The sequence below is a fragment of the Rhineura floridana genome, chromosome 3, assembly GCF_030035675.1.
Source record: "Rhineura floridana isolate rRhiFlo1 chromosome 3, rRhiFlo1.hap2, whole genome shotgun sequence".
Lineage (NCBI taxonomy): Eukaryota > Metazoa > Chordata > Lepidosauria > Squamata > Rhineuridae > Rhineura > Rhineura floridana.
This window is the reverse complement of record NC_084482.1, coordinates 88,742,550-88,814,638: the sequence shown is the minus strand read 5'-3', so window position 1 is coordinate 88,814,638 and position 72,089 is coordinate 88,742,550. Positions and strand designations below refer to the sequence as shown.

General features: G+C 40.7%; 1 protein-coding gene across 8 annotated transcripts; it reads right to left on the bottom strand.

Annotated features, from left to right (window-relative positions):
* Positions 1 to 23,167: 23,167 nt before the first annotated feature.
* CSNK1A1 (casein kinase 1 alpha 1) lies at positions 23,168 to 68,919 on the bottom strand. Of its 8 annotated transcripts, none has more exons than XM_061616849.1 (12): positions 68,257 to 68,918; positions 67,247 to 67,353; positions 48,699 to 48,825; positions 46,954 to 47,052; positions 44,671 to 44,754; positions 41,218 to 41,357; positions 40,228 to 40,306; positions 38,310 to 38,384; positions 37,990 to 38,096; positions 36,625 to 36,773; positions 29,494 to 29,542; positions 23,168 to 24,636 (listed from the first exon to the last, which is right to left on the bottom strand). In XM_061616849.1, exons 1-11 carry the CDS (start codon positions 68,377 to 68,379, stop codon positions 29,538 to 29,540), a joined length of 1,095 nt encoding a protein of 364 aa, XP_061472833.1. In that variant the 5' UTR covers positions 68,380 to 68,918; the 3' UTR covers positions 23,168 to 24,636; positions 29,494 to 29,537. The 8 variants fall into 8 exon arrangements, with proteins under 8 accessions (XP_061472833.1, XP_061472837.1, XP_061472832.1 ...); XM_061616853.1 differs by having other exon boundaries at positions 36,661 to 36,773; XM_061616848.1 differs by lacking the exon at positions 29,494 to 29,542 and having other exon boundaries at positions 68,257 to 68,917.
* Positions 68,920 to 72,089: the final 3,170 nt, after the last annotated feature.

The window sequence follows — 72,089 nt, the reverse complement described above, 5'->3', positions numbered from 1 at the left end:
AGTATATTTCCCCACAAAGGGCAACTGAGAACACACCACACTCCTCCTTTATGTGTAAAGGTAAGGGAGAAATTGAATTCAGTTCATATTTCAAGGTGAGCTAACATAATTAGCGTTTTTGAAAACAATACACAAAGCAAAAAATGGCCATCTTTCGGAATTTGTATTTCTCCAAATTTTGCAAGGCAGCTCTCCAGCCAAGATATGTGTGCAAAAATGCTTCTATTAGGGTAAAGAGTGCATTAAAATGCATATATCAGAGAAAATTACAAAAGGATTTTATATTAGGGGAAATTATTTTGCAAAACTGTGTATATGAGGAGAAAATCCCATGAAATTTCTGATGAATCTTCATGAGGACTTGGTTTTTTTAAAAAAAAAAACAGATCACAAACTGATGTTGAAATGTGGAGAACGGAATTTAAGCCTGGAAAAATGAGAAAGAGAGAGAACTGAAATTGACAGTTTCATTTTCTATTTGTGTTTTTGTCTTAGACAGGACTCTGTGGATTCTACATTAACAGCAGTTTCCACAGAATGTGGCAGATGCTGCAGAAGTTCTGCAAATGAGACCAGTGTGACTGCATAAAGTCAAACATGAGGGTGTCAGTACCATAGCCAGCTGGGATGACCAAGGCAAAAGTTAAGATGCAGAGGCAACATCCAGCTATAGCGCTGGAAAGCACTACGTCATGTTGATCTCTCCCCAATTCCAGTTCCTCAGCTTGCATTATCTGTCTGTCTATCTATCATTGCAAATATGAAACAAACAACGATTTAAACTCTAGATTGTTACCCAAATTAAAGACAGGACACTATCACTTCAGAGTAGTGAGAAGAATACCACCACCACCACACTCCAATTAAAGAACACAGATCTAAAGGGCCTGTTAAAAGGGGAAATAATATGTTATCTAAAACTTTAAGAAGAGATGGGTAGGCTCCTCTTCCTGGGTGAGGAAATCTACAACAATGGCACCATTACAGAAGACACCTTGTCCTATGCTGGCCTTCCTCAATGTGGTGTCTTCCAGATGTTTTGGACTACAGCTACCATTACCCCAGCAGCACAAAATTGCAGTTCCAAACACCTGGATGGCATCAGGTTGGGGGAGGTTGCTCTCCAGCTTCCTCTGCCTACTACAGAGGCACCATCTGGAAGAAAGCTAGCTCCAGAGGTCTTAGCCCTTGGAAAGTTTCCTATGAGAGGAGGAACTCCCTAAGGGAGTCTCCAGGCTTTTACACTTTTTTCAGGAGAGATCTTAGGTTTGTGCATTTAAAGTGGAATAAAGTGCTCTATTGCCCTAGCAGAGAAATTCACTTAAAAAAAACACCTGACTTTTTTGCAGTTAGAAAAGTGATGGGGAAATGCAGTGAAAAGTGTGGGACAAAGAAATGATTAACAGGAAGATATATGAACATCCCACAAAGAAATCAGGATGAATGCTCATTGTCATACAATCCCTTTGTAAAAACAAGAGCAAATTGATTACTGTAATGAACTCTATGTGGAGTTACCCTAGAGGTTGGTCCAGAAGCTGCAGCTAGTACAAAATGAATTGAATTTATTTTAAGACCAGCAATTTAAGACGAACATAAATACAAACATATAAAATACAATTTACCCAGGCCTAATACCAAGTAATAAAACGATTAAAACAAAAGTTAAACTGATTGGACCAAGCTCTTCCTACGAGCTATGGCCACAACACAGAATTTCGCAACCATATCCGTGATGAATGGATCTCGATCTTCAAGTGAAACATGAGCCTTATTTTCTTCAGAAATTCTAGTCCTTTTAAGAAGGCAAGGGTAAATAAACACAGTGCGAAGATCGGAGTAAAGGTGACAATGTAATAAAACATGCTCCACTGCTTCCACCGCTCCGGAATCACAAATGCAAAGCCTGTCTACGTAGGGCACTTTCCTGTACCTCCCGTCCAAAACAGCGGAGGGAAGAACATTAAATCTAGCATGGGAAAATGCTTTTCTATACTTGGGAATGCTCAAAGTAGTTAGGTAAGCCGCAGGTACAGACACCTTTGCACTGGGCCACATATAGGGAAATGCTGACAACTGACTCCTGTTATGCTGGAGTTCTATGTCCCTAATACGTTGCGAAATGAGTTCTTTGGCTTTGAGATATCCCAGTTGTAGTATTACTGTCTGTGAGAAGCCTAAGGAGAACAACTTAGAGGTCACCCTATGTTTCCATCGAGATTGATAAGAATCGATAAGAATTAATGGGGCAAGACCCAGGGGGGCAAAGGTTAACTTAAGCCACAAATTTATTCTATAAGCCCAGCATTTCACCAGCATTTCTTAAATGATGAGACCAGGAACCCGATGAACGAAAAATAATCCCCAGATATCTATAAAATGGAACTTGTTCAATCGGATGGTTGTTGAGCCACCAACGATGTTTAGATCTTTTTCTGGTGAACACTACGATCTTAGATTTATCGTGATTAATTATAAGTTGTTCTGTCTCACAGATGGAGCCAAGCGCTTTTAGGAGACGACGCAAACCCACACAAGTTAAAGACAGGAGGACAGCATCGTCAGCACACCAAAGGGACGACAATGCTCTACCCGCTAGCATAGGAGAGTGGGCATTTTCCGCGGCAAGGTGTTTAATTAGGGGGTTGATATAGCAGTTAAACAGCGATGGCGCAAGGACACACCCCTGCTTAACACCGTTGTGTGTTGGAATAGAGGCTGATAACAGACCCGCTTGATTGCATCTGACTTTTAAAGAGGTGTTCCTATGAAGGTTCTGAATCAGGGCGAGTAATCGCCTGTCTATATAATACTCCCTCAGTTTGTTCCATAGCCTATCCCTGGGGATCAAATTGAATGCGGATTTAAAATCGATAAACGCCGCATACAGTGATCCGCCAGGGGGGGACGTATACTTTTCCACGAGGTGTTGCAATACCAGCCCCTGGTCGAGGGTGGAGTGACCCGCCCTGAAACCAGCTTGTTCCTCTGCTAAGATCATGGCAGCTTCTAGCCAATCCTGAAATTTCTCAAGTAAGTGGGAAGTGTAGAGCTTGCTAATAATGCTTAGCAAGCTAATTGGATGATAATTAGTGGGGTCTGATCGTTTCCCCTTCTTGAATATGGGAATTACGATGGCTACCTCTATGTCTGACCCTTAATCTTGAAGCACAAGCAAAGCACTTCGAGTGTGAGCCAATGTTGAACTCATTGGCCGAGCACAGATCTCTTCGCTTAAAATGGTCCCCGCTACTAGGTGCCAATATGTCAAAATTTCTCCAGACTGAGATAGCCCTCTGTATACGTGAAACCATAATAACCACGCAATCCCCAGTCGTAGTGTTAGACCATTTCCAGGAACTTATTTCCTCTATTCGCCAACTCTTAGCCCCCAAAATTACTAGAAGACTCAGGGCTCTACGCTATAATTCCAAACCATAGTTTGACCATGAATGCGTTTCCCTAAAGAACTTACTGCTGGACAAATATAGGGAGTATAGATCCTTAGATTTACCCTTTTTGCCTGGGGAGTATTTTGAGCTTAAGAGGAGCTATAAAGCTCTAATAAAACAAAAAAACACAACAGGCTAGGAGGGAGGATTGGGAAAACTTGATAACAGCAGCCAGAGCGAGAGACCAACCCAATTTTTGGAAATTGGTTGCCAGGGGGAGTCAGTCCGTTACTGCAAATGTGGATTTTTCCATCCCTCCCAAGGTGTGGGAATCTCATTTTTAGGTCAACGTTTTCTAAGCCTGCTTCCAAAGATCATAAAGATGAGGAGACAAACCAATTGGAATTGCTCCCTGAATGGCTCCCGGTTTCAGTTTCGGAAATTGTGTTGCTTATTGATAGACTTAAATCGGGTAAGGCTCCCGGTAGCGACAATGTGCCTCCAGAACTCCTCAAGGATAATGTGGACTGCTGGGCACCACTTTTGGCAGCCCTCTTTACACACATCGATCGAACTGCTTGTATCCCAGATGACTAGTACAAAATGCAGTGGTGCACCTGTTCAACATGTCACCCCACTGCTGAAAGAATTGCACTGGCTGCCCATTCGCTACCGAGCTAAGTTCAAGGTTCTGGATTTGGTGTACAAAGCCCTATACAGCTTGGGACCAGGATACCTGAAAGACCGTCTTATCCCTTATATATGTTCGGTATTATAAAAATACACACAGAAATAGGAACTAATTTGGTTGGTCCTATTTCTTAGCAGAGTTGTAAAAATACAAGCAGCAGAATGAGAATATAAACCAGCCCCACCTTTCACCTATCCTAAGCATGATTGCACAGGAGTAAATCCCACTTAAGTCAAAAAGCATGCAAATGATCAAACCAGCCCTTCCTTCTTGCGGGCTTCCCCAAAGCACCTGGTTGGCCACTGTGAGAACAGGATGCTGGACTAGATGGGCCACTAGCCTGATCCAGCAGGCTCTTCTTATGTTCTTATTTTCCTTCCTGTCATCCCCTCCCTCTTGCCCCTTCCATCCCTATTCCTTCCCCTCACCCATCCCTTTCCAATCCCCTCCTTCCCCCACCTCCTCCCCCTCCCCTCTGCCCTCTCCCTCCTCCTCTTCCATGGTCAGTTTTACCTATCCTAGGACTACAATCTCGGAGACTAGGACTTGAATTCCCACACAGCCATGAAGCTCACTGGGTGACCTTGGGCCAGTCACTGCCTCTCAGCCTCAGAGGAAGGCAATGGTAAGCCACCTCTGAATACTACTTACCATGAAAACCCTATTCATAGGGACACCAAAAGTCAAAATTGACTTGAAGACAGTCCATTTCATTTTCAAGCATGATTGCACAGGCGTAAATCCCATTGGACTCAATAAGCATGCAAATGATCAAACATCCCCTCCCCTCCCCTCCTTCCTCCCATTACCTCCCTTTTGCCCCTTTCCTCTCCCTTCCTTCACCCATCCCTGGCCTTCCTCTTCCAATCCTTTCCTTCCTCCCCTCCTCTCCTAATTCCCTCCTTTCCCCTTCTTCTGCTCCCCTCTCCCCACTTCCTCCTTCCCTCCCCCTCTCCCATGCTCAGTTTTACCTATCCTAACCATGATTGCATGGGAATAAATCTCACTGAACTCAATAAGCATGCAAATCATCAGACCTGCCTTTCCCCTCTCTCCTCTCTCCTCTCTCTTCTTCCTCTCTTCCCCTCTTCCCTCTTCCTCTTCCCTTGCCCACTCTAGGCCTCCCTCCCCATGGTCAACTTTATATATCCTAAGCATGATTGCACAGGAGTAAATCCCACTGAACTCAATAAACATGCAAATGATCACACCTTCTTCCAAGCTACACAGGAAGTGGATTGGACTGTGAAAGACCAACCCAAATGGTGTTTGCATTTTGACAAATTTGTAGGGCAGTACAATATCTCAGACAGGAGGTCAGGTCTCCTGCTTCCTTGGTGCATTCACTATGGCTGCCCAATTTCCCTGTATTTTAAAGTTTGATAGAAATATATGTTGGCTGTAGGTACGTTCTTAAACCGCCAAGGTTTTTGCCTATTAGTGAGTATTTTTAAAGATGTTTTGTTTTAATCTGTTTTTAAAGATTTTTTAAAATATATTTTAATGTCTGTTTTGATTATGTTTTATAGTGTTTTTGTTTGCTGCCCTGGGCTCCTACTGGGAGGAAGGGCATGGGGGGGGGAGAGAGGGACAGAGAGCGAGAGAGAGACTGGACATAGCTTAACCACTGCGTATGCTTTGTGGCATGCTGCACTTGGAATCCCAGCCATTATGAAAGATGTACAGGGGCCCTGTTCTCTGTTGCATCAGGTTACTCTATTGGGTTGGACACAGATCCATACACACAACTGAGGCTAAAAGCCTTCCCCCCTCCAGACTATACATAAATCATACTTTCGGGAACCTAAATGTCTCTGGCCTTTTAGTGCTTGCCCTGTGATTGATCCCACACAGGCAGAGGGGGAGGGAGTGCTTTCATCTCTCCTTCAAGAGTCTGCTCCACAGCATCTTAGCTTGTGTGCGGTGCTGAACTCTGCTCTTGTCCTCTCCTAGCTATTTCTGTGGACCCTGAAATGTTAGGAGACTAGAAGAAGGGGCTCAGAGAGTCAAGCATTTGCAACAATAAAGCAAAACAAAACAAGACCCTGGAGTAAATACTTTGGCAAGCAGAGCTGCATTCAGTTTCTATGAAGGGGGGGCTGGGCTAGCAGGATGATTGTGTGTTGAGCAAATGCAAAATCCTTTCTAAACGATCAGCTTGGCTCTCTCAGCTGCTCTTGCCTCCCCCCCTTCACAGAGGAAAAGCTCAAGACATACAATTAAGCAGAGAATTATAGCCTAATTGCCCTTTCTCCAATCCATCTGCTCAGAGTGTATTGGAAACAGTCTCTAGGGTTGTTGCTACAACCTTTTAAGCCAAATGCACACCATAGACCTCTGGGGCACTCCTCTCTTCTTTTGTGCATGGGCAAGCTCAGGGAGCCATGGAAGCCAGCAGGCCTCCCTCCAATAGCCTACAATTCATTTAGCCTTTGCAAAACAAAAAGCAAAATGTCCCCTTTTCCCTCCTCCTCCTCTTCTTCTGTAGCACCTTTCTTCCAATGTAGCCTATGCACTTCCCTGTTCTGTTCCTTGGTCTCCAGCAGTGCAGGGTGCTGGCTTTTGATTCCAAAGATCTTGGTGTGTAGGTGATGGAATCAGAGGGTGCTATTGCCCCTAAACACAGAGGGCTCATCTACACGGTGGTTATTATGTGTTTGGTGCTACTCACATCTTTTAATTCGCATGGTTCACATAATGTTCTGGCATACAGAAGCTATCAAGCAGTTTTCCCCCTGTAAATCCATACTAACCCAATCCTCTGATCATGTGGCAAGGGAAGGAAAAAACAGCTTCACTCCATATCTCTAGTGCTTGCAGACACTTTGCTCTGAAGCTTTTAGGTGGGTGTGCCTATCGTTCCCCTCTCCACAGCCACTCCCTCCTCCTTCCTTTGTTTTATTTCCTATAGGCTGAAAAGCAACTTCCAGCTGCTCTCCCCCGTTCTGCTAGCCTTTTTTATGTCTCTGCAAATGGTGCCTTATTTTTATGTCCCCCCTAACTTATGCACAAAGGCATAACACTGCTCAAACAAAGACTGTTATTTCAGCTGTATTGTAGCAGTGAAAATACAAATAATCGCACTTCCAGGTTGTTTTTTAAATGAAACTTACTGGTAGGACAAACTGAGCATGCTTGGTTGCCAAGTAACCAGAGGGAGTAAAAATGGTAAATTAGAGGGCGTGGCCATTAGGAAATTGCGTGATTGATCCTTCCCCTCAGTGTGAATAGAAAACACCATGTTTGCAGCTGGCATTGAGCTCTTACTGTGGATGGTACAAAGAGAAAACAGAGGGAAAAATAGCATCTTTAGTACAAAGTAATTCTCCCATGTAGATAAGCCCAGAGTCAACAGTGAGCCCAGAGGTGGATCCATGGGTAGGTCTACAACTAAACATTTTCAGTTTGCCTAGTAAGAACCCTACTAAGAACCACCTTAGAAGGCTCCACTTGCACAGAAATGCCGTATTCACTGCTATCCCCCCTGACCCCCCTTTAAATCCCAGCTCTGTTTCAGTTAGAACAATGGGAATAAAGTGGTTGTGTAGCAGGTAAGTCCAAATGCAGGCAAGTCATGAGTCATGACACAGGAACAGGGGTAAGAATGAACACCCTCTTTTAGAATCTGATTTTAAACCAATAATTTTATTATTTTTGAACATACATCATGTGTAGCAATCAACAAGAAACTAAGAGGACATTTTAAAGAAAAAAATAACTAGTTGGTCAGGGATGGGGAACTGGAGGCTCTCATGTAGCGCTCCAGGCCTCTGCTTGGCCCTCAGGACTTTGGCCAGACCAGGCCTCCTCATCGGCACTACTCTGTACCCTCTTCTAGTGACTTTACCAGGCTGGAATGTTTCCTTGAACTGTGACAATACCGCTTACTTCGTTGGATGAAGGATAGAGAATATAGTGTGTCTGGCCACACCTGCTATTAATCAACAGTCCCCAGAAGGTTCTCCACAAGGGAATTTGGCCTGTGGGCTGGAAATGTCCCTGGTCTAAACGTTTATTGAATAGAAACAGACTTTTAAAATAAAATACATGTTGATACTCCATCACCTGAGGAGCAGATATATGGGTCATTCTAATCTTCATTGGAATGATTAGATTATCACCCTCAAGAAAACATTCCTCAGGAAGTCTAGGCTTCCTCACACAAGTCTCCCTAGGCATGTGCCTAAAATGTACTGCATTGTGCAAATGTAATAAACATGTGTTGGCAGACAGTGTCCTACAGAATTGGCTGTGGTTCCAATTGTGTGTGTATAACTTGCTGGCCAATCCTGTGTTTGCTACTGTGCAATGTATATGTTAAGGGGAAAGTAGGTTGATTGGTTAATGCGCATAACAACCAGCCACTGTGCACACTCACCAGGCGTCATGGAGAACGTGTACATAATCCATCAGAGGAAACTGCACATTTCCCAGTCAATATACAAAGACTCCAACAGGCCTTGGGAAATGTGCATCTATCAACTGAATTTTCTACATTCCCTAATTATGCAAAACCACCCAACAGGCTTTGAGGAATATGCTTATCTTGACAGAAACTTGTGGATTCTCCAAGCAATATGCATAATCTCCCACAGGCTTTGCAATGGTTCCAAGCTTAAGGGGAAAAACCGTATTTAAGAGGCTAGGGAGAAGCTTTGGCTATTGGCTAGGTCACCGTGGGGAATCCTGCTATATGATTTGTAAGAACTCTTCAAACTGATTAAGTGAATATGGGGGCAATCATGCATTTGCACAACTTTGAACTATTCATCACAATACCTCACAATCAAAGCTGGATTTCTAAATGGAATACCACCAGGGAAGTAAAAGCAGACAGGCAAGCACCAGAAGAACCAACCTGTTTTTCTGCCAGCTTCAGAATGCCCTTGCCAGAGAGCTGGTACAAGCTTATCAGGCGGCAAAGAGTGGTTGTGTATGCTCTGCAAACCGAACAAGCCAACTAAGTGTCCTCAAGAGGGTCCAAGGATCAAATGGAGTGTTGGGTGGTGTAGACTACACCAATGGGAAATCTGCCCCTTCTGGGTTTTGTGTTTTGGTGCATGTATGTGCGTGGAGAGTTGGAACCATTGCTAGTCACGCCTTCCTATTCAGCGGACTAGAGAAGACAATGGGCTGCCCAATTCTTTGTGTAAGCTATTACTTACTTACCAGGGGAAAGCAAGGTTACTGTCCGATCATCCAACATTGGGGAAGGGCTGTAGCTGAGTGGTTAGAACATCAGTGGTTTGCATGGAGAAGGTCCCAGGTTCAATCCCCAGCATCTCCAGATAGGACAGGGACAGAATCTTCCTGAAACCCTGGAGAGCCACTACAAGTCAGTGTAGACAATATTGAGCTAGACAGACCAATGGTCTCACTCAGTGTAAGGCAGCTTCCTGTGATCCATAGTTTCCCCCTCGGACATCTCATTTCAAGCATAAGATCATAAGAAAGCCCTCCTGGATCAAGCCAATGGCCCATCTAGTCCAGCATTCCATCCTTACAGTGGTCAACCAGATGTCTCTGGGAAGCCCACAAGCAGGACCTGAGCACAACACTCGTGTCCCCTAGCAACTGGCATTCAGAGGCATTGATTTAAGAAGCAGTACATAGCCATTGTGACTAGAAGACATCCTCCATGAATTTGCTAGCATGCACTCCTGCATGACATAGAAGGCTGCCTTATACTGAGTTGGACCATTGGTCCACAGATTAAACCTGTGAACTACATGGAACCCAACATGCAACGCACATACTCTACCGCTAAACTCTTTTGCTTTCTCACCATAAGCCTAAGAAGGAAAGGAAATACATGTATTGATATATCTTCTGCTTAATCATATTGTTTTTCATTAGCAGCTTATTTGTATTGTAGTTTATGATGGCAAGGGCAACAGTGAGCAAGGCAAGGCAGCCACAGAGTTACAATGTGGGCACAGAGTTTTCTGAATCTTTGTTCAAACACAGTTTCCGCAAGGCCAGGACAAGCAGATACGGGGGATCAAAATGCCTTGATACAGAATTGCTCCAGCCTTCTCTAGCCCATTATTAGCAGATTGTTTTACAGGTTCATAGGAGAGTCACATGAATGCAGCTTAATTCCAAGACTGGTAATTCTGTTTATGTCACCAGCTGCGTAGAAAGCATCTTGGAGCTACAATTCCCTGAGTGGTTTGACAATTATTCCCTTTTCTCAGGGAACTTTGGGAATTGAAGCTCTTTGAGGGGAACAGGGGTCTCCTAGTAACTCTCAGCTCATTTAACAAACTAGTTTCCAAGATTCTTTGGGGGAAATCATGACTGTTTAAAGTGGTATAATACTGCTTTAAATGTATCCTGCAGATGGGGCCATAGTCAATCTTCATGGACATGATCAAATTCTTCAGTAAGGTATTGAGAACTCACACAGACACCCTCTGCACATGCTTGTGGTTAATGCTCCAGCCAGGGCCGGCTCCAAGCATGTCAGAGCCCTTGGGCATCAGCTTGCCCTGGGCCCCGGAGTGTGCGTGCACACATGCACACACGGCCCCCCCACCTACGTGTCTCCTGTCTTTTACCATTGCCATTAATCAAGATGGCGGCCACAGTTTCCCTAAGGGGATGAAGCCTCCACTGCCATCTTTGTTGATGGCACATGTGCGTGCTACGCGCATGCATCTCTGCCATCAACTAAGATGGTGGCAGGGGCTTCAGTACCTTAGGGAAACCGCGGCTGCCATCTTCATTAAGGGCAATGCTAAAAGGCAGGAGACAGGTAGGTGGGGGAAGTGAATGGCAGGTAGGCGGAAGTTCCTGCCCTGCGATCCGTGGCTGGTGCTGCGGATCGCAAAAGGGGAGCGGAGGGGCTGCTGAGAGGCCCCCTGTAGCTTCAGGGGCCCTTGGGCCAGTGCCCCACCTGGCCGCCCTTTAGAACCGGCCCTGGCTCCAGCTGACATGGAACTTAATGCAGCTGGTACACAATGGGCATTTAAAAAAAGAATCTATGATTTTGAAAATTCATGTGTGAAACAGCCTTACATTGCACAAAGAGACAGGACAAGGAAGATTCAGTATCAGCACACCTCCTTTTTGGGGGGAGACTTATTGCAAAGAAAAGAAAAAAAGGAAATGCAAATCTGAAATAAGAACGTAAGAAAAGTCTGCTGGCTCAGGCCAATGGCCCATCTTGTCCAGCATCCTCTTCTCACACTAGCCAACAGAAAGGGATCTTTGGTTGCCAAGATTCATACATGAGGCAACAACCTACTTGTGCTAAAACCACTAGCAATTGTTTCTCCTTTATCGTAGCCATAGTAATGGGAAAAAACACACACATTCACAATCAACTTAGACAGGTGGTAGTCTAGAAATAAGTGGCCCAGCTGGTTGAGCAGTGCCAAGCAACAGTTGATCTACTGAAAAGATTAATGGTTAATTTAAAATATGGAGATTAACCCCCCCCCCTCCGGCAGGCCAAAAGTGACAAGTACTGGAAAATCCCTCTCAAATAGTGTTGCATTTGAAATTAAATAGAAACATTTGTTCCTATTGATGCAGTTAAGCCAAAGGCTTCTGAACCTTCCACTCCTGCTTTTAGAAAAGCACAATATACATGTTTGCTGAGACTTATTAACTGCAGAAATCTGCGTGAGAGAGAATCTTACCATACCCACAGAAAGAACATTTAAGCCAGGAATGGGGAAGCTGAGGGCCCTCAGATGTTGCTGGATGACACTCCCTTCCCCCTGATCATTGGTCTTGCCAGCCTGGGCTGATTAAAGCTGGAGTCCAACAACATCTGTAGGGCCACAGCAATCCCACCCTTAGTTTAAACCAGGGGTGAAGTCATCTGCTGTCACGGGGGGGTAGAACTGATACATTTTGGGGAGCATGGTCCCAGCCAGGTCCCCAGGGTTGAGCCAATCAGCATGATAGAGGAGCGTGTTATCCACTGAGAAGAGTCCTTGTCCTTTTGTGCTAATTGGAGCCAATCAGAATGAAAAGAGATTAGTCAACAATTGAGGAGACTCTTCCTCAGTAGGGGCGTCTGTTGTCATGAAGTGTGGACTGGCCAGACAATACAGAGAGCAAGGGAGTCTAGATAAAGTGGGGAAAGGGGTGTGGCTATGAGGAGTTGTGGTGTGACTATCATGAAAGGACTCTGCACTTCTGAATTTAAAACCACACTACTGATTTAAACAGATGGAGCAAGAATGTTATTTCCCCCCCTCTCTGAAATTAGGCAAGGTTTACTGTGAGTCATAAAATGCCAAGAAGCAAAGTATTGAGTTTAGGATTAGATGATGGGCTATATGGTAAAGGATGGGCAGCTATGATGAAAACAAACTTTTTTTTGTGGGTGTGTGGGTGTCCAGAACCTGCAAGACAGCTCAAAGGTTTTCATAGGTACAATGAAATATGAGTTATGGCTCCTGTTCAAGGAAAAGGGGGAAGAGAAAGAATAGTTGCTTTGCAGCAGTGGCAGCCCAGTAGGCTATGTGGGAAAGGATGAGTAACTATGAAGAAACCTATGAGTAACTATGAAAAAACCAATGGTTTTCTTTGGGGGGGGGAGTTCTCCAGCACCTGCAAGGCAGCTCAGAGTCAAAGTCCTTTATCGCCCAGGGTTCGAAATTGTGCTGGGAGCCTCCACAGGTAGAAGGGGCTCCTGCTTCAGAAGTTCAGAGAATGATAGGGGTAGGAGGCACTGCCCAACTTTGGGGGGGGTAGGGCTCGAATCGCAGCCTCTCCATCCCTTTCACCATGCTTGCCCCCTTCAAACAAGTAATGCCGCTAGAGGGCTACAGGAAACTATGCATTGCCAACCACTGAGGACTAATGATAACCTGGAAATGTCATCTTTGCTAGATAAGGGCTAAGCCCTCTGCCTGCTGCTTCAGAACCAAAATGCACACCCTTTCTCTTTTCAGGTCATGCTTTTCATAAGACTCTAAATCATGGGTCCTTTGTTCCATCTTGTTCTGTTGTAGAGAGGATAGCTTATTGGGAGACAGACAGACACAGGATCTATGCTCATTAGGCTACCATTGTTTGAGGTGGGTAGAGCAGGGGTGAGAAACCTGTGGCCCTCCAGATGTTGCTAGGCTACAACTCTCATCATCCTTGACCATTGGCCACTCTGGCTGAGGCTGATGGGATCTGAAGTCCAGCAACATCTGGAGGGCCACAGGTTCCCCATCTTTGGGCTAGATGGTCATACTTCCATAATGTCTGAGTATGACCTCAAGCAGTCATATATATGTGCAGAAAGTGTTTCTTTATCTTGTTGCTTGGCAAGCCCTTGGAGGCTGCTTACAGTAAATCATTGCAGGCCAAGATGCTTCTTGAGCTAGACTCTGAGGCAAGACTGCTGACACACACAAGAGGAGAATTCCAAACAAGAGGTAGTCATAATATGCCCAAGAATGTGCTGCCTATCCAAGCCACACCCTGATGTCTTGCAATCTCATACCATACCCTAAATGGACTACAGCTAAAAGCTGGCAAACAGAACCTCGGAATATCAACTAGGAATGCAACAATGAGAGGCCCAAACCAAGAGAGGGTGCCTTTCCACAAAATTATCTCCATGAGAATAGCCTAGTTCTCAAAAAGTGGACACACATACTCCCTCCCGACCACACCAAAAAAAGTTGGAAAAGTAAGAATATCGCTTTGTGCACAGGAGTTATGAAACCATGTTATCCATCAGAATGTACTCATGGGATCACATCACCCATGATAACTGTAATGCCACGCACAAGGATGAAGCAACAGAGGCAGTTGGATGCTTTTCCTAACTGGGCTTCCTGTCTGTGTTTTGCTCCCTCAAGAACCAAAATATACCTTTGTTGCTTCCAGAGAAAGATGCACATAAGCCACCCTCACATTAGGATCTTGTGCAACTTTCTTTGAGGAGAATGGAAGTTCTGTCATGGATAAGACTGAGAAGAACAGAAAGCAAGCAGCACAAAGCAGTGGCCACTCTTTGTGATGTCTGAAGTCTTCTTCAGCTATCTCTGCTCCAAAGAGTTTGTGTATGGCAAGTGAGTTGAAAGTTGATGCAATCTGTCCTGCATCCTGACCCCAATTAGCAGGCTACTTCCTGCTTCTAGGTAATAGCCATTTCAAAACATCTCTAGCTTGTTAGGGCAACCTACATTAGACCACATCACACCCCTTATCCTAGCTCTTCCTCATCCATAGTCCAAGGATGGGGAACCTCCGGCCTTCCAGATGATGTCGATACTCCCATCCTCTGACCACTGACCATGCTGGCTGGGGCTGTTGAGTGTCCAGCAACATGCCACCCTTGTACTAGACTTTTAACAAAAATAGGATTATAAGTGAATTTATGCATCTCCACTCATTCAGCATATAAACTCATTTATTATGTGTGGGGGAATGGGACATTTCTAGACTTGCGCAACCCCAGCTTCAAAATCCCATGGAGACATCTGAGGGTGTGGCCCCCCTTTTTTTTGCATATCACATCACTATTATCTGGAGTGCGTATGGGCGGTAGCACATATTCAGCCTTCTTATAAAGCGAACCAGAGCCCACACCCTGAGAGAAATGCTTAGGTAAGGGAAAACACACAAAGATGAGTACACAGGAACAAATGAGAAAAGCTGAAACACAAAAAGAAAGCCAGAAACAAAGGGTGAAGATGACATCTTGAGAAAACAAAGATTTCATACATACACCTCAAACTATTAAGGCTTGATCCAACCTTAGTCATACTTAAGATTAGATGCATTGAAATCAATGAGACTTAAGTTAATAATGACTAAATCCAGATCCAATCCATACAGTCTTTGGGAGCTAGATGGGAAATACTGGGGGAGAGCAAACTTGTTTTCAGCATTGACTTTTCCTGTAAGACTTTCCAACAATTCTGAATAATGGAAGCGAGCAACTTTAGCGAAATGTCAACACACTATGTTCAATAGGAAGACTTCTATTGAGCAGCACTGAAACAAAGCAGCACTATAAAGATACTGACATGTCTCCCTCTTCTGTAAGAACCAAATATTTCCCTAGAACACCAGGCTTTCCCCTTGAAACACTAGGAAAACTCTCCAGGAAAACTGGTGTCTCAGACATAAAGGGACCACAGCAAGCCAAACCCCATTTTCAGTTCCGCTGTGAGATCAGAGCTTGCCTCTGCCATCTCTAACTGGCAACAGCTGGTATCATTCATCTTATTCTAGGAAGAGATTGATATAGTACATCCCGAGTTCTTTCTTAGAAGGAGCTGGTGCTGGCCTGGAGGCTTCTTCCCAATAACCCTCCTTTGCCCTTTTAGAGATGGTTCCCAAGCACTTTGCATTCTTTGTTGAGAGAAAGACTCCTGTGCACTTAATACTCACACTGGCATTTATCAATTTAAAAAGGAGCTGCAGAAATTCACTCCCAAAAGTGCTACCGAAACTGAGGAAGTGCTCGTTTCCTCACCCTCAATTCCATAAGCTGATGCCAAGAGGTTGGCTGCCAGCTTCTAACTGAGGAGAAAGCCTCCAGTGGAACATAATCTAGACTCCCATCCAACACAACAGAGAGATGGATCAACTGGGTCCAAAGGGGTGGGGGCAGGAAATCAAACAAACAGTCACCCTGGTAGTGTTTCTCTTCCTGAACCCCCACCCCCCTCCAGCATCCTTCCATTAACAAGTCTTTGGAATTGAACCTCACCCCTCTTCACTCACTTAAATGCTAGCCATATGACTCTGGGCAGAGCCTGTCCAAAGTCCTCAGCTAGCATTTAAGGAGTGCTAAACTCCATAAAGTGGCATACATTTGAGGGAGAGGTGAGGCACTTCAGAGGAAGGGCTCAGAAACGTGTCAGCAGAATTCTGAATGTCAAGGGAATGTCAGCCACAGGTCAGGGCTGCAAGAACACCCTCTGAGCTCCTGTTTGCAAGCCGTCTGCTTCCACTTTGCTTAACAGAAGAACCTGAAATTCTCTCCCTTTGTCCTTGGGTTGAAGGCTGACAGGAATCATGGATGAGTGAAACATACCCACACGTCTCTGTGTCGGGGGGGGGACAAGGAGGAGACCCTGCAGCCTCATCCCTCCCCCTTTCGGCTTCCCAAAGCAATTAGGTTGGACACATGACAGTGAAACAGCTGGGCACCAACTGCAAGGCAAGTGCAATGCAATCTCCCCACCCGTAAGAGTTATTCCTTGCTGTGTTGACCAGTTTCCCAGCAACCACAAGGATAGCGTGCTCCATTTTTATAAGCTGCCTGATTGCTGAACCCCTTTCCTCCCGTTAAGGATACAATGGCAACAATATCTAGGAGCCAGTTAACGCAAATATCCTGTCATTTGAGTTTTGGACCTAACCCCACCCCTACCCCCTGGCTAAATAAATAAATAAATGGAAGAATCAGATACCTCTGATGCCACTGGAAGTCAGAGCCTTCGTCTGAAATACAAGCAAGATAATTGCTTCTATGACCTTGGCAAAGGCACACTCCCAACCAAATCAGCCTGGTCTTAACTGCTGTGACTTTAGTACAAACACACACAATCTAATATAGCACTAAATGATATTGTAATGTTGATTTACCCATTTCCAGATCAGCATTTGATAAACACACGGGAATATTTTTGTAACTCATTTGTGCCTGATAAGCGGACAGGGGAAAGGATGAGCTGAACGAAGCACTGTTTTGAAAGTCCCCTTATGAATTTATATAGCATTTTCTAAAATGCTCAAGATGGCTCGTGCACACTAATACTTCTGTAAGGCAGAGTTAAACAACCTGCGATCCTTTAGACGTTGTTAAAACACAAATTTTAGGCCTGGTTTTGGCACTGAAACAGCCTTGGTCGCCCTGTATGATGACCTTTGTCGGGAGAGGGACAGAGGGAGTGTGACTCTGTTGATTCTCCTTGATCTCTCAGCGGCGTTTGATACCATCAACCATGGTATCCTTCTGGGGAGACTCGCGGAGTTGGGAGTTGGAGGCACTGCTTGGCAGTGGTTCCGCTCCTACTTCGCAGATCGTCACCAGAAGGTAGTACTTGGGGAACATTGCTCGACACCTTGGACTCTCCATTGTGGAGTCCCCCAGGGGTCGGTTTTGTCCCCCATGCTTTTTAACATCTACATGCAGCCTCTGGGTGCCGTCATCAGGAGCTTTGGAGTGCGTTGTCACCAGTACGCTGATGATACGCAGCTCTATTTCTCCTTTTCATCTTCTACAGGTGAGTCTGTGGATGTGCTGAATCACTGCCTGACCGCGATAATGGACTGGATGAGAGCTAATAAACTGAGACTCAATCCAGACAAGACTGAGACACTGTTGGTGAATGCCTTCCCTGCCCAGATGGTGGATGTTTACCCTGTTCTAGATGGGGTTACACTCCCCTTGAAGGAACAGGTTCGTAGTCTTGGGGTTCTTTTCGATCCTTCCTTGTCTCTGGAGGCGCAAGTGGCCACGGTGGCAAGGAATGCATTCTACCACCTTCGGTTGGTAGCCCAGCTACGCCCCTATCTGGACAGGGATGACCTTGCCTCAGTTGTTCATGCTCTGGTAACTTCTAGGTTGGATTACTGTAATGCGCTCTACGTAGGGCTGCCCTTGAAGACAGTTCGGAAGCTTCAGCTAGTGCAAAACGCAGCAGCCAGACTGCTGACGAGGACCAGCCGGTCAGCGCATATAACACCTGTTCTGGCCCATTTGCACTGGCTACCTATTTGCTTCCGAGCCAGATTCAAGGTGCTGGTTTTGACCTATAAAGCCTTACACGGCGTGGGACCGCAGTATCTTGTGGAACGCCTCTCCCGCTATGAACCGACCTGGTCACTTCGCTCAGCGTCTAAGGCCCTCCTCCGGGTACCAACCCATCGGGAAGCCCGGAGGCCAGTTACTCGATCTAGGGCCTTTTCTGTAGTGGCCCCCGAATTGTGGAACAGCCTCCCCAAAGAAGTACGCCTGGCGCCGACACTTCTATCTTTTCGGCGCCAGGTTAAGACCTGGCTATGCTCCCAGGCATTTTAATGTGTTTCATGTTACAATTTTAAATCTCTTTGTTTCAGTTTATTTATTGTGATATTTTGTATTTCTGTATTTTTAATCTTTTGTACACCGCCCAGAGAGCTATTCGCTATGGGCAGTTTAAAAATGAAATAAAATAAATATAAATAAATAAAATAAATTCCATCCTCACTCACCATTTGTCCATCAGCTGTGGCTGATGGGAGCTGGAGTCGCTATCTACAGGGATACAGGTTGCCCATCCCTACTGTAAGGCCAGACATCCATCCCACGCATAGAGGAAAGGATGGCGAGGCTGAGGCTTGCTTAAAGTCACCCAGTAGAGTTCATGGCAGAGATGACATTTGGAACTAGGGGCTTCCTGGCTGATAGCTCATTTAACCACAAAGCTAGACACACACTCTTGTAATATGCCAGAAAAAAAGTTTCCATAAACTAATTCAGAGTTACTGTAAATATACTCTATGTATTTAAAGTAATCATTGTAGATGCTGGATTGAAGAATAGCAGATCTTCTTGACCTCAAAAATTGATCACTGACCAGGAGTTTTCAGAATTCTCAGGGTGGACTGCCTTTAGAAAATTTTGCATGGAAGCACTTCCTGCAAACACACTGCCTGTTAGAAACTTTCAGTGCACTAAAGCAAGAAAATTTTGAACCCCCTTCCTCTACATGTAAATACACGAAGACACTGAAGAAAACGTTTTGGTAAGTTGGGCAAATCAGAGATGATATGGTTGGGAAAGCTCATTCATTAAAACAATTTATCACAATAGAATAGTTTGTGGCACTTGCTTACAGCCGAGTATCGCCTAATGCAGAGATTCTCAAAACTTTCCCTGTGGATCACTTGAAAATTGCAAGGGATCTCGGCAGACCACTTAAAAAAACTTTTTTGTTCTGCATATCAAACCACATGCATCTAGTATTTCAATAACATTTTTAGTCATTATTTATGATTCAGCATTGTGATCAAAACCTTGCCCTATTAAGAAAATTGAGAGCCCCTGGCCAAACAACTGAGAAACAATCATTTTAAAGAGGAAAATGAATAGACTGCACCAGCATGTATTATGAACATCACCGGCCTTGTTAGCAGCCCAGCCCCTGCCCCTAGCAAATGTTCATATTCTCAGTGGTGAAAAGTAATCGAGAACCATTACACTACTCTTCTGCTACTGTAGTGTCTGGTACCTCAGCCTTCTACCTCTAACCCTTAAAAGTAACAGAACAGCACAGTTATTCTAAGTACTTCTATAGTAACAGCTGTCATGTAATGTCATGACAGATGTAAAATAGTCTTTCTAAAAATCTGATTGCCAGCAATAGCTACACCAAACAAACTCATTTTAATAAGATCTACAATTTTTACGTTAATTCAGTTCAGGCCATTGTTTGAACCAAAGCTTATGTGCTGGTCATAACTTTACAATGCATGCTGGTCGTTAGAAAGCTTCCAGTTTGCCACATTTGAAATATTGCAAAAAACTCAATGAAGTTTTTGTTTCTTCAGTGGAAGGTTCGTATCAGCTGTCTTCAGGCACTCATTTCTAGGGACCCCAGGAATATGTGGGGCTACTGGGGCAACTCTGGTGACACAGCATCGAGGTGAAGGTGGCCCATGTTGTCTCAGGGTCCTTCATGTTCAGAAGTGAATACCTGGAGAGGGCTATTTCCTGATGCACAAATGAACCCCAAATATTTTGAACACATAGGCCAGGACTCCTTCTTGGGGTGCATTTTTTTAAAAAAGAATTCCCATATTATCTAACAAAGAATAAAGCTAGATTTGAAGTTCCTCAGAAATCCTTCAAAATAAGTTTTTCAGCTGATGCTCTGCAAATTGAGACATCAGATACTCCTCTTACTGGATATTGTTATGTTGAAACTTAACTGCTTAGAAGCAGCACTTGCTTCTAGTGAGTGGAATTGGCACTGCTGTCAAGGGAAGGGTCCAATATAACTGAACGCTAGTGGAATGTAGCTTCAGCAGACTATGCTAGGGTTGAAAACTCTTCATTTAAAATGCCAGTACTACTACCACCTCACTAGCCATGCAACTGACAGAGAAGCAAAACTTCTGGGATTTAACTCAGAAACTCATGTGAGAGCCATTTAAAAGTGCTTATTATTTAAAGTAGGTCTTTGATGTAAAAAGGAGATCTATATTTTCAAAAGATTTGATTAACCAAGTCTAGAATTCTAACCGCTTTGCTCCTGCCCATTTACTAGCACATCAAAGCATCTTAAGAGCAATTAAGAATCCAGATTGACCTACTACTTAACATGCCATACTGAGACACTTGAAAATTCAGCAAGGATTTTCCTCTATGCAGTGTAAAAAATTAAAGGTTGGCTTAATCTGCTCAAGCACAAACCTAGGTTGCAAAAGGGGAATCATTAAAAAAATACAAAGAAAATGAAATCCCATGTGGCAGGACAAAGTGGGGAGAATTAAATGGAAAATTAAGAAGAGGATGCACACACAAAAGATGGAAATAGACATGGTTTCACATGCTTATAAATGCATTCAAGTGACAAGGGTAATGAACTTTTGCTTTCAGGATTGTTTCCTCAAAGAAAGGCATATGAAAGTTTCTTGCTGCAAGATCTCAGGATCACTTGAGAACATATACACAACATACATATTCAATGTTTACTTAACAACAGGATACCATGGAGAGCAAACTTCTAATGCAAAGCAAGAGTAGAAGAGTATAGTCGCCTCAAAACAATACTATTTCTGTACAAAGCAAGTTTAGAAAATCCAGTGAAACCAACCCCAAATTGAAGGTTATGGACACTAGTTTGCAATGAATAGCTTTTTAGCATATTAGCTATCTAGCAAGCGCTAATCATTTGGCAGCCTGGAAGCATTTGAAAGAACCATTGAGCTTAACTCAAAATCCTGAAGAACCCACTACAGTCCCATTATCAACGCTAAGAGAACCTGGTTCCAACATGACCACTGCACTGCAGTTCTGACCACCACACAGGGACACAAAGATTGCAAAGAAAAGGTGTTTGATAACCACATGGCCTTAACACATGGAAATGGTTAATGCTTTGCTTAGGGAGGACATACTCCAAACAGTCCTGGAGGCAGTGATGAGACCCTCCTTGGATCTGGAGGTACTGGATAACTCCGGCCTGGACACAAATGTCCTTTTGAGGCAGGTGATTCAGAGCATGGTCTCTGGCCAGCTTTACACACATCTGGATGAAGCTGATCAGACCCATTTCAAACTGGCTTCAGGCCCAGATTTGGCACCAAAATGGCCATAGTGGTCCTCAATGATATTTCTTCAGGAGAGAAATGGAGTACAATCCTGTTCATTTTCCATGATCTCTCTGTGGGCTTTGATACCATTGGCCATGGTATCCTCCTGGATCAGCTCCGTGGGTTGGGAGGTGGAGGTGCCATATTACAGTGGATCTACTTACCTGCAAGGGTAATACTAAAGTAGCAGCATTGGGAGACTCTTGCTCTGCCTCCTGGCAGTTATGCTGTGGTGTCTGGCAGAGTATCTTTCTATCCCCGATGCTCTAAATTATCTACATGAAGATGTTGGAGCAGTCATCTGAAGTACAAAGTCATTAATAAGCTGATACATAACCCTTCTCTCTCTATTCCATCTGAATTAGAAGAAACTGATCCAGATGCTGAATCAATACCTGGAGATAGCAATGGGCTCGACAATGGCCAATAAACTGAAGCTGAATCCTGATATAAGGTTGAGGTACTGTTTGTGAGCAGTTCTCAAATTGGAAAAATTACCTGTTCTGGATGGAACTGTACTCCCCATGAAGAAGCAGGGGCATAGCTTGCACTTGGTCTTGGGGCCTGTTGAACCCCAGGTAACTTTAGTGGTATTGGGTAACTATGCCCAGCTATAGCCCTTTGTGCACTGAGATAACTTAGCTATGGTACTACAATCTTTGTTTACCTCTCTATTAAGACTACTGCAATATGCTCTATGCAGGGTCGCCCTTGAAAATAATCCATAAACTGCAGCTAGCACAGAATGCAGCAGCCAAATGTAGCAAAGTGGGATTCATGGATCCCTTCATGATCCATGCCAGCTGCCTGTTTGCTACCAGGCCCAATTTAAGGGACTGGCTTTGGTCTGTAAAGTTCTATACGGTCTAGGGCCCAAGTATCTAAAGGATCACTTCCCTATTACCTGCCATACCATGTCTTAAGGTCTGCATGAGAGGTCCTGCAGGACCTTCTCTGTTGTGGCAGCCCAGATGTAAACCTCCCTCTCCATAGAGATATGGCTGTCACCAGTTTTGGACATCATGTAAGACACGTTTTCCCAGGCTTATCAATTTGGCTGACATAAGATACAGATTGCTGCTGTATAGTTTGACTTTCAGTTTCTTGATATTGTGTTGATATCTGTTTTATGCGACTTGTAATTGACTTGTGCTTTTTAATATATTGCTATGCTCCACTTTGGAAACGTTCAAGTTGAAGAGCTGAATACAAATTTAATAATGTTAATACTATTTGTATACAGAATTGTTTCCATTTAGTCAGTGAGAGTTATGCAAGTAGACTAAGATTTATTCAATCAGGTGACAGCCTTAGTTCAACTTGAAAGCCAATTTAGCCTGTTTGTTATCAGCCATTCTACCTGTTGCCCATTGTTCAGTAGTGACCGCATTACAACAATTAAACACAGCATAAACTATGTATAATCCATCTCAAGCATATCCCTGTTCTTGAAAAATTAAGGAACTTTTTTTCAGTTTGCATTATAAAAAAGTAAGCAGCATCTCTCGTGGATGTTAAGAACCTGAATGAGAGTTGGGAAATACCTGGGTCATTTTAAAAAATGAAATGCACTTATCTGAGCTAATTTGTACATAACACTTCACAAATGGTTCTTATTAGTAGGCTCCATATCTTGAAAATGTTCTTTAGGTATTCTTGTCTGCACGGCCATAAAGTATCTATTCACTTTGTGGAACAACAGTTGTTCAAGACCTTTGGTGTTCCACATAAATATACACCACCTATGTTATATGCACATAAGAGGTCCAAAAGTCACAAAAACCATATACACAATAGGCATCTGGCAGCATTTTCAGACAACTTTTAAAATTTATTCTGACATGCTAGAAAGGAATAAGTTACACTGTTAGACGAATCACCAGCAGTAAGGATATCTTTCAGCTGGATTAGGGTGAGAAGGATAGCCTAAGGCAGTAACCAATGTGAACACTGCACACCGAGAGGCTGCCTAAGAACAAGAGTAAATCTGGTCATATCCACTTCACAAGAACTTGAAAACTCCTCCTTTAAAAAGCCTCCATACACTTCCATTTAAATCTGCAAAGCTAGTTTTGCAAATTAGTCCTGCCAGTGCACGACAATGGCAAGGCTTGTGAGCTGCTGTGATGGGTCTGAAAAGATGCCTTTATTTTTATTCTCTTGTTACAGCGGGCTGGGTATCGATGCAACAGATTATAAAAATGCAAGAGTGCCCCTCCCAATCAAGAAAAAAAATACAAAATTTATTTAAAAACAAAAGTGAGGAAGAGTTACAACACTAGATCTAAAATGATTAAGAAATAGGACTTTTGCTTTAACAAATGGCCTTGTAGTTGCCTATTTTTAAAAAAGGGTGGTGTCTTAATTTAAATTTCAAATTTACCAAGGCAAATTAAAAATATCTCATTTCCTTACAGAAACAGTTGTTTTAATGAACTTGTAAACAAAGAAGCTCCTGTTTCAAAACAAAAACCCAGATCATATAGATGTTTACAGTGATTACATTTATCTAAACAACTTACATAGTTTCAGTTGTAAGATGTTAACTAAATTTGTGACAAATATGCTGTTTCTCCTTTTATACCAAGAACATTATAGAGTTAATGCAGAGTCCTAAAGATAATCTAGTAGTCGCTAAGTTTCTCTTTTAAGTCTTCACTTTAGATGCTGTTACTTCTAGCACAGGTAAGCAGGCAGAGTCTTTCATATGCTTAAAAACTGGAATCTTTGGTTACTACCATGTCAGCTGGCTTGTTATGTCATTCAGACACCAGCAATTTTAAGAATGTTTTAAGTGTATAACTTTCAAAACCAGGGAGGAATACCCAGAAAGAGTGCACAATTGTGAGCATTTACAATGATCACAACTGTTCCTGAAGACTTGTTCATGCCATTCTTCCAAAAAATGAGATCTCATAAGCAGTGTAGTTCAAAGTAAAAAGGTTACAAAAATTGGCATATGCACAATTCTCTCCACCACTTGTGTGTCAACCATTCAGTTAAACTTTTCCACTTGAAAAAATGCAATAGAAAACTGGACACCATGTTTCACTATCTCAGTAATATTCACAATTACAGCTGCTACAACTCAAAGGTGCAGCATCAATGGCGCTGCCCAGAGCCGGTTTATACTGAAATTAAGTTCTTTACATCAAGTAGATGGTTGCCCACAACCACTGGCAAGTGTGTTTATGAACTAAAATTCCTAGGATTTGGGGAGTGAGATATCCTGCTCCATTCTGCTCTGCTTCATCTGTTCTCTTCTTCATGCTCAAAAACCTGGAAAGCAAACAAAACACTTTGATATTTGGAAATAAAGAAACAGCCACTTGAGTGGGAGGCTTTAAACAAACATTATGGCTTTGGAAAGAAAATTGACTTGATTCAAAATTACAGACTTATTTCAAAGCTTGATGGTACTTGATTGAGTTTATCAATTGACAGCAGCCATACTCCATGTAAATAGTCCTGTTTGTACACTAAGAGTCAAGCATGTAATAATCCAGTTTTCCTTAAGGCTACATTTTTGGCTACCAGCCTTAATAAGAAATCACCAATAACAATCCGACAACCATTACTGAAGTTATGTATTGAGTTACCATTCATGCTAGGGCTGCCAGCCATTAAACTTTAGCTGATCAACCATTTGTCTTCTAGTCAAGTATATTTAAATAGAATTGCTTATTTAGGATACTGACATGTCAGGACTTAGAAAATACTAGAAGTGGCCTTCTCCCATATTCCCCGCTAACAAAAAGTAACCTTTTGAAATAACAAGCATATTCTTAACTCAAGTCCTACTGCTTAGTTGGTTCTCATCAAGTAAAGCAGGCAGCCCTAATTCATGAATGTGTAAGGTAATAGACAACAGAATTAAGAGTAACAGTTACATGGCTTATGGTGCAATCCTATACATGTCTACTCAGAAGCAAGCCCTACTGAGGTCAACAGGGCTTACTCCAAGGTACGTGGGTATACAGCATTGCAACCTTACCAATATATGCTATCTATGTAAGAAAAACATTGTAACTTGGGAGAATTATCATCTCTGGGCTTGAAACTTAAAGTATGATTTTGTGCATCACTACAAACAATCCAGAATGTGGATCTAAGAAAGGGACGCAAAGCAGAGCTGCCATCCCCACCCTCCCGCCACCAAGGATTGAGAGATTTGCTTAAGCAGCCAACATCTATAATAAAATATAACTGTTACAGATTGCTATGAAACGAAACCATAGTGTGCCTACCACAGAACAAAGGTGCAACAATGCTTTGCTTTTCACTCTACCATTCATACACACTTTTATCCAGCAATTTCCAGCAGCATGCATTCTGCCAGAAGAAATGTACAGTCTGGTCCTTGCCACTGAGCTATGCCAGTGAGGTGCTTTTTATGAATTAAAGGGAAGGTATGTTTCACCAAGGAACTTGACAAACCTTTCGTCTAAACAATTTTTAATCCCTTCATAAACAATCCATTTAGATATTTTATTTAATAGTGATCTCACATCCAATGTATGGCTTTGCTGTGTCTCAAGTCACCACACTATTGGGATACCAGCAGTGAAGGGAAGTTGCAGACTGCTGATGAATATCGAGCAGTATCACCATTGGTTTAACAGTCCTTGAAATAGTTGCAATATTGCTAAAAGACAACAAAATTTTGTTCAACTGCAGCTGTTCAATCTAAGATGTTATACAACTTAATTCTGAGTATAAATCCATTAAGATTTATTAAATCATATTTATTCCAAAACCAGATTACCTAAATCTATTTCAATGCTTTGTGGAGCTTCCATAAGCAATCTACCCAATCCAACTATATAGATGAAGTCATCAAGAGTACCAAAAACTAAGACTACAGATGGAATTTTCTGAAATCAGTGATGTTGAATTTATCCACAGATTTTTTTCTAATTCCTATCTCACTGCTTCTTGATGACAACAGTTTTTTAATCAGTTCCACTAAAATATATTATACGCATTATTATATGCATAAACGCTCCAGGTTTCCTAAAACAACCAACACATAAGCAGATACATACAAAAAAGCATACCGCCGTATAAAAATACTAGTGTTAACATCAAATTATGCTGCAGAAATGTAGTACCGCATGGGACTCAAATCTTAAGTGCATTATAAGTATGTATTTTTGTGTATAATTGTGCGTATAATAAGTCAGACTTTAAAAAAACTGTCAGCACACAAGTGGCTCAGACATAAGTAGGCATTTCATGCCTGAGGTGGTCCAATGCAGGCTAAGCTCTATCAGGTTGGAACCACCAAAGTGATTTCTCCTCCATCCCTATTTCAGCTATACTGACATCTACAAAACAATCATTTAATAAAAACAGGTAATATACACTGCCACCCTTCATTCACAAGCTCCCTCTATAGCCAGTTTGTACTACAGTGATGTCAGAAAATGTTCAAACATTTTAGCTGTTGAGGGGGCTCAAAAAACACACTAACAGTGCAGCTTCTGTGATGGAAATGAAAGACCAGATTGCGTGACAAAGCGTTGTTCACAACCTAAGAACAGGTGTGACTGTGGGTCATGAAGGCTGGGTATGGCACTCAGGAAAAAAGGACAGGGAGGCAAAAGGGCAGGGTGAATTATGAGTCCACTCAGCAGTAGGCTGGGTTTTAAAGGAACTATAAATTGCAGAAATGGATTCCTGAAGGAACTGTGAGAGGAAATGTGAGGGGTGGAAGAGTCTCATACTTTGTGCTACTAGAAAGAGGTTTGGGAGGAGGCCTTTATCTCATATTAATTTGAAACTACCAGATACATCCTTGGATACATGACCAACAAGACACAAATAGGCCTTGAAAGTTTCTTGATGGGCTTTTCCTAAACTCATCATATTTTGAGCTTCATATGTTTTGTAATACAGTGGGTTTTTGTTTTACTCAGAGGCAACTTCGTTAAACTTGTTTTCTCCCTGACTCAGGAGGAGGGGCCATCCCCATGCTGGCTGGCCTCCTTGGTGAGAGAATTCCTCCTTTTGAATGCACTGTGGCTAAAAAGTAAGCAGAACAACTGTATGCTTTGGTGACCCACCATTTGCACACAACAGCATCTTGTTTTATAGGCTGAGAAGCAGTTGTCAAAGAAACTTCCACCAGTCTGTAGAACCAGGCAAGGACATAATCTGAACAAGTACAGAAATGTAAAGGACCATCCAGAAATATACCACTAACTGGAAATTGCTGGTAAGGTTTGTTCTCTCAACTGGAAATTTGTTCTAACTTTCAACACAGATCTTGAGAAAAATATCTATGCAAACTTTGAACCATCCAGAAACCGATTTTATATGTATCACTACATATATGCATTCAGCTGGAATTGTCAAAGTTAAGGTACTGTGCCAACATCCACAAACCAGCAGCGAGTTGAATCTTCTATAATAGTGTCCTCAATGTAGTATGCAGCCTCAAAATTTAGTATAAGAGAAGAGCCTCAAAGAATTTTGAGCTCAATATTTCCTAGATATTCCAGGATTCAGCATGCTAATTGTAAAGTATGCAGCTATAACCTTCTATTTTATTCAGACAGCATTCTATCAACATTTATAAGCAGTCACATTTTACTAATAAATTCACAATAAAAACTTACTAAAATCAAATTTAAATTAGATGTCTTAATATAAAACATAGTTCACACACACACACACACCCCGCAACATCTTAAGCGTTGCTAGCTTTTCTATTCATTTTTTAAATTAGAAGTTCACATGAAAATCTTCTTTAATCGTAAGAATGTGTTGGGCTCCTCCTCACAGTTTCTGAGAAACTTTTCTATTTGGTAGAAAGCCACCTTATTGATTCTGCTGCTTACTCAGTAGATGATCTTCTACTATGCTCTTATATCTTTGAGAAGCTGCAATCTAGTAGAAAAATCAGTAACACCCATGCATGGATGCAAGTGCCTTCTGATCATGGAGATCTTTGAATTCAGCCTATTATACACATATGTTGTGTTTCCTTCAGCATTATTTATTCAATTTATATCCCATCCTTCCTCCCAAATGAGCCAGTAGCATTGGGATTATACAGCAAATATGTTGGAATGATGACAATAGAATTTCTTTCACCCCTGCAAATAGTAAAGTTCCTGTAATCTAGGTTAGAAAATTAGGGGCAACTGTTTTATGCATTTCATGTCTGCCACTAATAGCATTCTTAGCCTGTGAAAAGATGTGAAGTTTTCCAAGTATTCTATCACTTACCCTCTCCACTCCACTCCATATTTGTATCCTACCAATCTAAAATTACTACTAATCATAAAGTCTGCAGGAATCCACAAACCCACTGTTTGCAATCCTGAGTTACAGACACCTAATTCTGGCTCTTAATATTAAACTACTGAACTTCAAAGGACTGAAAAATACTTCCCTACTTTGCAGTAACAGTGTATAGTCATAGTAGGAACACTGGAAAGTTTACAGACTGAAAACTATGGGTGATATCCAATGTGTGAGCAATTTCCCCATCCTCTCCTCCCTGAAGTACCTCCCCACCACACACAAACAAATCTGTTCCAAAGCAGGTATTATGGGCATGCAGAGGGCTGCGAGGAGGAGGAGGAGAAGAGGAAGGGGAAATCCTGTTGCATGAACAGAAGTCCATTCCACTAGTGGATGGACACAATCTCCTATCAACTAATATCTGTACTAATAATCACTCGACTGGCAATGGAGTGTTTTATAAAAGCTGATCACTTTGTGATGCACAATACACCCTGTGCATTCTTTAAAATATGCAGCTGGTTCATAGGCTTCAGCATTACAGGCTAGGTATGATGCAAGGGAAATGGGGTGTCTAGGTATTCTTAGGAGCACTGGTAGAATTCATCCCTTAGAAATAAGTTGGACAGTTTTAATTTACACTTTTAATCTTCCAGATTTATCCCCGCTTCTCAGAATGAAGTCTGACAGAATCTGCTGGAGGAACCATCACTAATATATTTATACAGCTATTTTGTTTTAGATTTTATTAGTTTTTTAAATATGTGGTTTCTATTGTTCAGAAATTAGACAACTAGAATAACTCAAGACTTATAAAACCCTATGAAACAAAAGTCTACTTATGTGCACAAAAACATTTCAAAATTGTTTTATTAATGAAATTACCTTAAATGTGTTGATTATACGTAAGACAAAACTTGAACTCTGCGCTAATCTGAAACCAAAAATAATAATTAAGGCAAAAGCTATTCTGGACAAATGCAAGTCTATGTACTAACATTCGGAGAAAAGCGTTTACTTCACAGTAAAAGCTTTGAAATAATAATTCTATGCTTCTTGAAATCACTTAGCAGAACTTCAGTGAATATTAGAGGTGCAGGATAAGAGCGAATGTCACTTGTATGATATAGTTCTTTAATAACCCATTCTGACTTGCAATTATGCAGAGGCTACAGAATACTAGCTCCAGGCACACTGGCATTTAATATATACACTGCAGTATGTCACCTTCACTCAGTGTGGAGAAACTGCAAATGCACAAGCCAAGTGGAATTGAAGTAAAAGGAAAAAAGCTTTACTTGACTCAGGTGACAATCTTCTAGTTTTCAATTACAAGTTTACATTCACAGTACAATGCTGAGTTGAATGCTGACCAAAACTTATGAATTGGCCTACTGGGATTATATTTTGAAATTAAGCAGTCTGTACTGTAATTAAGTTTACTGCAAGTAAAAACAAGAAAAACACAGATATGTAAATATACTGAAGCAGCCAGTGACCTAATTTTATCATTATCACTCACTGGGTATGCCCTTGAATACTATGGAACTAGCCGTATATGTAGTGTTAGATACACAAACTGCAGACAATGACATTTAATAAATTAAATATGGCAGAAAACACCACTGTCTTCATGATAGGCCTCTTAAGCATCAGGCAGAATTTGTTAACGTTTTAGTTCACAGATGCCTTCATTTTCAAAAAAAAATTCTTTTCCAGAATGGTATTGTTGTTTGACTTTCAATATGCCATTCTATGTACAAATGATCTACCTGCTGCTCCGCCAAGCACATTGCCACTGCCTTTCCCATTACTGTCAATATGGAAAACAAAGGGAAGCAAAGTAGCAAGCAACACCACATTTATGCCCAGGTTACAGCTGACTCTCAGTGGAATTTTCATCACCGGCTCACTGCTCAATGTGTGAACACCTCAACTGAAGAGAATGGGCTGGGATTAAATGAGAAAACATGACAGCTCTATGACAAAGGTGGCTAACCTGTGGCCCTCCAGATGCTGTAGGACTCCAGTCCCCATCATTCCTGAGCACTGGACAGATTGGCTGGGGCTGATGGGAGTCCAACAGCATCTGGAGGGCATCATGCCACCAACCCCTGTTCTACGATAACTACACATATGCAAGACATACTGCTGCTAAAGCAATCTTATCCTTCAGTTCCCCAATATTTTTCATACTTAGAACCTCTTTTCTCACCCACAAAAAGAAAACTGTCTGAAGAGGTAATTTGTTATTGCTTTGTTAAGACACTGCAGTTCTAATAGCTTTCTTACTTTGATAGCTTGTAACACATTACTTTATCACAGTCTTTACTTTGCTCCTGTTGCACTTTGATTTTCCTCATGGAGTAGGGCAGATCCCAGTTTCCCCTTTCAACTGAGCAGTACTTTCAAGCAAGTATCCTGAATTCTACCTAGAGAAAGTTTCCCTGCATTTCAAAACTGACCACCTCAATTTGCCACGAGCAAGCTAAAGCTTTGTAAACATTGTGTTGTAAGCTAAGCCATAAGGGCTGCTTCAATATTTTGAGCTGTGCACATTAACATACTCTATACTGCCTCACTTTCTAATCTAGACTGAACCTGCAAGACATATTCCAGGTATAGGGTATAACAGCCTTCTTTAGAAAGTTAAGCAGCATTATAGGGAGGTGAACCAGCTACTTTCAAATCACAGAGGACCTGAAAAGGGTTAAACACAAACACGGTATCTAAGATCCTGTATCTAGGATACTGATGTCCCTGTAGACAAAAAGGTCTTTTGTTTGGAAAACCAGGCTTGCTAGGTTTCTATGACCATCTTTGTCTGGCTATAGTCATGTAACAATACTGAGCCAAACTAATTACTAGCAAAATCAGAAGTGAAAGTAAAAACTCCTTGAAAGGTACACACATTTTGTTATATTAATGTGGACTCCAGTCTGCAACAATATTTTAGAGATGAGTTTTCCTGTTGGAACAATTACTATTCACTAGTTTTAAAAAAAACCAAGGTAAAAAAGTGCTGCTAAGAACAACTCTTCATAGCCATTGAAGGGCCCAGGTGTTTAGGAGTTTGGTTGGATGCAAATTTTACACTTGAATATACAATGTACAAAGTTGCAAGTAAGCATAAAATTACTTCTGGCACTGACTTGCTATGCACCTGAATCAAGGTAACCTCATATTTGTGACAATTCCACTATCGGAATATATTCATTGAATCCTTTTATGCTTAAATCATAATTAGTCCAAACAACAAACCTGACTGCTGTGGCTGTGATAAATTCAGTAACATTCAACAGAACCTTAAAACCTGTAGGTGGTCATGACACTTTCCATATTTTATTTTAAAAGTAGCCTATGGTACATTGCTCATTTAATAGACTGATTCTTTGCTCACAACTGTGTACTGATGCAGTTATATACATAAGAAAAAACCAAGACTGTTTTTATTAAATATGAACTCAAACGATATAATGAAGAATTCCAAATGAGGCCAACAATAATCTCTCTATCTGCTAACAAAGTTTACTGTAAGGTGATTTAGCACATAGAGGAAAATATTGTAGATCCAGATGCTTTACAAAGGCTTTCACTAGGTAAGTGGAACAGCCTTCTTTAGAAAGTTAAGCAGCAGAATGTATACCTTAATAGCCAACCTCTAGCCCTGAGGTTACAGATGGGTTTACTGATGAAAGCTCATGTCACAATAACTTATTTATCAGTTAGGCATCTAGCCTGTATTCTGGGTTAAAAATATGGGTAAAATGGAAATGTACTGCCTTCAAGTCGATTCTGACTTATGGTGACCCTATGAATAGGGTTTTCATGGTAAGTGGTATTCAGAGGTGGTTTTACCATTGCCTTCCTCTGAGGCTGAGAGGCAGTGACTGGCCCAAGGTCACCCAATGAGCTTCATGGCTATGTGGGGATTCAAACCCTGGTCTCCCAAGTCATAGTTCAAGACCTTAACCACTACACCACAATGGCTCTAGATTAAATGAAATTAGTATGTGATTTATAGATTGCAACTGAATTTTGTTGACACATTTTTCTTCAATATATCTTGGTGTTCTTTCCAAATTTTGACAGCAACAGCAATCTTTCTGTAACATGTGAAACCTCTTAATTCGGCATATGGTCTATGGTTTTCTTCAGGAAATGATGAAAAATTGCTAGTTCCATCTGTGTGGTCATGTTTTTCTTCAGGTTAAACAAGTAGAATAGGCCAGTTCATACACAAATTGTGCAACAGGTCAAAACAGCTAACTGAACTCAGTCACATCCTGGGAGAGAATTACTTTGGGTCCCCCTGCTCTCTTCAATGAAGTCAATGCAAGATAGTTGTAGAAATATTTTGCAATTTCAGTGTTTTCTTCATCCTCAGAGGCATACTTGCTCTTTTATTAACAGTTTGATCCTATGCATGTTTACTCAGAATTCCCACTGTATTTAATGGGGCATTCCCAGGAGGCTAAAAGATGCATTAAATGAGACCTATAACTTCTCCCGTTTCCTCCACCATGCAAATATGTTCGGTACATTTGCAGACTTGCTTATGACAATGCTATACATCATATAGCTTTTATTCCTATCTCTGCCATGTTAGGAGTTCCTGTCATCAGATATTCTGAAAAACAAATCCATCTTCTGCTTTCAGCTAAAGGGCATTTTGCTGAATCACTCTGAATATTTTTCCACCCAGTAAGACAAACTATCAAGTTTCCCACCATGCTTGATACTACTCTCATTCTCATACCACTGTATTCAGCAACTTTTCAGCATTTTGCCTGACAAAATAAAGCTTGGTCATAACGGCTGACCTCTGTCAATAAATATTTTATTCTGATCACCTCAAAAGGGTCAGTTGCACTAACAAACTGAGTATTTTTTCATCAACCATTATGATCATCCATGGTTTCAATTGGATTAAGATGCCTTGTTTGAAGCATGCAGTTTACTGTCCAGCATTGCTGGCTTTGGTGGTACCAGCAGATGCCTGTGAAGCTGTAGATGTTGCAAATGGATAGTTATAATCCCTTATATGGACCCTGAAACACAAACAACGAAAAGTCAATTTCTGTTACTGAGTACACTTGCTTAGATTTTAAATTTTGGCAGATCCAGTCTTTAAAAACATTGAAACTATTCTACAGAGCTGGGATATGCTTCAAGTAAGTAGGAACTGGGTTTATGGGACAGCTATTACATTCTATGGAGCTGTTGGGCTCCAAAAGAAGGGATGCTTGCAACGAATAAGGGATGTGATTAGGCAAGAATTCTTGTACTCCTAAATTCTTATTCAATGGTTTAGTCAGTGTAAATGGCACTTCAAAATATTTTATGAGGAAAAGAAAAAGGCCACTTACAAGCTTCTATTTAACAATGTATCAGGCAAAAAATAAATCCAAAATTTTAAGTTAAATACAGTGAATTTTTCAAGATGGCTTAACAGATGTTGAACAATCTTTACCTAGAAGACTTGTACTGAACAATTAAAAATGTCAGAAGTCCTACAGCAGCAATAAGAATGTAATTAACATATTTCCATAAATTCAGTAATGAATCGTATTTTGTAACTCAGATGTAATCAACCCCAACGTTATGCTTATATTAGCACAGTAAGACATGGGAGCAATGAATAAGAATAGTGCAAAATGTTTACTAACCAGTTGATCCAGATTGTTCAGATATGTCCACAAAATTTGAAGTCATTTCCTTTTGAGGTGCATTTCACATAAAATTTCATTCTGACAACCAAGGCTTGCATCTTCGTTGCACTGTTTCCATTTAATACATTTCTTTTTTTCCACATATTTTGTTTAACACTCGTTGAATAACTTTTTGAAAGATCTTCTATTTGCCAAGAGCCATGAAACATGCAATCATGACCAACCCTAAATGCTAGGGACAGTGAACAAAGCTGTCCTCTCCCTACCTGCCCCAAGTTTCTTCTGTGTTGCATTCACTCCTCTGCCTCACCTCAGAACAGCAATGTAGGCAGCAATCTAAAGTTTGTACAATCCACATTCCTCTGGCACTACAGAATTCTGTGTGTGTTGGTGGAGAACTGTAAAATCTGTGATTTCTGCTGTTTGTCTTCCTTTACTCATGCAATGACACTGACCCAAGATGATCTACTTAAAGATTTAAGCTGTCAGAATTTTTCAGAAGCATTGGCTTATACTGGACAGACTACTTTTCCATTTATTGAAAAAAAGTAATTCGTGTTCAGCAGATAAGAGTTATATATATTTATCATTTGGAAATTGAGCAAGTTGCAGTGTTCAAGCAGTTGAGACCATAAAATAGGAGCACAAGGTAAATCAAGTGAACTCAGTAGATGAATATGGTACAACAGGGTGTTGTCCACTGAAGCCACCAAGTGGATGCCAAATTTACGATGAGTTGTCAGCCCTTTGGGCCCAGATGTGCTTGTTCCACTCTGTTCTCTTCTGATCATCTCTAGGCACCAGGATGCAAGACAACTTCAGCAGGTAAGTTCATTTTTATTCCACACTGGGTATAGGTAGGTACAATCATAGGAGCTTTGTCACAAATTACTTCATTGAAGGCTTCTCTTCATACACACCAGTTTTTGGCATTTTAGGAGGCTCTATTTGTATCCTTGCTCTGCTTGTCAAAAATGATGTCTCAACTAACTTTAGACCCTCATTGTCCCATTCCCCCCTAAAGGCACTCACAAAAGGAACAAGGAACTCCTTATTCAGGAGATAAGTAGTGACTGCTGCCTTTGACAAAGAATTGTTATGCTTGAAATGTGTTAGGCACAGAAGAAAACTGGAGAGAGATTTTCTACTATTTCCTTCAGCAGACTGCAAAGCTCACCTCATTTTTTCTGGTCTGGAATAGTGTATCCTACTCCCACTGCCCCCCCCCCCCGGATTCTTTTACAGATTCATCATTCCAGCACTACTATGCTGGTTCTCTATGACAGGTGCAATACAATCTACTCCCACTACAGGCTAGCAACCTCTTCACGTGAGCTCTTGGCTGCTACTTTGCTGCCCATCCCCCATTGCAAAATGCCTTCCATTTGAACCTGAGTTACTGCAGATGTGGCATTCACCATCCATACTTCTTTAGATGCCACCCCATGAAGCTGTCTCAATTCTTCCCCAGACTGTGCATCACCCTGAGTACCCCTAACATTGGGACCGCCATTCTGGGAAGGAGTAGAGCAAGCTCCTCTGTGGAGAACTAGCCAAGCAGGTACAGGGGAGAGTCCTGTGGTAACCACAAAGCCCTTAATACACAATACTGGGTTAAATTTGTACAGCTTAACTTAAGACAGGATTTGGTCTTCATGGAAAACCAGTTTAAGAGGTGTCAGTGTTAAGTTGTATTAAATTCCAACATTATTTAAAACAGTATTTCTAAAAAAGCAAAAGCTTAATGTAACTGAAAATTAAAAACTCAAATTTAAATTTAAAATTCCCATTATTAGTACACCCAACAGGAGAATCCAGCCCTGGATTTGTAACTGAAGATGGAAAAGTAACACTTTCTATGCCAAGGATCCATCATGCAAGTGCTTTAAGGCAGAACTCCAAACAAGATCATGCCTAGTTTTCCATCTTCATTTGGATATAAGAATAAAGTTACCCATACCAAAGCCTATAAATGCTGACCCAATACAAAAAGAAAATAGAAAGACTTTTCTCTTTAAAAGTGTTAGGTCTAGGATTTTGGATCAAACTATCTGTCATGTTCCCAACACCAAGCCAGTTTATTTTGAAGAGGGGTTAATGCGGGAGCAGAAGATGCAGTGGTTAAAACGACCCAACATCCCCAAAGAAATGATATGAAATACAAGGACACTTGGTTTAAAGTTAGTAGTCAAATTTTCCAAGGACGTCCGTTTTCTTTAATACTAAATAGCCAAATATATATTTTTAATGACCTCCTCGATCTAACACTTAACTTCACCGACATTATCCAAATTAGTGTTTATTATTTTTGGACTGTAACGTCACTTGGTTCTTGGCTACTAACCTTTCATGTTACTCTTGGATTTGTCAGTTTGCTTGCCTGTGGGGGTTTGGGCTTGCTGCCCCTGCCCACTGGAAGAGGCTGCCTGCTGTGCTGCTTTCTGCTTTAACATTGTCCAGTCAAATGTGTAGTCATATTGGTGATTCAGGGTTCTGGGGAGCGGAAAAAGAAAAAGTAAGCAGAATAAGCACAATACTTGCCTTGCTGTTACATACCATGTGAATTTTACTGAAGCTTAAAATTAACGATGTCTTGTAAAACTCTTTAAAAGCGGAGAAGTACAATGGATTAAGAATTAAAAATCTGTTTGCAGCAAGCTTGAAAGTCACTTAGCAGACATTTACATAGTTGCAAAAGTACTGGCCAGGACCCAAAGAGCCTCCTTGGTGGGGAACGGATGCTGCACCGTTCCCTTCCTCCAGCTAGCTGCATCTCCATGGACTGAGGCAACTGTCAGCAGCTTTTTTTTGTTTTAATTGTTATTAACTTTTTATAAACAGTAAAATATACATCAATCGCAGTCTCCACATATGAGTACTGCATAACAAAGAAAAATATATAACCAACGAAGACCTAACTCTCTCCCCCCACCCTTTGCAGCAGATTATAGAATACATTGGGTCCACAGTAGGCATCAAGTCAGCAGCTTTTTGTGGTGCTAGAAAAGCTTGAATGAGCATGCAGGCCATCACATGTGGCACTTGAGATCATGGTCATTTCCTAATACCTTGATCTGCACTGAAGCTGTGAAGAGTTTTGAGCATCTATAAATAGTAATGCTGACAAACAACTTAACTATAGTTAATGTACAACTTACCAATACAAGCTAGGCTGAACATTATATAACAAGTAACTTCAGGTACAAAACCATTTTCGTATACTACCAGGACCACCACCCCTTCCTCAATAAGTCCATACTTCTTTCTACAACCATGCCCTTCCCTCATCCAACCAGCTCACAAATCTCGGGAAAATTTATACCGCCTCAGAGTGCGGCATCATGAACTGCTTTATTGCAGCCATCTATTTTTAAAAGTTTAGCTTTCCCCTCTTGGAAATCAAGTTAACTGAAGTGGTCCCTGAGATCAAGGTGGGTTAATGTTTGGAAATAATAAATTTTATATTTGCTTCAATTTTATGTTGTTGGTGGCAGGCTAAACCTCAGCCAGATAAAGAGATTATGCTGGTGAATATTACTGGAATTCACAAAAACAATTCGTATGATACACAGTTCTCTTCTTAAGTTGCTAAAAACGCATTACCACAATTTTTTTCTAGTTCTAAACACTTACTGATTTACTACTGTTACGTTCAAGAGTTTTGTGATTCTTCTCACCCCTGCCACCCCCCACCCCCCGGCAAACTGACCTGAAAAGAATACGGAATAACTGCCTCAGATACATGTAGTCAGGTGCCTCTTCAAAGCGCAGTCCACGACAGTAGTTCAAATACATTGCAAATTCTGCAGGAAAACCCTGTAAACAGAATTAGACAAGCCATGACCTACAAGAAAAGATTCCTTGTAATTCTTAAATTCAGGACATCAATTCTAGAGTATTGTGAGTTGTTTTTTAAGGGAGAATACAAAGAAATGCATTTACATAATGCCTAAGGTTCTGGCTGCTTTAATCAAGGAGAGAATCTCCTTAACAGTTTACATTCCTTCAAAATAGCTTTTATCATCTTACCTTACACAAAACTTCAACAGGAGTAGACATCTTCTTTTCACTAATCTTTTCATACTTCTGCTTCTTTGTTGCAGCCTGTGGAACATGTATATCAAGGTAAGTAACACAAGGATAGTTGCCAATATCAGATGGACAAAACCTTAAAGACTTAGTCTGCAATCTAATATATGTCTACTCAGAAGTAAGCTCCACTGGGTTCAATGGTACTCACTCCCACGTAAGTGTGTACTGGATTGCAGCCAAAGTCTTTATATGAAATGTCCAAGTGCCACAATCCATTGCAAAGGGAATGAAGGTCAATCTGGTATTAAATTTTGAATACAGCTGACTTCCATTTATTGTAATCACATGGTTATTGTGGTGTCTCTATTTGGTACTTTTGCCCATTAAACCAGGGAACTAATATGACAGTCCTGCAATATGCCCACTTGAAAGATTATTATATAAGATTATATCTGATACCTTAATATTTCCCAGCACAACCTGCAATTGCATAGCATCAATAAGTGTAGCTACATAATCTGAATTCTGCAATTCCATGTAAAAACATTAAAAAGAGTAAGGTATGCTCTTATGATGTATGTATTCATGTATGTTCTGTATACATCAAATAATGTGCTCCTTTAGAAGAGGACTTTAATGCCTCCAATAAAAATGCAATCTCTATTCTTTCTTTATAAGCCAAGGCTTTCTATTTCTATAATATTGTAATATTCTGATATTGTACCATTAATTTCCTCAAGCCATTAAAGGCCTCAATGTTCTATGAATCATTTGGGAATGAAGAACAGAACACTGCTATTAGGAAAAAGAGCAACTGGCAATGTTAACTTCATCACAAAGCTTGGTGCTTCAACACTGCAAAACAAAACTGAGATGCCCAATCTCGTCAGAACTACAAGGAACAGTGACCAGCCAGGGCCCTATAAGTGTAACCTCAGTTTAGAAGAACACCCCAAGATCACCACACATCCAATTACTGGTGTTACAGGACTACCATCTCTCTGACCATGTGCTGACATGGTCAAGATAACAGAGGGTGAAAGGAGTCTTAAGCAGCTGAGATCCTGATAGTTGAGGAAAGGAATATAAAAGCCTGGACAAAAGACAGCTCTTTTGGGCAACATAGAGGGCCAGAACTATGCATCCATCTGGAGTAACATGACACGTCCAATGCATCAGCCCTCCTCCATCCTCATTACTGTGAAATCTTAGACTGGCCATCTGGCAGTCAGAAGACCTATTCCTGGTAACTATATCAGGCAGAGAAAACGTTTCACGTGAATGCACGCACACACACTATGAATCTTGCGAGGTTTGGGGTTTTTTGGTATGCCCAATGGGTGATGCCCAATGTTACACAAGTAGACTACTTCTTCCTGCAGCCCACTGTGCTCTTCCAACTCTCTGGAGCAAATTCTGCAGATGCGTGGTGGTGGTGGTGGGACAAGGAGAGGAAGGGGAAGTTACACTGTGTGAGCAGAAATCCATTCCACTGATAGGCTGATACTGTAGGGTGTCAGCCAATATCACCAGTTACATTTTTATACAGTTACAATACTTCAGTCAGAGTGCAAACTGATACTTTTATTAAGTCCCAGAGTTGGTTTGAATTGACAGATTTAGCTATATTCCATATGTCAGCCTTTAAACAATAGAGTTTTAGCAATGGAGTAACCATAGTACTTATATGCAAATATAGAAAGCATCCTGGCATTTTGCTTGCCCTCCTAAACTTAGCTCTGAATGCAATTTTGTGCACCAAAACCACAAATTATATACCATATAGGTTTTCTCCAAGAAACATGGAGAAAACATTTCACACCATGGAGCTATCAGGGTCTTTAATAGGGTTCTCTACAATTCTGGTGAGAGTGGTGGGGAGAATTGGAACCTCAAGCATAATTTCATGACATACCTTTAATCCTTGCCATGGCAGACTGGTTCTGTTAAAGTACATCAATACATATCCTAGTGACTCCATATCATCACGACGACTGTGGATGAAGAAGCCGTTTTTAAGTTTATGCTTAAAACGTACACCAGCACTTGCCATCCAAAGTCTTAGCATGATTTGAAGGCAAACTGTCGGTCAGTAAAACTGCCAACATACCAATACACAGCAGGAGTGGAAAATGAGGGTGAACAAACTTCTTTGCTGAAGAAATATGAGCTTATGCAGCCATTACAACTTCTAAATTTACCTTTTTGGAATAGATTTACCTATACATCTGAAATTTTAGTGCCCAAGGTTTACAACCATGTACATTGCTCAGCACAACATAAAGTAACAGCATAACTGATTCTGATTCACACCAACTACAATGTTAAAACTAAAGGGTCTGTGACATGTTTGGTTTCTGAGACTCTACTTTTGATTTGAGGAACTAGGACCTTCTCTCTACTCTAGAAGCAGAATTGCAGCGTATGATAGATTTGTGCTATAAGCAGAATTCAACATTTTGATGATTCACAGAGATCTGCTTAGATGACATTATCCAACCATCTTTCTAGAAGACACTGCAACCAACCATAGAATTTAAAGAACCAAAGTAGTTTAAAACAAAGTAAGAGCAAGCTCATCCAATGGAACTGACAAAGGCTTAGCAAGAGAAGCCATACATATAAGCCCCCAAATAGCAGCAGCATAATACTACACCTAAACCACCGAATAGAATCTGGGTTTTTAGAATATTACAGTGTGTCCCCAAAATGACAGTAAATGCATTATTTTATTTACAAAAACTGTGGTGAAATCATTTTCACAAGGAGGTTACTAAACTGCTGGAAACGTTTAATCCACTTCCATTTCTTAGCTGCAGAAATGTGTATTCAGTCAGGTGGTATCCATTAGAGGAAGATGCCAAATATTTACTAACAGCTTTCTAGATATTGCTTGGACACTTACCTCTGTTCAATGCCAAGATGTGCATTGATGCTGGCGTATCTGGCTGTACCAGTGAGATTTTTGTCTTCTCTATATGGTATGTGTTGCCTTGTTCTGTTGTCCCGGTACTTTTTGGCCAACCCAAAGTCAATAAGGAATAACTTTAAAACAAAATAAAATAGATTAAAGTTTCCAGGCAGCGTTTGGAAACTACAGCCTTATTTTTGAAGTACATTTATTAGAATTTTTAGAGTTAAGAAAATAAAGTTTAACTATAATTAAAGCTGAGCAATGTTAACAAGTGTCATAATTAATCCAAACAGAAAGCACTCAAATACTCCTAAATCTTTCCTATTTGATTAAAAAATTACTATTTGAAGTGAGACTTAAGCTGCAAATTCTATACATATTTACCTAGAAGTAATTCCCCACTGAACTTACTTCATTATTCAGAAGTGCTTACTTCTGAGTAGAGATCATATGATTGCACTGTTAGTCTCAAACCTAGGTATTATGCCAAGGTAAAAAAAATAACACTGATATTATACTAACTAGGAAGAAAGAGGCATTACTTTTTTCCATAATACTCTGGCTTTAGTTTTTCAAATAAATTTTGCTTGTGTGCCATTAACCATCTTTTCTGTATTTCCAACTACTACAGCAAAATGCAATTCCTAAATTGTTTGATTTAACTGATCAGTCACAGACACGTAATATATAAAAAAAGGCCTTCATCAGCTCTGGTACCAGGGAGAACAAGTTAGAATAGACCTACACAGTTATTTCAGTATATAAGTTTAACCATGCTTAACTTTTAAAGCATGCCAAGTATCCTAACTATACTTGTACATGCTTTTTACAGATTTTTATACTAAATAGCAACAAGCAGTTCAAAGAACACCGGAAAAATAGCTCTCCTAAAAAAAACCCAGAAGAGAACACTTGACAGGAAACTAACTTCTAATATGCACTTTTTAAAAAGAACTTCAAATTACTGTAGTTGCCATTTTCAGGTTGCCAATGCCTTTAAGGACACACTTAAACATGCTGGGTTTCTATAGTTACCACAGCGAAGCAGAGGAATACAGAATCAAGAATAAATGAGGGTAGCATTTAAACAGAATTAAGAAGTGTTTTAATTTATAGGTGGATGCAGAGAAAAATTATCTGATCATCCATTACAAATGAATAACTGAAATCAGCTGCATACAGAATGAACGTCTGACCCAAATGAGGAAAGTCATAACCTGCAATCTCCATAGATATCAAATAATGATTTGAATGTGTTCCTCTTTACTAGTATAAAGGTAACTATAGTAGGGCCCCACTCATACAGTGGGTTACGTTCCGGACCCCCGCTGTAAAGCAAAACCCATTGAATAGAATGGCACACGATGCCTAAAAACTGCCGTAAACGCGGAACAAGCGCCGTATGAGTGGGGCTTTAGTCTAATTGAGACCGCTGTATTAGCAAATCACTGTAAAGCGAAGCGCTGTAAAGCGGGGCCCTTCTGTATATGTCATGGCTTAGACTGCCTCATTAAAACTTGTTCAAGTGTTGTGAAATACAGGTAGCAAGATAAGAGTCTCCAGAGATCCATCTATAAATTAAGCAATCAACATTCTATTACTAATAATTTCTATCGGACTACTGAGTTAATGTTATATGCAATGGGAAGGAAGTTCATTTGATCTGAATGAAGATGCTGTTTATGACTAACAGTTCTGGGCTTTTCCAAAATGTTTCTTTGCATACTCACACAAACTATGAGTATTAAGCAGACAACTCACTTAAGATTCCTCTCACATAAACCCCATTCCTCAGTGAGGATAGTGCAGTAGTACAGAATATTTGACACTGCATATTTGTTGTGTAATACAGATGCTTTCACTTCTGATGATTTTCATTAAAATGATTATTTTAAAGCAGCATGCAATAGCAATTTGACAGCTGTGTTGCCTAAGTTCTGGAGATGAAAATATACACCTCCAACCATTTGAGAAAGAGTGTGACCCAGTGACAAAAGGTAAGTGACTGAAAGAAGAGTGATTTGTTTTACTACATACTCTCTTCCATGGTAATAAATCACCCCAATCCCAGGTTTGCAAAGTGTGCTTCTCTGCCCAGGAGGGTGCTGAGAAAGGAAGTTACCAGGCAAACGAGTAAGGCTCTTGAGGACAACTGCAAGGCAAGTGGTGTAACTATGGGCCAAACTAGAGATGACATCATTCATACAATTAGTAACTGCATCAATGGTGTGGGTTTTTGCTTTATGGAGTAATTAGCAGGCCAGAGGCTCCTAATTAGAACTGTGACCCTGGAAGAAGGGTTCCTGCTGCGAGGAAGGGCGAGATATAAATCAGATAAATAAATAAATAAAATAAGAAGGGTGTAAAGGACTTTTAATTTTGCCCACCTCTGTGGTCCCAATCCAGTTCAGGGCCCTATATCTGTTACCTGGACTAGGTGAAAAGCTCTAATCATGGCTAAACGTTCCTCTCGAGCACTACAATTCTGGCACAAATGGCATACCACTAGTCATGAGTAGTAATGTTATATAAGCAGCAATATACGTGAGGTACATCTCCCCCTTTCCTTTTCAATTAAACTAATTTAGAGTAAGGTGAGACATTATGACTCTTTTAAATGGCACAACACCCAGGCTTTACAATATAGCTTCACAAACTGGATAGATAGCATCATCTGAACTAGATGCTAATGCTACACCAAGAAGAGGCTTTATATAATGAAACACTATCCATTTCACTTACTACATTTTCAAAGCTGAGGGTCTCTAAAGAAGCAGATTAAGATTCAGCCTTAACAAGCAAATGAAAAAGCTGCTGAAGACAACCTGTGCCCAATAGCTGGGATATAATAAAGCTTCAAGAATGCAAAACTACCTCGAATAGCTTGGTTTCATGATCTGTATTCAATTTTATTTGTTTAAATGCACAACCAGAAACAAGATGATCCTTGTCTCACTGTACAGTTGAATAAACCATCAGAGCTACTAATACACAAGAAAAGGTATAGTTGGTCTCAATTGTCTTATTGTCATTCCCACCTGAAATCCATTTTTTAAACAAATATCATACTGTCAATCAACAGGGTAACAAAGACCTCCTACATCCAGATACAGACCATATATATTTAGCAGGCATATGTGATCCCTCACAGCATATACTCCTTGTTGCTGAATTTTAAAACACAGGGCTATTCCTCAAGAGCCAACAAAAACATTTGGGTAGTTAAGTGATACTTAACCTTATCACATTTTAATAGACAGCATAAGAACCTTACAGTGTAAACAAGCGCCGCAAGGAAAACTTCTTAGCAATGTTACATGTTTGCCAAGTATGTCTGAATAATGCCAACAGAAGGTGCTTTTTGCAAGTCTACATGTTTTCCAAAACAAAACAAAAAAGCATATGAGTTTGGGATTGAGGTTGGAATAGGAGACAGTTTCAGACCTGGTTTAATCCTGAGAAAGATGGGTCCTGAGAAGTACTAACAGTCATGCTTCTTTTCCTCTTCCCCACTGGAGATTCTAAACACTGAACAAACAATAGAGGGTGGCAGTGCATCAAACAGTATTGCTTACATTGCAACAATGGCTGGCGCAGACAGGCAACACCAAGGCATTAGAGAAAGAATAGGGTAGCCAAATGCCATCCTTCTTCCACCAAGCACTATAGTTTTCCAGAAGAGATAATGTTATAAGGAAAAAATTTAGAAGATGTGGCAAGTTAAACTTTGAGCATGAGCCACTTTAAAATGACACTGCCTTGAACATGGAAAGCAATGGCAACATTTGGCTTTAATAAAAAGGAAATTTGGATATTATGTACAAAAGTAACCTTTACTCCACAAACTGCCCTTCCCCCAAATGACACATAAGAAGTAAATCTTCAGTAAGGAAGAGGTAGAAGGCATTTAGTCACCTTAAGTTCACTACCGTAAGCATGCAGGGCTTATTCTAGCAAAGCTCAAAGATGATCTTATGTTAGAAGTGAAATCACTCCTAAACGTGTAATTAAGAATTTAAGAAATTTGAGAAATTCAGCATTCCAATTTATTCACTACATTTTAAATTACTTTATAATGAAAAAAGTTACTGGAACAAGATTGCCATAATGAGCTAACCTACTGCGACTGGTATGTTTTAAAATAATGCATACCTGCACTTTTGCTACAGAAGAAAACAGCATACTATATCTAAAGCAAACTTCTCCAAAAAGGAGCTGCAATTTACAACACCTAAAGCAAAATTTTATTTAAATTCTGCTTAGATTAAACCAAGAGTTTTATACTCCTATGTCCAGCATTATTTGAAAAGTTAAACAGCGGGCATCTGCTTTCAGTTCTAGTATTTGCTACAGACTGTAAATGGCTCCCTGGGAAGGAGAAACAGGGTCAGGTGTACACCTTCCAATGTGATCCTAACAAGCTCACCTAATAAAAGCACAACACCATTTTCCAGGCTACTCTTTCACTTGAAAGAAAAACAAGGTGCTACAATGCCAGCTCACTACAACTGTCAAAGAATGTAGAGAAAGGGCCAAAAGAAGGAAAACCACATTAACAGATATATTTTTTCTAATTACACTTCCAGTTCTTGCCAGAAGGTTAAAGAATTGGATTGCATTAAGGAAACAGAACACTAGAGAACGAAATTTAAATGAAATTTAACAGAAATAGGATTACAGGAAGGCATTTTAGATTTGCTTAAATGTGACTGTTCCAGTTTCTTCCCACCCCACCTCCCCAAAGTTGTTTCTAACTGGTATACTGAACTCCTTTAAAACAGAACTCAACAGTGATGGTGGTGGTTTTGTTTTTTGTTCTAAAGTAATGGCCCCAAGTTGGCATCCATACAGGCAAACAAAGGTAACATTTTATAGCTAGTAGTATCTAAAGAGTACACACAAGGCCTATGAAGAACCAAGTGGGAATCTTGCTCCCAATAAAATAATCACCCACATTTGTCCTGCACTTAAGAATTTCTACTCAACAGCATGCTTAATGCATTGCCAATGCTGCCTGTCTGCCCAAGCTCAATGTAGATTAACAGATTTTAATCTCACAATCTAGTCAAGAAAAAAAATCCAACAAAACATGCATCTCCAGCTAAATTAATGAATCAGCCCATTCTGCCCACACTTAAAATCTCGTAAAAAAAAGTTACAGTAGTTTAAGTCTGTGACTGTTATGCTACAGCTAGATTAACTGCACTCTGAACTTTCACAGGCTTGTGAAAGCAAAGGAAGCAGTTAAGTCAACAGGCTTATGTTACTATTAGAAGCCAATAGTTTTGCTATAGATTGGTTACAGCCAATTTTAATATCTAGGTAGCTGGTAGTGAAGGTTCCACCATGCTGGCATAAATGCAGTTGACAATACGAAATAGCAGTTTATGGTAAGTAGTGCTATTGCAACTCATTGATTCTGAATAATCAACAACAACAGTGGACAGAGTGAGCTTGGGGACTCAATTAGGAGTCCATCATGCAATATATTGATTTGCATCCTTAAATTCCATAATTAAGACCTAGCCAAAGGTTGGGGCCATAGCTCACTTCTGCATAATAGTATGATTCCAAATGCCACCTTGAGCTAAATAACTGACAGATGTCAGCAAGTAATTGCCATGTTTAACAATGACAAACAATTAATTTAAGCTGCACAGCATTCCCATGAACTGCCATTTTCAGAGGCATCCTTTATTCTTTCATGCAAAAAAGCATTAGACTAACCTTATTACAGTGACGCCCGATACCCATAAGGAAGTTATCTGGTTTAATGTCTCTGTGTATAAAATTCTTTGTATGCACATATTCAATTCTACTGATCATCTGTAAACAAAAGAAAAATCATGATCTCAAAGCTTTTAAAGCAACAATATTTTAGGCATGAATTTAAGCATCTTTTGGCAATTAAATACATTGTTGCTAATCTTAATTAGCCTGAAGACACATGGTCATTCGTTGTTACCTGCGAATCAGCTGGGATGAGTTATTGCCCCTTCCTGCTCATCAAATGACCTGATGACGGGGGAGGAGGCAATTTGCATCCCTATCAGGGACTGGGCTGTGCAGAAAGTTTTAAACCTCTCCACCTGCCCCAGCACTTTTTGTTTCTTTTTGCTACTGCCAAAATCAATGGGGGACTAGAAAAAAATGACTTAGTGAGCAGATCAGGCCAATGGGCTGGATGGTGTTAGCCATTCCTGTCCTACAACATACAAATACAAACATCAATTCTGGAGGTAGTTACTTGCAAGTACTCTAAACCAGTCGATAAAACTACTATTAGTTTAGTAGGCTCCTGCTGGGAGGAAGGGCAGGATATAAATCAAATAAATAAATAAATAGTAATGCTTTGACTGTTAGCAAGTGTCAAAAAAATCAGCTGCTCAACCTAAACTACAGAGATCAATGGCATTATATTCATATTTTTGATTTAATAGAAAAGCAAGAGAAATGTTATTTAATCAAGGAGCTTAAATATATACTAAACAGATTTAGAAGCACACTAATACTTGTGCTTCAAGTCTCCACACAACTGGGGACCTATGTTCATACTTTTCAAATACCAGTAATTCATATTCATACTGACTTGTGCAGTGGAGTACTACACTTCTATTCTGTTCACACTGGTACTTTAGTCGGAATGAAGTTACTCTGGATCCAAATTACTGTGCCATCATGTTAAGAATAAAGGCACCTGATGCAACTGTTGGTCTAGAAGCAAATCATCTGAAGTCCATCAACACTGCCCCTTTAAGGACCTCTCATAAGATTTTCAGAACAACTGATGATCTTCCAAGCAGTTAATGAACACCAAATGCCACTGCTAAAATGTCAACTCTGGAGTATTTGAGTGTTTCCAGTGTTAGTTCTGGCATTTAATGGCTGGTGTTGACTAACGTGCCAGATGACTTTGTGCAAGCTATTCTAGAAAAAAATTGTTCTTCAACAGCAATTCTACCCTAAATTCAAGAATCCATGCCTTTGCAAATCTCTGCCTTATATGCCCATGCTGCAGATTTGACTGATGAAAATGAATCCTGCTAAAGCATTTTGTGAGTGTTGGCTTTACTATTTCAAGTTTTGTTCAGCTTCAGTTCTACCACCTATTAAACTGGGAGATATGGCTACAATACCCTCTTGGCCTGAAAATGTGCATTACAGCACTTTTTCGGCAGCCCCTCCTTGCCATAACTTTCATAACTTTCTTATTCCTCAGTTAATATTAAGATTGAAAATGAGGGTAAGTATGAAGCAAAACTTCCTAATATAGCTGGTTGTATTTTCTCAAATTCTAAATCTTGTGTTATATACATAAACTAATATGCCATTATCACTGCTGCTTTTTTGCTTCTATCTGGGTCAAATATTCACTAGAGTACATGTTATATCAAGTCATACAGTTTGGCCTACTTGAAAGAATGAAGCAAACAGTAGTTTAAGCACAATGTAACATTTGTAGGTTCACATACCTGGTCTGCTAACATAAGTACTGTTTTCATTGTGAACCTGCGAGAACAAAAGTTGAAAAGATCTTCAAGGCTGGGTCCAAGAAGATCCATGACTAGAACATTGTAATCTTTCTCTTGACCATACCACCTGCAAAACAAAACAAAATATGGTTAGGATTTATTATAAACTGAACATAATTTTCATAATTTGTTACAGAAAGTATTTTGAATTAAAAAACACTTGAAAGATATTTTAAAGAACTTCTGCAGTTGGATTTTTCAATACAATATTTTAAAACCTGATGGGTAGTTATGGTTTAAGAAACACACACAATGCCATATAATGCAATCAAGGGTTGGCATTGGTGGGTACCTGCCAAATTGCTACCAATCCCTGGAGCCTCCTGGCCCTGTGCCTCTGCCTCACTGCTGCTCATCTGTTCACTTGTTCTGAGAAAGCAAGCAGTGGGAGAAGGTAGGTAGGTATATTGCAATTTATGGCACAGCAGCAGCTAGACCGTAAGTATTTATATGCCACCTTTTGGGGCACAGGCTTTACAAGATGGCAAACAACTAAAGGAGTATATATATATATATATATATACTTTTATATATATATATAAAAGAATTCAGAATTTTAAAGAAGCACCAGGTCTCCAGACTAAGCAGCATAAAAAACATTGTTAAAAAACTTCTGGGCACTCAAGGAGGTCTGCATAGTTGACAGATCATGCAGGCAAAAGCAGTAAAATAAGCCAGACCCTAAACTCTTGAATGTTTTAAAGGTTAACACTAGCACCACCACACACTACTTTTATTGCAAATACAGGGCAAGAAGAAGGCGTAATAAGCTATGCATACCTTGTCCTGCCCCCCATCCTATTCTCTGGGAGATGGTGCTGATTGGGCCCAGGAAACAAATGAATGGGAAGCAACAGTGAGGAGGAGGGCCCAGTGAGGGCATCTTGCCCAAGGACTACCTAAAATCTGGATCATTGCAATGCATTTAATCTCTATTTAAAGGCAGTGAAAAAATAAGCAATAGGACTGAGTTGTGTAGCCAATCAATTGCCCCAGAAAGCAACATATGCCCTAGATGCATATGCAACAATCTTCAGGCATTGCTACCTTTCTCCAACACTCTCAAGCATTAAGAAGCTAGCATGGACCTGTATGTGACTAGCATAGTGGCAACATGTGGTGCAAACAGACAAAAGTCATATTATATGGTTACTTACAAAATGGAACTAACAATTTAGTCTAAAGGCATGTGTACAAAATGGCTTCAAACATTATTTTTAAGCTGAGAAAGAGTCTAAATACTTGGTGAGTATACATTGCATACACTGGGGAATCCACCATAGCATGTCTGAGCACAGAGAGGAGTGCTAAGGTAGACTTTAGGTAATGGTTAAAAAAAGCAGGGTTAATGTTTCAGAGATGCAAATCCAACAGCAATATCTTAATCTGACCTCTACAGACAGAAAGAGCAGCAAAGCAAGATGGGCATAATATTATGTCACCAGCAAAAGACAACTCTAGTAAAGTCAGTCTAGGGCAGGGGTTCTTAAACCTGTAGTCCATAGACCCCTGGGGGGCATTTATGGGTGGGCTTCAGGGGATCCATGAACTGGATGCAAAGAATATCAATGCCCAATGTTGTAAAATAAATTGTATTTATTTATGGGAGTCCACAGCTTTCATCAGATTTTCAAAAAGGATCTGTGATCCAGAAAAGGTTGAGAACCATTGGTCTAGAGGAAATATCTAAGTATAGATCACCCTGATTGTGGAGTTGAAAAAAACTGAATAAAGACCACACACATGGTTTTAGAGAAAGGGCAATCACATTTCCCCCACCCATTTTATCCTCCCAACTATCCTGCAGTTAAATTAGGCAGAGCAAAACAATAGGCCCAAGGACACCCACTAAGTTAAACATGTATAGGCTTGCTACTGCCACCATAAGTGGAACGTGGTGGAAGTAGAGATGAGAAGAACTGGAAAAAATTGGGCAAAGAACCCCCCCCCACTGCTCCCCCAACTTTTCCAATGGGAAGATTTGGAAAACACTGAAAAAACCTCATTGAATATTTTCTCTTTTGGAATTAATGAAATGCCTTATGGGAAGGTTTTAAAGTATTTTTAGCTACCCATTGCTCCCTCAAAATGCCTTCTAATAAAAATCAAAAGTTTTAGGCAATTGCAATTCCTGCATACTAGACATGTACAACTCTTCAATCCACTCACTCGATTCGAGTCCCCTCCACTTTTTACAGTATGTGAAAAGAAAAGGATCTGTTTGCAAATACATACATTGAATCAAGAAACAAGCTAACGTGAAAAAGAGGAACTAATTTCAGACTCAAACTTTCAGTTCTCTGAAGTCCATGAAGATAAAAATGAAGTTCAGAATCAGAAGTTATTGCTCTTTCAGAAACAGATTTTGATTAAGAGAAAAACTCAACATGGTAGTACATTATTATTTAAATAAGATGCACTTTATGTTTGTCCACGGTTAAGTAAAATGCTTACTGTCTGTGGTGATCCAGTACCAAATAGTTCAATGTTGCTGAGCAGCTCAATATACAGATTTACTAATTATTTTTAATACTGTGATCTGATAGGCCAGAGGCACACAATAGCTTTCCCCTCCACCACCAAAGAATTTGAAGCAGTTTGCCATAGCGTTCATGCTTGTGCACACATGCACCCCACTGTCACCTCTAGCAAACTGGTTTGTAGGATTTTATACTGTTTCTGGATAATGCTGACAGTGTGAAACATAGAAAACTCACTCATACCAGGTCCGACTATCTGGGCATCCTTCTACTCTGATTGCCATACCTCAGGTTGGGACTTTCACCTGCTACTTTTATCTTTTTCATTAGAGATTTCAGGAACTGCCACTTCCGGGAAGGGTGACTTAGCCTGTGCCTGCTTTTGAGACGGGCTCCTGCCTCAAAAGAAGCTTATTCAGATATATCAGTCAGTTTTTTTTTTTTTTGACTGATTAAACTTCTCCCGGGTAGGGAGAAACGAAGAGATTAACCTCAAAGCCTATTTTTGTTGGGACGACCAGATCTCATTAATTTATGGGACGAGGTCCAGCCGACGAAGGTGGGACGGATTTTCAACAACAAGCTCTATCTGATAAAGCGAACGTTCATCTTATCTTCTAAGAGAGAACGCACTAACAGGCAAGCACCCTTCTTTCTATATTTTTCTTTTACTTGACTTAAATTGTTGCTGTTTAAAAGAGATTTGCCAGATTGATCGGTTTTTGACATCTCACTGGGGAGCCATAACTTCTCTCTGCTACTCACTAATTAATAGCTTATCTCTGTTTTTGTTGCAAAAAGCTGTCCTGGATTTGCATTCTAAAGATATACACAGAAGAGGGATTTCTATTCCAGATTTTTATTTTGAAGAATATTATATTGTCTGAGACTACTCTCTTTTTGGTCTATTTTATTTTGACGAATCTGTTTCCTGACGACCGCCATTAATTGTTTCGATCCTGGGAACTGCATTTTGTTTACTTAAGCATGGAGAGATAAGGCTGTCTGCTCTGTTTATACTGTGATGTCACCAAGTTTGGAGTATTAACCCAATTGTTGCTGAAATAAGAAGTGGTTTTCCTATATTTTTCTTTTAAAATGGCAATTAAGAAAGTGGCTGAGAATCTGGAAATAACTATGTTTCAGAAAATAATGGATGAGATTGAGATAACGAAACAAAACCTGCGACAGGGTTGTAAGGAGCTGAAAATTGAATTGAGTAAAATGAAGCAGGAGATTAAAGATATAGGGGTCCCTGTGAGAGAGGTGACCCTGGAAGGGGTCCCTGTGAGAGAGGAGACCCCGGAGATTGGAACCAACGTGGAACAGGAAAAAGATTTGGAGTCTATGGACTTTAGAAACAAAATCTATTGTTTGGAGACACAGGAGATTAAAGACATAGGGGTCCTTGTGAGAGAGGAGACCCTGGAGACTGGAACAGGGGTCCCTGTGAGAGAGGAGACCCTGGAGACTGGAACAGGGGTCCCTGTGAGAGAGGAGATCCCGGAGATTGGAACAAACGTGGAACAGGAACAAGATTTGGAGTCTATGGACTTTAGAAATAAAATCTATTGTTTGGAACTCAATGTTGTCTCTGAAGAAATTAATGAAGATTCTAGAGATAAAGTTATCAATGGCATGGATAATCTTCTGGACTGGAATGATGTGATGGAGCCCAATATAGAGAAAATCTATGGAATTAACTGCAGCCATGTGACAATGGAAAAACTTTCAAGAGATGACCCAGTGTATTTTGAAAAAAAGAACAGAGATATGATTTTACAGCAGTATTTCAGCAACCTATTCAGAATGGATGGCAAGAAAATATTTGGGATAGAGGTAATTCCCATCAGACTCTTACTATATGACTATGGCTTTGACAGCAAGATTATTATGGAATACTGATAATGGAAGATTGGATACTGAAATTACTGGACTTAACAAGACTACTGAAGATGGAAGATGGAAAATGGAACTAATAGGGATAATAGAACAATGGCTACTGAAATTACTGAACCTAACAGATTCTGATGTGATGGATTAATTGAAATGTTTATTTTGACTATGGTTATGACAATAAGATTATCATAATTAGTAATGAGATGGATTAATCGATATGCTTATCTGGAAAAAAAATTGATAGATATATTTCTTAAAGAATTGAAACCTCTCTTTGACTTTTTGTGGAAAGAATAAAGTAATGTTTATGAGATTTGATGATTAAGTAAGATAACTACTGGAGGAAAGTGATTTTATAATATGACTTAAGAGACAGGATTGTTATATATTATAGACTTATAACTGATTTGATCTTTGACAAATGGGAAGTCAATATTTTACTCTTTATTTTTTATTTTTGTTTTTTTTTTCTTTTTTTCTTTTTGTTTAACTATTTTTGATTTTGTTTTTTGTCTTTGAATGTTTTATGATTTCGTCTTGTATGTTTTATGAAAATCTGAATAAAAATTATTGAAAAAAAAAAAAAAAAAGGAACTGAATTTGGGAACCTCTGTGTGTGCTCTACCACTGAACTACAGAGACCATTTGCAAGTCTTTCCTTTTGCCTATAATATTGGCAATTCCTATTTTTCTTTATTTGTCAAATAGCAGAACCAAAAATATATTTGGGTACCGTTTGGGTGCACAGCTTGCTGCTTCATCTCTAACACTGAGGATTTGTAATTATTGTTTGAATACAATTTTGAATAGAACTAAGGCAGTAGTTTTATGTTCCATTCCAAAAAATACAATTTTATGTGCATTTTATGTTCTTAAAGTAGAAGTTCCCAAATTGGCCTCTCCAGCCCGCAAACAGGAAGCAAGTTCCTCCATTCACAGAAAAAAAATCAGAGAATTTAAAATCTCTAGATGAAACGAAACAAAATATGGAAAGCTGTTATAGTTCAAGACGTCTGATTTTATTTCAACAACAAAATTCCTATGTTCACTAAAGAATTAAGAATAATACAACTTTGCCTGGACACCATAAACATAGTTTTAAAGTTTTTTGAATTGCATATACTATTGGTATAATGTTCATTTTCATGGCTGAAGTTGTATGCAGTAAACGTATCACAATCTAAACACATATTAAATCAAATTGCCTAAAGTTACAAGATTTACAAACTCTTCACTATTGCCATGACATTTCAACTGCATTAGTATGCCATATATAGAACCGATGGACATTGCTTTCAGCATTTTTCTGCCACCATACTGCAGAATGTGATTCTACAATTCAATAGATTCAGTTTTTAAAGACTGTATGTTTAAAAACTATCATGTTGCCGTTCATCATGTACATATCCAGTTTTCATTTGATATGGATAACCTAGAAGGATATGAGTGGTAATTTTACACCACAGAAAGGTCAGTGAACCAACTGCAAAAATTGTATTTGCAAGCTACATGCACAAATTCAAAAAGCTAACAGCAATCTCAATTGGAGTGCTGGTCCTTGCATAGCTAAAATGGTGCCATCTACACACAAGATGGAGGTATCTGCAGCCAGGAGTTACCCCAAAATCTGCAGAAGGACAACAATTCTTTAGAAAAAAACCATCTGGGGGACTCTTCAAACACATACAACACAAAATGCAAACTGAGCATGCTCAGTGGGCAGAGAATGCTAACTGCCGAGGAGAATGGAAAAAATATTCAGGGGCAGATAAAATCGGAACATCTGGAATCCTGAACAGGCACACTCAAAACTGAAACATTATTGCAATCTGCACATTGGTTTTATAATCTTGAGTTCTACAAACTGATACAATGCTACAATACACTTGAAAAGCTTAAATAGAAATCACAGTAGATCATTAGTGCTGAAAATTAAAGGCCACAAGACAGTCAATCAACTAACTTGGAAGTTAGTCTTTACAAGCAGCAGTTACCTGGGGGACCAAGTGACTTTCTGTCTTGTGGGAATGCAGACACACAAGCCTCGATATTCCCTTGATAATTATGAAGGACAGGGACGGAAAAATTATCTGTGGTATTCATATAGGTTGTTACTTATTCCTTCTAGTATTGATTCAAGTCTTCCCATGCTCATGTTTATGTAGTTAAAGCTGCACAATCCATGAACAAAGAGGTATTACTATATAGTACACATGGATACTGGTCCAGAATTTACAGATGCTCAGTAAGTTTTTAGAAAAATAACTACAGGGAGGGACCCCCAAAAATAGCCCCATAAGAACTCATAAGCCCCATAAGGAGACAGAAAAATGGGGGGAAACTTACAATTGGTGGGAGAGGGATGGAAAGAAGTGTTTGGAAAAAGAGGAGGGAGAGAGAGACACTGAAGTACACGAAGGTTAGAAAGACCATCACATTCTCTGAATAGGTCATTTCCAGGTTAACAATAAGAAACTATTTAAATGTCGCCAGGGATGAATCAGAAAGCTGCCCACAGAAATCAAGGGATAAATTTGAGCTAGGACTGGGAATACTGTATGCATCCATTCCTCTACCGACAAAAGCCTAAAATGGGGGTGGGGGGACTCCCTGAAAAGCCCAATGAGGCTGAACAAGTTCAGTGGGCATGGAAGGGCAACTCAGGATTCAAATCAATATTTAAAAATGCCTTAAATATTTACACTTGTATGTAAATATATGCTGCCACTGTTATTCGAGTAATATGGAGTAAAGGGAAAAGATCTGCAGAGAGGTTTTAACTTTTACAATACTCAGTTTTTAAAAATGCATCTCCTACAAGCACCAGGCAGGCAGGCAGGAAGTGAGACTGCAGATAGTGATTCCACCATGGGTTTATATGTTTAAACCACCAGCACATACATGTACCTCATACTTATCTAAATAAGATGCTGAAAAGGTTAGTCAAACTTAAATGTATCTGACACCACTGAATAACTCTGAATATTTAAAAAACATTATCCAGATAGCATGATGTGATTATATATAATCTATATACCTATTAAAAACAAAAGAAAATACGAGTGAATTTTACTTGTGTTCAAGTACTACTTTAACGACAGTTGCTTATATTTTTACATAGCAAAGTCTAGACAGCTAAAGTCAGAAAAAGTCAACCATTTTATCTTTTTCCTACAACAAACACAAAACCTATCCCTACTCTAAGGTATGACAGCTATCCATTGTAGGTAGTTGCACAATTAAGCCACATGATTCAGCAAGTTAATAAAACCTTAATCTCATATTACTACATTCTACCTTGAAACAGCTATGCAGACCATCTAGCAAGAGGCTTGAGTGAGCCAGACAGGATACACAATGAACCATCAGCCATTGTGACTGCTGGAATAAACACAGCCACAAACCACAGAGCTGGCTGCTAGCTCAATGCATATACAGCTTAGTTCACACTAAACTTCTCTATACATTCAAACACATGAAAAACTGGCTAATTCTGCAGTTTGTGTGAATAACCAAATTAGTAACAATAATCAGACTTTAAAAAATGAGATAAGGTGAATGAGGGTATGTCAACATTGAATAAGCATGAGTTAAGTCTCCTTATTCAAATCCTAAACACACACACACACACACACTGAAATAATGCATTAGGTTGAGGCCAAGCACCAAAGAGTTGTACTGTAGGTTCTGTACACAGGAAGGTCTGTCCTCTTTTGGAAGAAAGCTTTACACATCTCTCAACAAGTGACTCTCAAAATTTGAGACAAGTTCAGAAGTACTTGTACGCTGCTGCCAGAAAAGGGGAAGGAGGAATCAAAAGTGCATACAGAAGTAGGAGGCTAAAGAGGTTCCTGGAATCCCATCCTTACTTTACAACCCCACCAAAAGGCATGAGTAAAACATCATAACTGTGCCTACTGTGTGGCAGTGAGGGCAGCAAAGAAGGCCCACTTTCCTGCCTCCATTGCATCCTCAAGTAGCTGTCCAGTGGAGCGTTTCTGTATTGTCAGGGGTCTGTTGTCATCAACTCCAGGAAATGGAGTTTTATACTCTTTGGAGGCCCACTGTGAATTGTTTGCAAGGCACTTTGAGGGTAAAGTTCCTAGCTTCCATAGCAGTCTTGATTCCCCATCCACATCTACTGTAGTCCCCAATGAGGTTCCAGTGCAACGTCTGCTGCAACTTCTTGGGAACGGTTTCAGTTGATGCGGCCTGATGACATAGACAAGGTGCTTGAGATGATGCAGCCAGCAACGTGTCCTCTCAACCCTTGCCCTTCTTGGCTTATTAAAGCTTGATGACGGGGTTTGAGTGAGTGGATCCAGGGTGTGGGGTCAATGCATCATTGCAGGAGGGAGTGGTTCCAGCTGCCCTGAAACAGGTGGTGATTCAACCGCTCCTGAAAAAGCCTACTCTGGACCCATTGGTCTCCAACAATTACCGACCGGTCGCAAATACCCCCTTCTTAGGGAAGGTGATTGAGAGGGTTGTGGTGCAGCAATTGCAAGTACTCTTGGATGAAACAGATTATCTTGACCCATTCCAGTCTGCGTTCAGGCCTGGTTATGGGACTGAAGGGCCTTGGTCACACTGATGGATGACCTTTATCAGGAGAAGGACAGGGGGAGTGCGACCCTGTTACTCTTACTTCATCTCTCAGCGGCTTTTGATACCATTAACCATGGTATCCTTCTGGGCCGACTTGGTGAGATGGGTATTGGAGGCACTGTTTTACAGTGGTTCCAATCATATCTCCAAGGTCGTTTTCAGAGAATAGCATTGGATGGTTATCTTTCGGCCCTCTGGCAATTGTGCTGTGGAGTGTCGCAGGGTACCATCTTGTCCCCCATGCTGTTTAACATCTATATGAAGCCCTTGGGAGCAGTCATATGAGATTTGGGGAAAGGTGTCAGCAGTACGCTGATGATACCCAGCTCTATTTCTCTGTAACATTTTAATCGGGAGAGGCCGTGCAAGTCTTTGACTGCTGCCTGGATGCGGTAGTGGGATGGATGAGGGCCAATAAACCAAGTCCGAATGCTAGCAAGACGGAGGCACTGTGGGTTGGTGGTTCCCGAGTTCAGGTATTGGTCAGTTGCCTGCTTTGGATGGGGTCGTACTCCCTCTGAAAGAGCGGGTCGGCAGTCTGGGGGTGCTCCTGGATCCATCTTTGTCCCAGGTGAGGCCCAAGTGACCTCAGTGGCTAGGAGTGCCTTTTACCTGCTTCAGCAGTTAAGACAGCTGCGGCAATTTCTGGAACAGGATAGCCTGACCATTGCTGTCCACACATTGGTAACCTCACGGCTGGATTACTGTAATGCCCTCAATGTGGGACTGCCCTTGAGGTTGGTCCGGAAGCTACAGCTGGTGCAAAATGCAGCAGCAAGACTGCTCACTGGGGCAGGGTATTGCCAACATGTCACCCTGCTGCTGAAAGAATTGCACTGGCTGCCCATTTGCTACTGGGCCAAGTTCAAGGTTCTAGTTTTGGTGTACAAAGCCCTATGCAGCTTGGGACCAGGATACCTAAAAGACCGTCTTATCCCTTATATACCCAGTCAATCACTGCACTCTGCAGGTGAGGGCCTCCTGCAGATACCATCTTATCAGGAGGTCCGTTCTGTACAACACAGGAAATGGACCTTTAGCGTGGCGGTACCTACCCTGTGGAATTCCTTCCCCTTAAATATTAGACAGGCGCCATCTCTGTTATCTTTTCGGCACCTACTGAAGCCCTTCCTCTTTAAACAAACCTTTTAAGTTGAGACCTTATCCCAGTCTACCTCTATGTTGGAATTGCTTTTTAATATGTTTTTAAACCTTTTTTTAAACATGTTTTTAACCTTTTTTTTAAGATGTCTTGAAAGCTTTTTAAAAAAATGTTTTTAAAGATGTTTTGTTTTAATGTATTTTAAAGTCTGTTTTTATGATCTTTTAAAGTGTTTTTAGTGCTTTTGTTTGCCGCCCTGGGCTCCTGCTGGGAGGAAGGGCAGTATATAAATAAAATAAATAAATAAAAATAAATTAAAAAGTACCCCAAGAAGTTTGACTCTGGCCTGCTCCCTTTGCAAATGTAATTGTAATATTCACTTTGTATCAATTTTCATACGTGTAACTACTCAAACAAATGGCAAATGACCAAGTAGGAGTCAGCAGCATTCCTACTTCCAGCTGGTGGAGAATGCAGCTGCCAGACAGTTGATGGGGGCACATGGCTGACAACGTGCGACACCTTTATTACCTAGCCAGGTTCAAGGTACTTGTATTAATTTACAAAGCTCTGAACAACTTAGGCCCATGGTACCTTAGGGACCACCTGAACCTTATAACCAAGCTCAATCACTGAGATCACCTGCAGGAACATTGATGGTCATCCTCTAAGTCAGCAAGGCTTATTTGACAACAACAAGAAATCAAGCCTTTCGTGTAATTGGCCCAGCCCTATGGAATGCTCTGCCAATAGAGATTCAGCAGGCACCCTATGTTCTGACTTTTAAACGTTTGCTAACAATTTGTCTATATCACCAGGCTTATGCAGGCAATTAAGATCTTTCTACAATAGTTAATGATTTCTGATTTTAAATGTGTATATGGTTTTATTGCGAATTTATATATGTTGTAAACCACATTGATTTTTTTAATGAAAAGTGGTATATAAATATTTTTATAAATAAAATATAGCACAACTGGCTTACTTACCTTTATTATCTTGGTCCCTCTCCCCATCCCACAAAATATAATTGCATCATGTGAGAGAATGTCATGGAATGAAGCATCATTCTGTGATACTATGATAGTGTGAGGAACAGAAAGCAAACCATGGATCTTAGGGAGACAACTAGGTGTTGCTCTTAACCCATGGCTTAACTTGAAAAGAAGAGAAGGCGGCAAGGCATTTCTAATCCTTTGTTCCTCCAACACACTGAGGAACTGACTAAGAGGGAGAGGAACAGGGCATGGTGTGAAGGCTTACTGAAGCCTAGAGAAGCTAGGCTAACACTTTGCTGAAGTAAGTAGGTCTGATCTGCACCTGGATCCAAGACTGTCTGGCAACCCTATGTATCCTGACCTGATTTTTTTTTATTAAAGAAAGGCAGGACACAAATTTAATAAAGTACATTTCTTCCAAAACAAAGGGAATTAACTCAAGCGAGTTAAACATTATTAATTTGCCAGCGTACTTCTGTTAATGTGAGTGTGAAATAGCAAAAATGCATTGTACCCATCATGTGGACTGTTTGGGCAATCTATCTCCTTCCCTAGAGCCACCTTTGATCCTTCAACCTATGCACTCCTAGGTATTTCACATCTGTATGACAAGGAATAGAAAAACCTGGGGCACCTGGTCATCAAGCCACCTAAACATTTGGCGCTAGCACTTAAGGAATGACTTTAAGAATTTGATCATGATCCATGAATTTGGACTATTTCATTCAAGTTATCCTTATGACAATTTTCCAATATCTCATAGGCCATCTTAAGAGATGTAGAACCATTTCCACCAATGATTTCCTTTGCAGCCCTATTTTCATAGAAAAGGCAACATTTGACAGCCTTCATTCATCTGCCATTAATTAATAAACTCATGGACATTAAACAACGGTACATGGTAAGCTTTTGACACTGAAAATGCATCTTCGTTCCAAACAACCTAATGTTAGGTGCCAACAAACTTAATATTTTCCCATTGAGATTCAGGCCATAAAAGAGAGCACACTGATTTGCCATTTTCACACGAACACTGCAAACAGTCTACCACAAAGGTCTTAGTATCATAAATGAGGAATAAAGTTATGTGTGACAGTATATAAGGAACTTGATTCTAAATTTCACTGAGAAGGGACAATGTCAAAATAAACCTTATCACTATGAAGCGCTTAGCATCAAGACACATCCTTAGCATCCTGCCATCTCATCTTTTGTTGTACATGTTAACTGAAGTTTTGTTGAACAAGGATGAGTCACAGACACAATTCCATATCTAGAACAGCCAGATTATCAAGAAACTTGAGATTTTAATTTTAGAGGTACTTGCATTTCATTGAACAGTAAAGTTACTAAACCAGGTTCAGAAATTAAAGGAACAGTACTTCTGTATATTCTTTTGCATATTTAATTCTAAAAGCTGCTGTTTGGTTCAGTCAGGTGTAAATAGTTATGCAGTTAAATTTATGACAAAGTGGTAGCAAATAGGATAATCACACAACAGGGCCCAAGATCCAAAGGGCACCTTAAACGCACACAAAAGTTCCCCAAACTACAGCTCTTTGTGCTATGCTGAAGACAACTCCAACAGTTTTCAAAGTCACTTATTAAGCAGTGCTAGGAGAAGGTTTTAGATAGGAGGGTGTCTCAAAACCCCTTTCATACACAGCCTACTGTGCAGATGTTTTGATCCTGGCCTGTAAAAAGGTAAAGGTAAAGGTGTCCCCACACTTATAGTGCGAGTCGTTTCCGACTCTTAGGGTGACGTCTTGCGACGTTTACTAGGCAGACCGTATATATGGGGTGGGATTGCCAGTTCCTTCCCCGGCCTTTCTTTACCCCCCAGCATATGCCGGGTACTCATTTTACCGACCATGGATGGATGGAAGGCTGAGTGGACCTCAACCCCTTTTACCAGAGATTCGACTTCCTCATTCCATTGGAATCTGGCCTGTATCAAGCACATAAGTCCATCAGGCTGTAACAAGCCCATTATCTTCCCACCAAGCCCCATTCTCCTCCCAGATATTCTGTTGCCAATAGTCATGCTCAGCCCTCATTGAGCTGTGTGCGTTGCGAGGGTTGTCCCCTTGTTTTTCCATGAATTGTTTTTCCATTTGCAAACCTTGGGGTTCCCCTGAACATACTGACACCTTTCTCTTGTTAATCAGTGGCCCTGCTTTGGCTAGATCCTGTCAACACTAACCAGCTCAGTTTGCTTTTAGAAGGTATCGTGACAAATGTTCTGATACCAGAGTTGGATACCTAGAATAGAACTAGAATGCTTCTCATTCTGACATTAGCTCTCTTCAGGCATTCTCTCCATCATGTTAAGTAAGCACATGAAGCTGCAAGGACAAGCCTATCAGCTCTGCCCCCTGATCACCATTCTGATCACCCTCCATAAGCTGACCTTCTGAAGCAGGGAGCCCCTTGTACTTTGAGGGTCAGGTCCCCATGCTTTGTAGAACCTTAATTTTCCAGGACCTCAACACCAGAAAGGCTCCCCACTTCAGAGTATCACCCTTTAACTTGTGGAGGGCAATCAGAATGATGATGCTGTGTGTGGGGCCAGACACTCATCCCAGAGCCAGCCTCACACTTATACTTAACATCATGAGAGAATGCCTGATTTATACAACTGATTTCAGAACTAGTAGCCACAGAGTCAAATGCGGCATTCAAAAGTGACACTTTGGTTACAATAAACACATAGGGAAGGAACTAACTGTGGTATACTTCATGTCTACTGTATAGAAATTGCCAGCATTTTACTAAACTACAAATTCAGAATTTTTTAAAGTGTAAAGTGTTTATAAATTGCCTTTTTGTCCACAAGAAGATAAAATATCTAAACACAATACAGCTAAAAACACCAGTTAAAACAAAATAAAATTTGTAACAAAACAGAGAGCGTAATTTAATATCCATCAATAGCCAAACAAAACAAAACAGCTCTTACATACAGCCTGCCTAAAGCTAGGAAAACATAAGGCCAACCTTACCTTTAGGAACTTCCATAACAGGGGTGCTGGTACAGAAAAGGCCCTATCCTGGGTACCCACCAGCCTAGCCTCCCTTCATGGCAGGAAATACAACAGGGTCTCTGAGGAAGATTGTAAATTTTGGGCAAAAAGCAGTCTTTCAAATATCAGGTATTAATTCTTCTGAATGTTTTGCCTCATACCTCGGATTATACTGGGTTGAATCCATATTTAGGCTGCAATCCAATATATGTCTACTCAGAAGTAAGCTCCAATGGGTTCAATAGAACTTACTCCCAGGTAAGGGTGTACTGGAGTGCACCCTTAGCTGTATTTGGGTCCTACTGAAATCAGTATGAAAAGTTAGTCTTGATTTCAGTCCCCGTTATTTCAATGGTAACAAAGTACAAATAACTAAGTCCAATCCATTATTCATGCAATGAATTAAGCATTTGCAAAAAAAGAATCTAATGGATAACATCCTGGAAAAGCTGTCCAGCCCTCCAACACAAAGGGTTTGCTATGTATTTTCTCTGCTAGAATAATCTGACAATGTATATATTTGCCGTCTGATTTTCTTTGTGTTTCATGTCTGATGTGTGAAGGTAGGGACCATCTTACTTCTGATGTTGTAAGCAACTCTGGAAGCCTTTTTGGCTAAAGAGTGGGTAAAAGTGCTTTAGATAAATAAATAATAAAGTCAATAAAATAGAAAATTACAAAGCAGAACCATAATACACCAAACCAACCGACCACGTAAAAAACTGACTTTCAACTGACTTATGAACATTCATCCAAGAGATACTTCAGTGTTTTGTTATAGAAGTGGAACAGACCTCAAATGCACACTATGGCACTGCAACTTCTGCTTAAAAATTTCTAAATGAAGGAGAGTCTACTACCTTCCAATACAGTTCCACTGTCACACTGCAATAACCATAGGTGTAGAACTTGAACCATGATCTGAGCTTCCAGTTGTGTGCAAAGTTACTCCTAATGTTCTGTTGAAATTCCCCTCATGTAATTTGAACCCTCTGATTTTACGCTCAGAAGCAACAGAAAAGGGACTTGTTCCACCTATGTGACAGACCTTCAAATATCTGAAGATAGCTATTATATTGTCTCTTAATTACCTCTTCTCCAGGTTAAACATAACCAATTCCTTCAACCTTTACAATCCAGTTTGCTTTCATTTTCTATCCTCTCAGATTAATAAGTTGTATCCAGGGCTGTGGAGTCGGAGTTGTGGAGTCGGAAGCAATTTTGGGTGGAGTCGGAGTTGGTAGAAATGTACCGACTCAGACTTCAAAATAAATTTTGATTGACAAATTTTTTAAAATATAAATTCAAAATGTCAAAGAAGCTTCCCATGAAGTCAGCTGTAGTTGAGCATTTCACCATAACTCAAGATGGAAAACATTGTGTGTCAGTGTGACACAGGACCCAGATGAAGACAAATATTTAATTTTAATATTTTAATATTTAACATCTTAACATCTTAATATTTAACCAATTTAATACTTTTTTAATATTTTAGTGTTGAGTTTTGTAGCTGCTTATGTGTTTAATTATGTTTAGGTTTCTGGTATAATTACTTTATTTTTAAGTTGTTTAATACATATTTTAATTGTATATTGGATGTTTATGTTGTGAACCGCCCAGAGAGCTTCAGCTATGGGGCGGTATATAAATTTAATAAATAAATAAATGCTGTTATGCCAAGATCAGCGCATATTCAGGCAGTGATAAAAATGCTCCTATGAGAGCTTCCAATTTAAAAATACATTTACAGCCCTTTCCAGGGCTGTTGAGTTGGAAGCAATTTTGGGTGGAGTCGGACAGTAGAAAAATAGGAGTCGGAGTCGAAGGTTTGGCGTACCGACTCCACAGCCCTGGCCGTAGCTTCATCTTCACAGTGCAGCAGCCTCTGGAGGCGGAGCAATGTTAACTGTCAATCCAGACATCACACCAAGTCACAGTCAGCTCACGCCATTTTGCATTCTGGTTTGCCAACTGACAAATCATGGCTTTGTCAATTCAGACATGATATGAAACCACAGTTTTCCTTTAACCATGGTCTGGTGCAATGTCTCAGTTGAGCCATTAGCTATATCTGGGGTGGCTGACCTGTTCCTCTTCAGTTGTTGCCAGATTCCAACTTCATTAGCCAGGATAGCCAGTAGTCAGGGATGATGGGGGCTGTTGTCCAAAACACCACATTAGCCATCCCTGAGTTACACAATGGCCGCATTACATGATAATCCATAAGCGTGACTTTAAACCAAGAATCACTGCAATTTGTTTGGAACTCAATGAACCATGATCCCCGATTCAGATTTAGCCTTAAACCAGATATCATGATTTGTTTCTACCCAACACAAGCAGCACAGAGAAGCAGCATAATTGGTTTGTGCACAGGAAGCAATAGTTTGGCTTACTGTAATATACAAACATGGCTACCACTTGTAATTAGCAACATCCATATACAGACAACAAAAACTTCAATGAATTCCTTCTGAAGCTGAAGAACAGTTGCTTCCCCTAATTTTCCATATTCTGGTAGTCATTCATCACTCAATCGAATCAGTTTCATTTAACTGATGGATGCCACTAATTACTTTTATTACATACACTGATGTAATTAGATGGCTAAAGTATATTCTGATTTCCTATGAATATTTAATGCTTTGTTATTTAAAAACAGGTATTTAACTGACAATTTTATAAAGTGAAAAGTAAAATTTAACAGGATGTCTCAGCTCAAGAATAGCTTCACACTAACATAGACATGCACCTTAATACATCCAATATTTTAAAAAGGCACCTACAGCACTTAATTTCAGCATCTGCACCACGACAAACACTGGTTTTCAAAGCTGTATCATCCCAACAGCAAGATGTTGATAATTACAAGCTCTACATCCAAGCACAGGCCTAAACAGAATCTTTTATCAAAAGTGAAAACTCCAAAAGAATACAGAACCACCATGTAATAAATTCAGTTTCATTCCAGCAGTTGCACAGTGTAATTAAAGCTGGGGAATAGTTGCTTCACACAAGTATGTCATTGAATAATTTTGTATCCATTCAGTAAAGGCCTTGTCTAGGTTCCAATATGGTCTTGCAGTTTATGTAGTTCACAAACTTCCAGCAGCAGGTGCCTCTGTGACTAAGACATCAACATTTCCTACTAGTTTAAAATGGCAACCAAAGTTCTTATCTAATTACAGAACTTAACTGGAGTACCTACAAGAAGTACCTTAAGACTGCAATCCAATACATGTCTACTCAGAAGTAAGCACCACTGGACTCAATGGGACTTACTTCCAAGTAAATGTGTATTGGATTGCAGCCTAAATTTATTTTCTGCTTAAACATGGGTCACTTTGGTTGTGGGGCACAAATGCCCGATGCCAAAGTACTACATATCCAAGTGAAATTGAAGAGTTCAGAATGTCTATCTTTCTCAAACATAAGGAAAACAAAACAGAGTTACCATCCTAAACTGAACTCATTTACTACATTCTCTCTACTTGCCTGTTCCACAAATAATAATTTATTACTAGTAATATTCAGTAGCAAACTCCAAACAGATTTTCTTACCAAAGTTCAAAATGTTAAAGCATTAGCAAAGCGCTCCTAATAATACTGACCTGGCGATATATGTCTTTGTGCAAAGTTTAAAATTTGTTTTTTATGATTTTGACAATGGAAAAGCAGACTGAGGCACTACTTTATTTACTCTTCTGCCTGGCTGCTAAACCCTCTCCGATATAAGACTGGGCACCTCTCAAGTATATCTCACAATGAAATTCCATTTTCTAAAGAGAAAAAAGCAAGGAAGCTGCTTTAGACAGCAGTGCGTAATTAAGAGAGCTCAGTGACGCATGTGTCGTCAGCTACAGAAAAAGGGTTCCACATTTGTACTCTCCTTTTCTTCCCAGTTCTCAGAAGCCCCAATGTTTCTAGATACAAAGCTAATGCTAAAAGGTAACTGGAATGGGGTAAGGGAATTAGAAAGCAACATATTCTACTTCTTGGGAATGTTTAAGTACTGACATCCGCCATTTTCTGAGCAGAAGAGGAAGACATGTTGGAACAAAAACACAAAAGAGAGCAGCCATTTCCACTGTTATATCTCAATCCTCAGAATCACCAGTACCCCTTCTTGCTTAAGCAACTGCAGTCTCAGGAATGGGATAATTTAGTTGGCGCAGGGATGTGGACGGGAAACAAGCAGCTGGCAGGGAAAGATCCTTCAAGATCTTTTTCCACATCCACTTTGTTACAGCTCTCAATAACTCTTATTTCAGGTAATATATATGTAACACTTCCTCTACCAGTGAAAAACAAAATACATTAATCCTTTGGGGAAAAGAGATAATAAGTACTCTACCTCCCCAAGAGCTTTTATTCTTACCGTATGTGAGGGATGCCAACTCCCCCTTGCAGAATCTTGTATAGTTTGCTTTCATATAACAGCTGGGGATGCCTGGCCTTCTGAGACTCCAACTTCACAGCTACTTCCTGCAGTGGAGAGGGGACATGGGTCAGAGATCCTACTGAGTAAGAGGGCTGTATTTCTCCACTACGGCAAATTTGAGGTCAGAGCAAAGCCTTCTATAAGAATATCCTCATTAAGTCACAGGCTCTGCAAACATATTCGACACAGTGACAACTTGTGTAAATATCCATCCTAGGAAAGGAAACCATCAGGCTACTAATGCTAATTTATCATTCCCAGAAAGAGTACTTAAAAGCTTAGATGAACATGCCTCCTTTTGCTCTTAGACAAGATAATTTTGAGTGCATGAAAATAGCATCGGTGGAGTCTCTCTTTAGATCACATAGGGATCCCCCAAATAAGAATGCCCTCATTCACCACCTATCACTAGGCCGCCTGGCGTCTTACTACAAACACTACTAAGCTAACCACAGCTTAAAGTAAAGAGGGCATTTTCAAAACTCTGAATCCAGCACCACAGTCTCATCGCTGCTAAAACAGGAAAGAAACCCACTTAGAGATTACAAAAAGCCACATCAAAAAGGTTCTTATGTTTTGTCACGATGCTTTTCTAACTAAATATGCTGACCATATGGTCGTAATAAAATCTATCTATCTTTCTAACTAAAGAAATAAATTCAAGAAGTAAACCACAGAGAGGTATCTATAAATGTCTAAACTAGACAGAAAGTAGTGAAAAGGAAGACAGAAGCGGCCCTCGGAATAAGGGCGAATTGGGGCAACCCTATAACAGAGTTCGGGAACCTTCCTCTTTGGATAGAGCTATCTAGCTTTCTGGTGGTTTCCGAAGGTGATGTTTGGCCAGATGGGGAGCAAAGTGAAAGCGACCTCTATCCTCTGACGCTACAGCGAGTGTGGAGAAAGAAGAGGGACAAGGAGAGGCCCGGGCGCCCGCCGGCCCTTACCTCCCCGTTGGTAATATTAATGGCCAAGTATATGTCCCCGAAGGAGCCCGAGCCGATCTTCCGCACCAACTTGTATTTGCCCCCGACGATGAACTCGGCCTTGGAGCCACTGCTGCTTGCCATGGTGACCGAGAGGGTGGGGAGGGGGAAGGGGGGTTATTCACACGGTGAGCGCCCGCCTGCCGAGTTTTTCCTCAAGGAACCCCTGCTCCGCAACTGCCAGGGGGGAGTGGGAAGAAGAGGGGGAGGACTCCGGTCCCCGCGGCTCCTCTCACACCAGGCCCCTGTAGAGAAGGCGGAGGTCCCACACGATTCCCCGGCTGTCAGCGTTCTCTGTACCCTCTTAAGTCCCTTAGTAACCCTCAGGGTTGGGAAGGGAGGGAAAAGTCCAAGCGGATCCAGCCGCCGCCGCCAACTGGCGTTTCATTCGGCCGCCGCCGCCATCTTGTCTGCCTCTCTCTCACACACACACACACTCTCACACACACACTCTCACGCTCGCTCGCTTTCTTTGCTGATATCCAGGATACAAAATGCCTCCAGCCCACGACCGACGCTTCTTCACCGTGCACAGCACTCTGGGAAACAGGGAAGGAAAGCGCCTCTCTGCGCATGCGTTTCCCAGAGGGAGGAAAAAAGGACAAGCAGGAAGTGTGCGTGATCTTAACGACTTGGCAGGGCGAGGCGAGTTTAGCGCATGCGCAAAAAGCAACTAATTTTTTTACAGTAGCTCCGCCCTTCGTCAGGGTAAAGAACTCCCTGAATCACGCAATTGTCATCATGCCATACACGCAACAAAAAAAAGAAAAGACTAGAGGTGTATAGCGTACGGTCCAAAGTGAGGAAAAGATGCTACGTGCGCGCGGCATTACCTTGGCCGCAGAAAGCTAGGAGGATCCTCAGCGTGAACGAAATGATCAGTTCAAGCCATAATATGGCCGTGTTAAGTGTGTGAGATTTCCATATGGCCTGCGTCGATTTATTTTTAATTGGATGTAAGTCCCACTTGGCTTCCAAGTAAATGGGTGTCCAAGATTACGACCCAGAAACGGGAGGAAATCAGGAGAAAAATATCCTAATTGTGAAGATAAAATGTGGGCGGGAGGACAGGTATACCTATTTTAGCTCTTCTGGGAGGGAAGCTGTGATACAAATTAATTTTTTGTTTTGCTAGTCTCCTGACACAGGGCAGTCCACTTGCCCTACAGCTGATTTTGTCAGTGGTGCCTTCAAACCCCAGTGTCTTTGCCCACGTGGTTTGTTTCCTGGGCAAAGGAAATAGGGTGCAAAGAAAAACACTTCACCTGACATCATTGTGATGCTAGGTGATTGACAGGTGGGCAGCCCTGCCCTTCTGCCAAAATGGCTTGTATGGGTTGTGGGAGGTAGGATCAGGCCTATCAGCTGGACCCAGTTCCCCATCCTTGCTCTAGTGTAGATTACTTACAATTAAGTTTAAATACATACCAAAAAAATCAAAATTTAAACAAATCAATAGATAAAGCAGTAGCTTCCACAGAAGGGGTGAGGAACTTCTCAGGAACCAAAAGTGGTATTAACATAAAACCTTCAGTCAGTTGTCAAACATGGCTAGATGATGAGGAAAGTCTTAATGCTGAAAAGATTTTAGTCGGCGCTCAGGGCAGCATTCCACAGGATCTCAAAAGTGAAAAAGCCCCTCTCCCTTGTTGCCATCCTCTGAGCCTCTCTTGGAGGGGGCACGCTGAGAAGGGCTTGACATGATACTTGTAAGGTCTGGGTATATTCTACACAGGAGAGGCAGTCGGTCATTTACTTGCATAAAGCTTTATAGGTTAAAGCCAACACCTTGAATTGGGTCAACTGCTACTGATTTCAAGTCAGAGGTGCTGCTAGATTAACTAAGCACATAGAAGAACAAGCCTTGCTGAAGCAGAGCCAGCATGGCTTCTGCAAGGGAAAGTCCTGTCTCAGTAACCTATCAGAATTCTTTGAGAGCGTCAACAAGCATATAGATAGAGGTGATCCAGTGGACATAGTGTACTTAGACTTTGAAAAAGCGTTTGACAAGGTACCTCACCAAAGGCTTCTAAGGAAGCTTAGCAGTCATGGAATAAGAGGAGAGGTCCTCTTGTGGATAAGGAATTGGTTAAGAAGCAGAAAGCAGAGAATAGGACTAAACGGACAGTTCTCCCAATGGAGGGCTGTAGAAAGTGGAGTCCCTCAAGGATCGGTATTGGGACCTGTACTTTTCAACTTGTTCATTAATGACCTAGAATTAGGAGTGAGCAGTGAAGTGGCCAAGTTTGCTGATGACACTAAATTGTTCAGGGTTGTTAAAACAAAAAGGGATTGCGAAGAGCTCCAAAAAGACCTCTCCAAACTGAGTGAATGGGCAGAAAAATGGCAAATGCAATTCAATATAAACAAGTGTAAAATTATGCATATTGGAGGAAAAAATCTGAATTTCACATATACGCTCATGGGGTCTGAACTGGCGGTGACCAACCAGGAGAGAGACCTCGGGGTTGTAGTGGACAGCACGATGAAAATGTCGACCCAGTGTGCGGCAGCTGTGAAAAAGGCAAATTCCATGCTAGGGATCATTAGGAAAGGTATTGAAAATAAAACAGCCGATATCATAATGCCGTTGTATAAATCTATGGTGCGGCCGCATTTGGAATACTGTGTACAGTTCTGGTCGCCTCATCTCAAAAAGGATATTATAAAGTTGGAAAAGGTTCAGAAGAGGGCAACCAGAATGATCAAGGGGATGGAGGGACTCCCTTACGAGGAAAGGTTGCAGCATTTGGGGCTTTTTAGTTTAGAGAAAAGGCGGGTCAGAGGAGACATGATAGAAGTGTATAAAATTATGCATGGCATTGAGAAAGTGGATAGAGAAAAGTTCTTCTCCCTCTCTCATAATACTAGAACTCGTGGACATTCAAAGAAGCTGAATGTTGGAAGATTCAGGACAGACAAAAGGAAGTACTTCTTTACTCAGCGCATAGTTAAACTATGGAATTTGCTCCCACAAGATGCAGTAATGGCCACCAGCTTGGATGGCTTTAAAAGAAGATTAGACAAATTCATGGAGGACAGGGCTATCAATGGCTACTAGCCATGATGGCTGTGCTCTGCCACCCTAGTCAGAGGCAGCATGCTTCTGAAAACCAGTTGCTGGAAGCCTCAGGAGGGGAGAGTGTTCTTGCACTCGGGTCCTGCTTGCAGGCTTCCCCCAGGCACCTGGTTGGCCACTGTGAGAACAGGATGCTGGACTAGATGGGCCACTGGCCTGATCCAGCAGGCTCTTCTTATGTTCTTATGGGTCCTGAAACATATAGGCAGCCCCTGCACTTGTGCTAATACTGGTGTTACATGGTCAGACAACCTAGTATCCATCAGCAGTCTGGCCACTGCATTTTGCACCAGCTGAAGTTTCTGAACCATCTTCAAGGACAGCCCTGTGTACAGTACATTGCAGTGATCCAATCTAGAGATTACCAAAGCTTAGATCACTGCAGCCAGGCTATCTCTGTCCAGATGGGTGTAGCTGGGCTACCATGTGTAGGAAGCCACTCCACACCACCAAGGCCATCTGTGTCTCAAGTGATATAAGAGAATTCAGAAGAACTCCCGCACTAAGAACCTGCTTCTTGAGGGAGAGTGAAATCTCTTCCTTCATGGGGTCTTCAGATGTGAAGCTTAAATTGGCTTTTATGTAAAAGGACAGTACCTGAAATGTGAAACCTGTGTTAGCTAAAATATTTATTACTGGAAGCTTGTTCACCCATCAAATAAAATGTACCGTTTGACATATGTATGGTGATGTTTCAGTGGCTGGCCTGTAATGC

What these genes read in the sequence shown, in the direction of transcription:
- CSNK1A1 (XM_061616847.1), bottom strand. Translation starts at nt 68,379, where the DNA reads ATGGCAAGCAGCAGTGGCTCCAAGGCCGAGTTCATCGTCGGGGGCAAA. An exon ending in TCGGGCGTCACTGTAATAAG is followed by an intron (nt 44,755 to 46,953) that starts GTTAGTCTAATG and finishes TTGTTTGTTCAG; the next exon opens with TGTTTAGAATCTCCAGTGGG. An exon ending in CTTTCTCAGGATTAAACCAG is followed by an intron (nt 41,358 to 44,670) that starts GTCTGAAACTGT and finishes TTTGTTTTAAAG; the next exon opens with TTATTCCTTATTGACTTTGG.